The 72,089-nt window shown below is 45.0% G+C and overlaps 1 long non-coding RNA gene and 1 other non-coding gene across 3 annotated transcripts; one reads left to right on the plus strand and one right to left on the minus strand.

Moving 5' to 3' along the window:
• Positions 1 to 6,557: 6,557 nt before the first annotated feature.
• LOC136059344 (uncharacterized) lies at positions 6,558 to 47,485 on the minus strand. 2 transcript variants are annotated; one of them, XR_010623210.1, is made up of 4 exons: positions 46,843 to 47,485; positions 27,870 to 27,941; positions 23,293 to 23,372; positions 6,558 to 7,057 (listed from the first exon to the last, which is right to left on the minus strand). It is a non-coding gene; the product is annotated as an uncharacterized LOC136059344 (long non-coding RNA). The 2 variants fall into 2 exon arrangements; XR_010623211.1 differs by lacking the exon at positions 27,870 to 27,941.
• Positions 41,950 to 42,031, plus strand: TRNAS-GCU (transfer RNA serine (anticodon GCU)). The gene has a single exon. It is a non-coding gene; the product is annotated as a tRNA-Ser (tRNA).
• Positions 47,486 to 72,089: the final 24,604 nt, after the last annotated feature.

A 72,089-nucleotide genomic window follows, 5' to 3' on the forward strand; every position in this document is an offset into this window, starting at 1 on the left:
CCTGATGGACAAGCTGCAATGAGGAGAGGTGCCCGTTGTCCCTTATAAGGCTGAACTGTATGATTTGTTTCCTTTTTTTCCACCCCCTTCAGAACTCTTTTTAAAGCCTGAGGAATGCTGACTTCATGGAGGGAGCAAAAATTCCTATAGGAAGAGGCAGGGGTGCCTGTTTTCCCATCCATGAAATAAAATCAATGCCAGCAGGTGTCTGAAAGTACAAAACACCATTTGGGTCAATGAGGATTTGTTTTTGCTCCATTGTTCTGCTCCCACTGTCCAGTTTCAAACTCTCCGTGTCTAAAGGGACTGGATCACGGTTAAATCAGTAAGCATCAGGATAAGAAAAGACAACAAACACAGTATCATAACATGGAAAATACCTCCCCAGACAATCACTTTGGGACTGGGAGGGACCCAGCAATCCACTCCAGCTTTTCATCTTTCCTTAAATGAAGGGGCTGAAGGAGATCCAGCTGCTTCCCCTATAAAGAACAGGGTTGGGGCAGAAGCACTGGTAGGGGCTGGCTATGATTTCATGCTGTTATGATGAGAATTGTGAGGGCAAGGGAAAGAAGAGAAATGGAAGAGCTGCACTGACACAGAAGGTCTGGAAGCAGAAGGGGAAGATTTAGATTCAACAGCAAGTAACTCTCTGGGGTCCTGCTGAAGTCTTCACGGATGTAATTTTCGTTAATAACAAATAACACAGCCAGGCCAGAAGACCAACAGCGTCGACATGGCACCCACGTGCACCACATTAATCCTGCCTTCATGTGGCTTTAGTGCTCCCCAAAATCCCAAAGACTTCCCCGTCTCCATCCAACCCAAGGCAGCACATAGCTGGGGCACAGGAGACAGAAATGCCCATGGTGAGCAGGACCCCAGCTGGAGGACCACCAAGATCACAGAACCATAGAAAGATTTGGGTTGGAAAAGACCCCATAGCCCACCCAGTCCCAAACCCCTGCCATGGGCAGGGCCCCTTTCAAACTGGCAATGAACTCCTCCAGGGATGGGGCAACCACAGCTGCTCTGGGCAGCCTGTGCCAGCACCTCACTTCCCTCTCAGTGAAAAATTTCTTGCCCAAATATCCTTTATTTTAGTTTAAAGATGTAAGATAAAGCAATTTACTCCTATTCTCCTGAATGCTGTGAAGAACTGTTGCTCCTCAATCCAGGGCACTAATTGTGTCACGTGGAGATAACAGTGTTTCTCATTTTGCCACAGACACATGAGGTTCCAGTTTGTTCTTTAATTAATCCACTTGCCCTATTGACCCCATGGTGATCACTCCATCCCCTCATATTCCTCATATTAATTCACTTGGCCTTCTCTTAACCTCCTAAACTATCTTGCAAATGAACAACTAAAGGATCATCACTGTAACAACTAAGGCTAACATGTCCAAAGTTCACACCTCCTGAGAAGTTTGCCAACCTAACCACATAGCAATTGCACAGTAGCTATCCACCAGTGATGCCCATGACCAGAAATGAATGTGTCTGACATAGATGCAGCATGGAGGCTACTTCTGCCTCAGCTCTGTCTGTATGGAGCACAGGCACAAGGCAATAAAATCCAGGCACTGGGTCAGAAGCACTACACCTGAGCACCTCAATTCTATCCCAATGCAGGTACACAACCACCAGATCACCATCACGCAGTCCTGTTAGGAAAGAGGGTTTAACTAAGATTTCCTGGTATCGATAAATGCAATTGCTATACTCTGATGCATCCCAGCTTTGAAAGCACCACTAATTTAACCCTTGAGGCACAACAGTCTTCTGGCAGCACGCATCACTGGGAGCACTGGTGTTCCCAGCTAGAGGCAGGACAGACTGACTGGGTTAGGCTGCATCCATCCTCACTAAAGACTCTTTAAGGCAGCATCCTTTAAGGACAAACCTTAAATAAAAACCTCCACGTATCTCTGGGGCTCCGTGAGCAGCTCACTCCTGGAGGCAAAAGCTGGAGCCACTGCGTCTCTGCACACACACACACAGCCTGCATGCAGCATTCACCTTTGCAGTGCGGATCCGGTGTCACTGGTTTCCCTAACTTCCCAGGCCCTTTGGCTTCACATGAAACCTCAGCAGCAGCACTGGAAGTGGTGACGGTGGCAGATGGCTGTGCAGAGGACAGCATTCCTCCCCTGGGAACGGGCGGCACACATAAACCAGAAAGCCGATTTTACTGCATCTTTCACATTCTTAACAAGCCAACAACAAAAAAACCACTGCTTTTTGTTTTGTTTTGCTTTTCTTCCCTTCTTTTTTTAAAGAGGCAAGGTTATTAGGATCCACATTTGATTTTTAAATGCCAAGGTACTGCTAGATGTGGGGGCAATTATTTGGAAGCATGAAATATAGAAAAATGAAAGGAAAATACATCCCTCAGTCCAATGCATAGGAGCTAGGCAGCAACTGTCTTCTTCCTCCCTGCCTGAACTCCACAACTAAAAAGCATGCATCCTTCTCACCATCCAAGCGCTAGGTTAAAGCAGGGAGTCTGTGGGCTCACAGGACAATGGACAGCCCCACACTAACACAGCCACCCCACACTGACAGCTACTTTGCTCCTCCTGGCTCCAGCCCTTGTTCCCAGCTGCACCAGGAGGGCAGGCAGGCAGCCAGTTTAGCCAGCCAAGAGGTGCAATTACCATTAAAGTTAAGTAGGCTGGAGCAGGGGAGAGGGGAGGACTCCCCCTCCAAATGAATAGGTTTAACACGCATTCCTGCATTCCTCCAGTGCCATGTAGTGAATAAACCCTTACAACTGCTAAAAATGAGGCGGTTTTGGTTAAGCTGTGTGAGTGTGTGTGTGTGTTTTGTAACCTTACACCTCTGCAGACAGAGCCCTGCTATGTTTGTAATCTAGGAGCTGAGGTTTTCCAGAGCCAGCTCGTGTAACCAGGCGGAGACGTCAGCACATGACTATTTTATGGGAATAGGATCCCATCACAAGTGTGTAGCAATGGAATGGAAGTGTGCAGAGGCACCTCGCTGTGCAGCACAGGTCCCCCTCACACACACACACACACACACACACACACACACAGAAAGCCAATTCTGATCATGTTACAGTCAATCCTTTTCACTGTCTGTATAGGCTGAGCTACAGAGGATCCAGTCTAAGTCTGGATGCAATAATAGTACTTGTTTGTTCATGGTTTTGCTGAAAAAATGCAGTGGGTTTTTAACCAAAAGTCAGAATTCCCAAGAATCCTGCTCCTTTCCTCTCTCTTCCTAATTCCCCAGCCCAACTTCATGTCTCCCTTCTGTAGGTTTTGACCATGGTCCCATTCCTTCCTACCTTTCCTTCACCTCCATCAAAACACAAACCCAGCTCTTCTCTTCACACATGACCCACAATCATCCCACTCCAGTTCAAAATAAAGTGTTGGGACATATTTTGGATGTTCTTTTATCCAGGATCCAAATCCACCGCTGCCATCCAAGGTTTTATTTTTCCATATCTCAGCCAACCCAACGACCCTTCCTTCAGAAATATAACTTTTATTTTCTCTACTCCACCTTCTCAAAGCTCCCCTTTCCCTAACTTATCATGCAAGAGCTCCTAATTCTCAAGGCATAACTTAGGCCCTATACTAACTGCTACCTGCTGCTCACTCTTACAAAATCTACTTCTTTGCAAGGAGGTCTCCTGGGCCAATCAATATAAAATATATTTGATAGGAAATGGCACTTTCTCCTTTCTTGCCAGGTAGGAATTCCCCTGATATCTGCCAAACAATCTCACTGACTTCATCAAAACTCTCTTTTGCCTTGACATTTACAAGAAACCTCACAGTTAGAGTCCTGGTGTCCTGAGATGCATCTGACAAGATGATCAATAGCGCTCTGACATTTTCATTTTACTCCCCTATCTGCATGTATCAAACCACATCCTTCTGTCACTGTTCCAGACCATGACCTCCGTGGGGGATGGACAGTCTTTGGCTGACCATTTGTACAAGGTGCATCTTGGGGCACAGTCAGCACTCCTCTTGTCACAGTGGTGTGAATAGTATGTCTAACACCTATCAAGGTCTGATATCCCTTCGTATGTATGAATCCTACATTTAAAGCACAGAAAATGGCCCAAAAGTCTGCTCATAAAATGTTGCCAGGAGACCACAAGCTACCTGACAGCATTTCACAGAGCAGCAAGAGCCTGTCTATACTTCAGTCAGGTGTGCTGTTGTTGCATTTGGGTATAGAAAATGTCCTATTTGTTCTCAGTTAAATCACAGAACATTCTTACCTGTTACTACATGCATCTCTACATCACTCTTAGTAGCACAGAAGGCATCCTATGCCCAGGAACACACATAGGGCAGCTCTGACATTGGCAATTCAGTAAGCCGGCTTCACAAAGCTCTGTGGATGCTACTCAGCAGATGTATAGACATCTCTGCAAAAAAATTTTCCTAGTGGATATGACTTTTCCTTGTCTGTGTCTGTCCAGAAAGGGCTTACATGGCCAGTCCATCCACAGTGCTATAGGGGAAGATCCTGCCCCACACCACTGCCAGTGCCACCAGCTCACTGCCTAATGAAAATCCAACAGATGTGCACTGCATCACACAGCAGGGTGGGTTTTGGTATGTTTTCTTTTTGTTTTCATCCTTTATTTGAACTTGGTCTGAGCCTGCACAGAAACAAGAGAAGCCAGGCACAAGCCACAGACAAAACACTAGACCTTAAAGTGAGAGCTCTTTTACCACTTTCAGCGCTCCTTGCTGGGACTCAGTCCCATCTCTGCAGATCCACTCCCAACTTGCCCCATGCAGAGAGAGTTGCTCTGCTTTCACCCAGGCCCACACTAGAGCCTCAGAAGGAAGCATTTTTCATGTCTCAAAACAAACAAACAAAAAAATAGCAAACACACATTTTCTTGGGTTAGACTGTGTCCTTGTAATCACCTGGTCCACCAGCTACTAGAGCTTTTGGCCAGAGTTGCTCCAATGATGAAAATAGTTTTCTCTGAGAAACAACAAAATTCTGCTTAGTTGGACATAAACAACTCCCTCTGTTTTATTAACACAATGTTTTTAAATTGTAGGCATTTTCAGCAATCACTTTGATTATAGCCATGCATGTTCTGTATGTCCAGTGCTAGGTATAGCCAAAGGCAAGGTCCAGAACTCAGACGAGCAGATGAAACAGGAATTTCACAGGATCCTAGTGGGACATGTCTACCTAGACATGTTAAGGCAGACCTGGGCTTGCTCCACTTGTGCTAAGGTCAACTGGACTCAATTAAGCTTAAGACAAAAGTCATGGAGCCACATCAACACAATGCTCTGCCCAAGCTTGTATGTCTGAGGTGCATGCTCTGGGCAAATGCCAAGCAGACTTTGATTCTGTCTTCCACAACAGTTCCATGAGAATGGGAGGGTTACAAAACCACTATGGATTCACTAGGATCCAGAAATTTCCTAGCAGCCATAACCAATAACTACCACAAAACTATATACAAGTATTAGGAATCCACAAGGTGAGATTGGTGGAAAACCAGTTAAAAGGTGCATTTGGAAGATATATAATGAAGGGAAATCCACCGTTGGGTGGCAACAGCTGTATAAAACCCAACCCAACCCAAACAAACAAAACCTCCACAACAACGACTCCACCCCTATGGTTTGCAAGGAATAGTTTATTCAACAACAACAAAAAAAAGTACTGTTCACAGGGAAGTAAGTGAACTGAAATTTAGCCAACACAGAGGTAAACGTGAAAGCACAAAAGCTTTAAGATCCTAAGCGACCATCAAAAGATAACTCCAACATACATCTCTTAAAGAAAGGAAAACAGCTTTTAGCTGCATCGCTAACTTCCCTGTGTCCAGATGGATGACAACTGGACATGAACGACAAACCATCCCAGCAACCACCAGGCTCAATCACATTTATCTTGAGTGCCTCAGTAAATACATGTGAAGAAAGCAAATTTCTAGATGTACACTGATGACAAGACAACCACACACTGAAATAAAAAGAGATGATGTATTGGACTTTTCCCTTCTGTTGAAACAGAATTTTACCCTATGCTATGCTTATCTTTGGAGGGTTTGGATTAGTTTCAGTGCAGCCTGAAGGGCTGATCCAGTTTGACAGGATGCTTGCAAGCAGCTCATCCTAATGGAACAATTCTGATTTTCCTTAAGGATTTCAAGCTGCCTCAAGACAAACAGCAGAAACTATTCTCAGGTATCAAATACATTTATTTTACCTCTTTCCAGAAGGAAAAACATGTTTAGCCACTCCCCACCTCTGCGTGAACAAGCCAGCTAAGAAGGATAGACACGTTCTAGGATAAGAGGAATGGAAAACATTCAAGAAGTTTTTAAAATTGCAGAAAGTACACAAGTGGGAAAGAACAGTGAATGAAGAGACAAAACCAAAATGCCCTTTGAAGTGGTTTGCAGAATGGGCTCCAACATGGCCACTCATCAACCTGAATTAGGGATGCAGCTCTCCCAGCTCCATGCTCTACCAGCACCAGTGCTGAACTAAATTCCATGCAGTGTGCTGCACATCCCAGCCAAGGGACGCGTGCCCCATGAGATGGCTCAAAGGTACAGTCTGGTGGCTTGCAGCTTGCACAGTGTCAGTGTGGCGACACAAATCCAAGCCAAAGTGATGAGGTTTGATGGAAAGACTTCATGAGTGCTCGGAATGCACAGCCCTGGGGCAGGGTGTGGGGACATTGCAGTAGGGACAGGTCAGAGCATGCAGCTCCATAGGGTCAAGGTAGGTTTGGATGGCAGAACTTGCTGGGCGCTCATCCCACGGAGAAGCCAGCACCTGACCTGGAGCAAAGGCATGTTGTGGGGCTGTCCCATGGTTCCAGGAATAGGTTTTAATGGCCATGAAACCCCAGTCTGCGAAGGAGATGGAAGTGGGAAGTATTGTAGCTCCCTGGAAGCAGATTCACATGGAGGAGGAATGAGACAGCCAGTAGCTGCTGTGCTTGGTTTCCAATCCAAAACACTGGCGAATGGTGAGTGTAAAGAACTTACTGAGGCTCCAGTTTCATGGCTTTCTGCTGCCTTCTGTATAAAGCAAGTTTGAGTATTAAGACACAAAAAGAAACCGTAACGAAACAACAACAACAAAACCAAAGTGATAAATGCCTCATGTTTCAAAGGAACAGTGCTCCTAAAATAAACCATGTACAGTCTCGTTGCTAACTCAACATGGCAAAGAAATATATTCACCAGCCAGAAATGAAATAAATGCATTATTCCCCACACCTCTTTGGCTCTTTACTCCTCAATGAGATGCTGACTTCAAAGGCCAGCAGGAGCCATTTGGATGCTAATAGCATTAAGCATCTGCAATCTAAGAAATAAACCCTTTCCTGGAATCCACACCCCCACCTAACCCAACCCCCTCCTCACGCCCTTTCACCCCATGCTTGCAGATCCACCTTTCCCAGGGATGGTTCTTGTATTTCAGTATCCTTCTCAGGACTTTAGCCCACTTAACTCCTCTCCCCAGCTCCCTGCCCTGTAGGCAGTGAGACAGGCCTCCGCACACTTCAGTGTTTAATTTTTCTATTTTCCTTTAATACTATTGCCTTTGGAAATTGTTCTGGTGGGGTCACAGCTGGCTTACTCACTGCTTCATCAATCTGAAAAATTATACAAGTATATGGCAAGGCTTTGGAAGTGCATCATCCCAATCCAAAGTGCTCAGCACTTGATCTATAGGCCCCTTGCTTGAGTTTCAGCCTCTGCTTCACCACCGAAGCCCTCTGCCTCGCTGCAAGCAGCTCTCCTTTGCTCCCAGCCCTAATTTCCCAGCTATTAGATGGGAGCAGCCAGACTGGAGCCTGCTTGGTAGGGACAGGGCGAAGGCTGCACCCACAAGACTTGCAGGCGCTGATGCTTTAGGAAGTGCTTGTGATGCCCAGCAAAACCACGCAGCTCCTCTTCAGCTGGACAGTGTCAGCGACTTCAATTAATGTAATTATACAAGGAAAGCAAGTAAAGGGGGGAGTTTGTGGGCTGCCAGCTCCATCAGACTCAGGTCTGCTCCCATTTTCTGCTTCTGGATCAAACGCATCCACTGAGTCCTACCGTTTTTCACTCCCAGCAGCTCTGACAAAGCTCATGTTGCTCTCCTGCTACATGACAACATGGAAGAGCCTTGGATCCAACATCAACCAACTTCCCCTTGCAAATTCACATCCAAAAAAAGATGTCTGGAGATGTGCTGTGCAGCCTCAGCTGAAAAGCAGCTCCTAAAGGTGCAAGGAAGGAAGGAAGGTGGGGAAGTGCTGAGGACCATGAGGTGCCTGGGGACAAGGTGAGGTACCAAGCACCCCTCTCATTCCCACCACATCCCCAGGAGGACTGCATTGGATGAGCTTTGCCCCAGAGCAAAACCAACCGAAGGAAAAGGATGGATTTAAATAATCCCCCTTAACCAAAAGCTCTCAAAGAAGAAGCGAGGGGTAAATTTGGATCAGCTCTGAACTTACAAAAGAAGAGGCTCAGCCACATTAAGCACACATCTTCCCTGCAGAGCTCACCCAAAAGCAGTGCACACCCAAAGTCACATACATGCAGCAGAAATAAATGAAAAGAGGTTTCCTACTCCTTTAATCAGCCTCTAACTCCAGCTGCTCAGTAAAACGGGACAGCTGCTCAACAGGAGCCCTGTGTGAACAAGTCAGAGGTGCAATGGGCATTTTTGTGGAAATCTTTCTTTTTTCAACAAATGTACCTTTGAAATCAAAAGCAGCCCATAGGAAGACCGGGGGAAACCTGAGATAACAGCAATCATTCAACTGACGTGTGATTTTCAACAAAGCAAAGGCAAAGCATTTAAACTCAGTAAAAGCACACCTTGAAAGTCCTAAGTGAACAAAAAGTTAAAGAAGCGTGAAGCAGAAGAACTTAAAAGTTATTAATGGCAACACAAAAGGAAAAGGAAAGAGAAATGGAGAAGGAAATGGAAAAAAGGGGATGGCAGCTCTTCACCCAACACAACACTGTTTTTAACGGGCCACAGGAGCATTTCAACACCTTCCTTCAAAAGACAACATTTATTTAACTTAACACAAAACTGTGAGCTGGCACAGACTTGCTGTCCCCAAACCTCTTCACAACTCCTTGTTTTGCCACACTAAATTGCAGCTTTTTGTGTGCAGGCTCCTTGCAGGAGACTGTGGTGACCAGCAGGGCTGGAGCTTCACCCCAGAAATGGCACTGTGAGGAAGAAATTCTTTACATAGAGGGTGGTGAGGGACTGGAATGGTTGGCCTAGAGAAGCTGTGAATGTTCCATCCTTGGAGGTGCTCAAGGCCAAGATGGATGGGGCTCTGGTCAGCCTGATCTGGTGGGGGGCAGCCCTACCCATGGCAAGAACTCGATGATCTCAAGTGTCCCTTCCAACCTAAGCCATTTTATGATTCAACAGTTTTCTGTAGAATCCTTCCTCTTAAACCATCCTCTGTGCTTTAAGTACCACAGGGATGAGCATCAGCAGCCAGCTCTACATCACCAGGCTGTTTATGTTTTTTAGCGGTATGCTTAAAGCAGAGGGAGGGGAAAAACTTCAGTGAAAGACAGAAAAAATGGAGAATGAGCTGAGAACACATCACCAATTCCAAAAGTGTCAAAATACGAGGTCTGCAAGGCTGTGGGTGCTAAGATAAGGTGGAAACATGATGCTGCTCATATCACCCCTTCCTAGACACCTGACAGGATAAATTCAGTCTCCCTCATGGCAGGAACATAGCTTCACACCAGCTGTGTCATGAAAACAAGAGCAGAACAAGCCCTTCTCTGGGTCACCTGAAAGTGGAGAGCATTTCCTGCCCTGCTGGATGTGCCTTGCCCAGGGCTGCTGCAGTGATGATCTGCAGAAGTTCCAGAGCAGCCTGGAGAGTTTCAATAGTTACTTGAAAAGTAGCTCCCTTTGTGTGGCAGACAAACACAAAATCAACTTGTGAAGTACACTGAAATATCCTAAAACACAGGATATTGCAACACGGTATTTCAACATCAATGAAGGGGGGAAAAGATGCCCACTCCTCCCATTGTTTTCAAAACAGATCATCCACCTTATCACCTTATCAAATTAGAATAGCATGACTAGTACCATCCGCCAAGCATTGCCTTCAGTTCTGAAAACTGCTGAATCTCAGGATGAATGAACTGTGGATCTGCTACTCCCCAGCACGTACACGGCCATCCCATCCTAACCTGCCCCATCCAATGCCATCCCATCCCGTGCCATGCGATGCCATACCCTGCTACCCCATCCCATGCCATGCTGTCTCATCCCACCCAATTCCATTTCCCCTCACAGAACGCCTCCAGCCTTAGCACCTCACCCCAAAACTCACACTGCTCCTTCCAACCCCCTTACCCATTCACCTCAATAAAGCTCTGAGCCATTTCCAGCACATATTCAGTGTTCCATATTTCCTGAAGATTTTTGTGTTTTTTACTGGCTGTGTATTTCTGGCTAAGTCAACAGTTACAATCATCGCTATTACACATTGTCCTCAGTCTATGGGCTATTTTTTGCCCATGGTAAAAGAAACTGCATTTCTTTCTGAATAATTCCACAGAAATGTCCATTGCTCAGACAGGAGTCTGCAAAGCTGACGCGAACCAGTCACTGAATTACTTTAAAACAATTAAATTGCTGTGGATGAGGATCCTCTGGCAACCCAAAATATCCTTCCGGGGCTCTTATTCCCTTCTCATGATATTTTTTGTTCTGTTTTTATTGTCACCATTGGGTTTAATCACAAATAGACCAAAGACACCCAAACTGGTCAGCTCATCACGGTGTAACCCCAAATAACAGTTTGTTTCTGTAACCAGCTTCTCTGCAGAAGGACCTGCCCAATTCCAGAGTCAGTTCTGCACACACTTCAAGGTTCACTCTGAAGGAACAGATGTCCACCAAGCAGATGTAGGGCTTCAAGCAAACCCCAAAGGTGCCCCCATGCACAAGGTAGTGAACAAAAGCACAAGGCAATTTGGCAAGCAGGGTGCTTGGATGGCACATGCCACGCTGCAACCACTGGACAGCCATCCTCACCAGGAGATGGTTTCATTATGTCACTGCAAGCCACCAGGACCCAAAAGTCTCTGGATCGGACCTGGGGCACATAGAAAAAGCTAAGTTTGCAAAGCAGAGATGCACAATGCTTTCTCTCAAACTTCATGAAATAAGAAAATGAGGCTGCAGGTATTTCCACCATCAGCTGGTACTTTACAGGAACAAAATGCCTGTCTTGATGCTTAGAAGTATAAGCAGAGTTAGTGCAACCCCACAGAACTCCCCATGCAACACCAGAAATGCCTTTTCCTCTCCTTTCCCTTTTGTTGAAACATCATTTGAAGCAAAAGCCCTGAAATGCAGTAACCACAGAAAAGCAAGCAAGCAAATTACAAAGTGAGTGCACAAAGCACATGATGACATTTAAAAGTGAGGTTGTTCTTACTCATTTGTATTTCAAAGGCCAGGTTGACACAAGACATTTTTCCTGTTACAGCTTTGTCTATTAAGGGAACAATAGATATTTTTGACTGTGCAGTGTTACCCAAAGCCTTCCTGTAGATGCAGCTGCAGTGACACTCAGATCTCGAGTGGAGAGCTTCGGGTCTGACCTGGGAAACCCCTGCTTGGTCTGACGGAGCCCACGCTAGTCTCAGAAGGCTTACTCATGTCCATACCCTCATCGACCCTTCTGGAACTTGCTATGGCTTGAGTGACTATGAAGCTGAAAATGTTGAGTGTTTCCTTTCCTTCGGCAATTTCACACTGCTGAAACCTTTTCAGCTTCGGCGGAGCTCCCGCTGAAGAAGGTGACAATAAGTGAAAAACCTCAGGCTCAACGTTTTAACACCTCTGTGACATCCATCAAACTGTAAGGACTCCTTTCTTTGCAGAAAAGAACGTTCAGTACAGTAACAGTCCCCGTACTGAGGAAGAGGACCACGTGTGTTAATCTGATTAACTGGTGGCAAGCTGTGGTGCTCCCCAAAGCAAAGAGTCATGTCTTTCTGGAGTCCAGCATGTCCTGGTTTCAGCTGGGACATTTCTTCATAGTGTTTTAGTTGTTGCTGAGCCAAAGATGTTTCAGTTTTTCAGTTTGTTGTACTGTCCTGCCAGAGAGGGAAGCTGCAGGGGCACAGGGAGCTGGGCAGGGACAGAACCAGGACAGCTGAGCTAAACTGGCCAATGGGATACTCCATACCATATGGCATCATGCAAAAAAATATGAAGAACAGCAGGGAGCGGGCTGGAGGGGTAGCAGCTGTTCAGGGACTGGCTGAGCATCAGCCAGTGGGTGGAAAGCAATTAATTGTTGTGTATCACTTGTTTTGTGGTTATTACTATTATTTTTTCCTCTTCTGTCTTATTAAATAGCTCTATCTCGACTCACAAGCTCTACTTTGTGTTGTTTTTCCAATTCTCTCCCCCACTGCACTGGGAGGGAGAGGTGAGAAAATGGCTGTGTGGAACTTAGCTGCTTGCCAGGTTAAGCCACAACACAGTGATGTGATGTAAAATCAAGGTAAAACTGAACACACCAAGGCCCTTGTATGAGACTGATGCTCTGCTTAGGCATAACACCTCCCTCAGCTGACAACCTCAGAACTAGCTGTCGGGAGTATATGGCAAATTTGGCTGTAATAATTTCATCCTTTTATCTTCCTTCTGTCTCTAAGGAACTAACCCTCTCCGTCACCTCACAAAACATACCTTTTTAAGTGCTCCTTCTCAGGTTATCAAACTTGAAACTCCAGAGCTTCTTGTAAACCTTTATTTGCCTATAACAAATACACCTGTCACAATTCAGCTGGGCTGACATTTACATTATGCAAATACACTAAACTGACACGGTCATGGAAGACGAGGTCTCTATCTCCTCTGCAAACACCATATTGAGGCCTCAAAGATACGACACTGAAGCCGAGGTCATTTATGTTCATGCAATAGGAGCACCATCTTCTGAACAGGACTGAAAGATATGTCAATCAGATGGCCATCATGCTCCATGGGTTCCTTCAGGATGGAGCTGAGGGATTACTTTTCCACCATGACTTGACCTTAAGGTTAAATATGGCTCATTTTCTGTCCCAAGAGCATGTTGGTGTTGTTGGATTTCTCTTCCCCTGTTATTAAGTTGGAACACACGGCCCTAGCACCATTGAGATCCATCCCTACCCCGTTACCTCAGGAGGAAATTTTAGTTACTCAGTTGTATACTACCCAAAGCAAGGCAAAATTCCATCTTGATGCAGATCCATTCAAAATTACTCATTCAAAAAAGATGTGAGGATGAAGGATGAAAGGGAAGAGAAGTTGGCTGCACCCAATTTCATACTGTACAACTTCAGTCTTTTTTTTCTAGAAATAAGGACAGTGAGTGCAGTGACAAATAAAGACAGTGACAAATATTTTCTTCCATTCACTAGACTTAGTGTCTGTCTTGCAAACTTTCTGAAGCAGTCTCCAGTGTCACAGGCCATCATTCCAGAAACAGCTGACAGAGAAGCAGAAGTAGCAGGTCATAAAAGTACTCCTTGCATCCAGACAGCAAGAGTGGAGAATGGTTCACATCTTCTCTTGCCTGGGAGAAGCAATGGTATCATCTAGGGATGAAGGGAAGCAAACTGGGACAGGTCACAGAAAGGTCTGGCAATGGACTCGACACATCTGACCTGACACCCCCATCACAAAAGTGAGAATGATTTCCTTGTGACAGCACAGACAAGACAAGCTTGTATTAATCACATACATACAGTGATGCATGCATGCAAAGAGCTATAAATGATATATATAAAGTACACACCAAAATAACACCAAGGAGTACAGATGCCAAAGCAAGGATAAAATTAGCTTATTAGAGATGAAGCAAAATCTTATAAGATCATGGAAAAAAAAGCCTATTTTGAACAGCAATGATCATGTTTCAAAAATAGTGGATATTCTTGGCTTGGAGCCCCACATACCACAACAGACGATGATCACGTTGGATCTCACAAGAGAAAAATCAGCAGAAAGTCCATAGCAGATATCCCAGAAAACAAACAAACAAAAAAGAAAAAAAAAAGAAAAGAAAAAAACCCAAGGACTGCATGGATTAGAGTTCTGCAGCAAATTATTTCTTTGGCATCACATAGCATACAGTATGTTGTCAAAGCAGCCTTCTCCTGAAGTGCAATTTTCCTAAAATCATGCAGCCCAGACATGGCAAAAATAAGCACAAGATTGGAAAGAACTTTTCAAAGCCCATTCCTTTAAGGTTAATTCTATATTAACTAGACAGAAAGCAATGTTGGCAGAGAGCGCCAGGATGCCATCCTTGAGACTTAACCCAGATAAGCAACAAAGTCAAATACGTATAAATTAGACTAAAATAATACTGTACTTAGCTCAATTGCTTCATAAAAATCAAGTTAAGGTGGAAAATAAGGCTGGAGACAAAGGAAAATGGGTCAGACGCTTGTCAGCACCTGTAATCTGCACTTGGATAATGTGCCTAAGGATATCAAAGGAGGAACACATGCATCCCAGGTCTAGGAAGCATTTAGTAACACTACTATAAAGATGAAGCTAATAAATATAAGGTAGCAGTAAGCTGTAATAAAGGATACTATAATATTAAATGATAATTAATCGATTTCAAATAATGACATTAATTATATTGAGCAATAATAAATGTAAGCCATAATCACAATTGGCATGCCTGAAACTTGTTAAGAGCACCCAGACAGGGAACAACACGGCCCCTGTTTGAAAAGACATACTCTACCCCTTATGGGCAATGAGACTCTTATTGCAAAACTTTGAGTAAAATCTCTCTCTGGCACTTTCTAAAGACATTGGGACACTTGATAACCAAACACAGCTCTGAGTATAATTCTGCCAGTTCAGTTTACAGCACAAATTTTCATAACTTTCCTATCCTTTCTGCTTCCATTTTACTGGATTACTCGGTCACCAGCACAATGGATAAATTACACATACAAGGTAACTTAATATCTCTTCCCCGCAAGCAGTCTAACTGATAGCTTGAAGTGAGGTGCTGACCTTGGTTATCCTACCTTCTTTATTTCTCCTGCAAGAAACCACAACAAAAACCTCAAGTGAAATTGTCCTAATCTCTCCTGGATATATCGATTTCAGTCAGACGTGGGTACTATTTGAAGCTTCATGAAAGAAACATATAAAAAAAAGTTTGCGGTGATGTGTAACAGTAAAATTGCTTTCAAAACCCGAACTCATCAGTTCACCATGAGATACCCAAGCATATGCATTAACTCTTGGCACGCTGGCACTTTCTAAGATGTTGACCATGGCTAAGACGAGCACAGTCTGTGATCCCTAACACTGTCACCTAACCGCTGCTGTAACCACACACCAGCTCCAAATGTCCTATTTATACATTTCCAGAAAGCAAGGAGTTATTATTGAACTCATTTTATATACAAGTAACATTAAGGAAATAAGGGGAAAGATTGCTTTCTCCCTAATCTTAGTTGTCTAGTAGTAGGTAGGCATCTCATCCAGAGCCACGTAACCATTTAGACTAGAAGAGATCTTTGAGATCATTCAAGCTCAACCATCAACCTAACACTACCAAAAGTCCATCACTAAACCACATCCCTTCGTGCCACATCCATGCATCTCTTAAATATCTTCAGGCTTAGGGACTCCCACCACTTCTTTGGGCAGCCCATTTCAATGCTTGAGACCCTATTCATAAAGAAATTACTCCTTATATCCAATCCACATCTCCCCTGGTTCATCCTGAGGCCAACACTTGTCACCTAAGAAAAGACACCAACACTATCCTTGCTGCAACCTCCTCCCAGGCAGTTGTAGAGTGATGAGCTCTCTTCTTAGCCACCTCTTGTTCAGACTGACCAATCTCAATTCCCCCAGCCACTCCTCATCTAAGCCAGCTGTCTGGAAACTTGCCACAGTCCATGGAGAAACAAATCTACAAAGTAGTACTTGTTCTCTCCCTTACCAGTGAATCAGATTAGAAAACATTTGTTCTCAGATTCTCACTTAACCCCTGCCCACAGTCATTTATATTAATTAAGTCCACCAAACTGGTGCAGTAACAAAGGTCAAATATCTCAAGGTGGACCAAAATGCCAAACAGATATTTACGCTTTTGGGAGTAAAATAAATTAGCCAGAAGCATCGGCTTTATTCTCTTTGGGACTACATTTGGATAGGAAATCTTTCCAGGAAAAGATCATCTGTAAAGCATCATCTATATTGTGAAGCCTAAGGAATTAAGTTCCATCACAATGTATCTCTGATGTCTTCCCACAGAAGGACACAACCCATTAACTGACATTCTTGGTATGTCATAATAAAAAGCAATCTGCAGAAACATCAGCTCTCCCTGTTATGACTACAGGGAATGACAAGGTACAAAATCTCCACTCATTTCATCATGTCAGTCAGAGGAACAAAACCTCTTTCCCATGGGCAATACTCTCCTCTACAGCTGAGGTTCACCTGTTGCTGATGAAGGACTCTCAGGTCCTCCTGTTTAACGAATCCACTTGACAAATTCAGATAGGGAAATCCAAAACCCAAACTGACTTACACATCCACTTGGTTGCCCAGAGTTACAGTGGATGCCCTGTCCCCAGAGACATTAACTCAAATGATTCTATGCTCTGTCTGCAGCTTGCAATAAAGGTAGATATTTACCACAGTGATGGTTCAGAAACCCCAGAGCACTCAGATATTAGCTCATACACCTCAGATTAACAACAAATACTCCTTGACCTCCACACCCTTATTCTAGCTCCGTACTGTTTTCAGTACATAGCTTAATAATTTGGAAAATGGACATGGTCTTCTGGAAAAGGGTCAAATTTATAAGAGGATGTTATCCCTACAAGAAGTTGCTACCAGAGCTCCGTTCAGGATTGCCTGGCTTTCCTGAGACGTCTCTGCAGTACATGCCATGGATGCACTTGCTGTCCACTGGTGCCATCACATGATGCCCAAGAAGACCTCTCCCTGCTTCTTCCAAACTCACTGAGCATTCCAACTCAGCTGAAACAGTAAACAATAAAAGGAAGGGCAACATCCACAAACTGTGACCTGAGAAGACTGTGTAGGTCACTGGGCAAATCCTTCATGCAAGAACAGTGGTGAAGTGCTGAAAGGGGCCATCTGGAAAGGAGGTGATATCTCCATTCCTGAACGATCACAAGACTTGGCTCTGGCTGGCCTCCCCTGCTACAAGTAGAATGAGACCTCTCATGTTCCCTTCTGGCCAGCAGTGCAAGATCTCTGCCCAAGGTCCTGCTGTGCTTTGGAGACCTAATGGCTACTGGCCCCTCCTCCAGCTCTGTTGCCCTGAGCTCCTATCTGTGGACAAGGTCTGGATGACATCTCCCAACTCTTCAACAAGTCCTTCCTGGTCACATCATCAAGCTTTCCAGGAAAGGCAGTGCAGACCCTGGGGAGATGCAAAAGTCAGGGGCAGATCTGTGAATGGTGAGCAAGGCAAAGGCATGGAAGGATGAGAGTTCATGCAGAAAAGACACACAGGCTATAGTACAAACCACCTCTGAGAGCATCTGTTTGTACACATATGATTTAACCCGCTACAGACACTTAACTTTAATAGGAAGCAGCAAGACCAAACATACCACTGATGCAAAACCTAAATAAAAGACTGGAACACATCTGGTTCTTTCACATCCAGCATCTTGACACTTCCATAAAAAACTTCCACCGTACATTCAGCTGCCCACCCTGCACTAATCCTTTTGTGTATAGATGATCCACATATTAGCTTATGGTCATCAGATGGTTCAGGTTTATGACTGCTGTATTATAATGTTTAACTGCCATGTCCAACCAGAAGACATGGTTAGAAAGTCATAAAACACATAAACATGACATTGCTGTGATCCTACAAAAGCAATATACAGCTAGCTCTGAACATAAATGCAGACAACATATGCATACATTCCAGTACTTCATCTTGCATATTTGAAAAAAACCAAACATATATTTAGTGTTAACTAAGTATATGAATCACTCACTTCACCAGTCTGGAAAAAAATACCTATGTCAGTCATTCATGTAGACCTCCACCTCAGATGATGGTGGGAGCCACTGATGAAGAGCAGCTGAACATGGAGAGGAAAATGCAGTGAGCTGAAGGAAGACAAGATGGAACATCACTGTTTATTTTTTCCCAATTTATAGCAACTGCATTTTGAGAGGATGTAATGCCTCAAAACTTTTGATCCAACATTTTGGTGGTGCCCACATGTGCAAGGATGAAGCATTGTGTGGTTGTGGGGCCATGTAACCTGTTGCTCCCTTCTCAGGATCTGATCTGGGCATTCATGCAAACATCTGTAATCCCATGGGGTTACTTCAGAGAAGCAAAAATGCCTGAAACAGGAGAAAGCCCAAATGTTTATCATTACATCCTGCACGTATCAAATGAAATCAGAAAGGGGAAGGACCGACACATACAGCCAATAAACATTCAACCTTTGTGGCGATGAAGCAGCATCTTGGATTACAGGGATGCTGAGGAAATGCTTGTTAACAGCAGAAAAATTAGACTGCAGTGCAATAAAATCTTCACTGTACTAAGGTGGGACATGTTACTCTGCAGGACAGCACACACAACTGCTGACCCCTGTGCAATAAAAATACAGCAGGAAGAATGAGCAAGGAGGAAGAACTTCTATCTATGGGTGAGGGATTAGCTGAAAAGGGATTTGATTTAATAGTTGGGTAGGGATAGTGATAGGAGGATGGTTGGACTAGATGATCTTGTAGGTCCTTTCCAACCTTATGAACCTATGAACCTATGAAAATGCTTGCTAGAAGAGTCAGGTGCCAAAATCACAGGAGGTCCCTAGCTGTGCTGCTGTTCAGGCTGGGGACATCGGTGGGATGCCACTCCTTGATGGGTTACCACTTTGCTGGGCTGGAGTAACAGATAAGCTTTGTGTCCCATTGCACCATGAAACACAGAATCATAGATACATCCAGACTAGAAAAGACCTTCAGGATCACAAAGTTCAACCATCAGTGTAACCTACCAAGTCCCATCTCTAAATCACGTCCCTTAGTGCCACATTACATATGCCTCAAATACCTCCAGGGATGGGGACTCTACCACCTCTCTGGGCAGTCTGAGCTTCCCCTGGTGCAGCTTGAAGCTGGTGCCCCACACCTGAGAAAAGAGATCAACACTCTCCTCATTGCAACCTCCTTTCATCTAGTGATGAGCTCTCCTCTCCCCTCAGCTTCTTCTACTACAGACCAAACAGCCCCAGTTCCCTCAGGCATTAGGCAAAGTACACCCTAAAATCTCCTGCAGGTATGTTTAAACTAATTGCTACACTGTTTTTGCAACAGCAAACAGACAGTGAGCTTGGGTAGCTCTCCACTGGGCCCCAAGCTGTCAGACTGCATTGACATAAGAAGGTTTTAAGCTGCTCTGTCCACTAGGTTCAGCATTGACTTAACTATTGCAAAATCTGAAGGCAGATTCATCCAGAGCCCTGCCAAGGGCCTAAGAGTTATCGTTAGTGGTTACTCACTACTGCAAACGCCCAAGGTTGAGCACCCAGCCTCCTCAGGGACTCAGCTGCCAGCCAGGAAAGCAGATGCAGCCCACCCTGTTGAGCAAGACCCATCTCCTGACCTATCTGCAAACAACGAGGCCCCTGAGCTCAGTCTTCTTTTGCCTCTTCTTAAGATCTTTAGGTTTGAAAGGGTCTCCTGAGGCAGGACTTGCTCACTTTTCTCAAGACTGCCGACTTATCAGCTTACACCATGCAAATTGCTCAGGGTGGGGCAAACTTAGTGGCAGAACAGGGCATTCTAATGGCTCCTTTTATGTCCCACAGTTCATTTGCATCCTTCTTCTCTGCCTTCAAGGCAACTCCCAGTTGACTGAACACCTGTTTTTACCCCCCAGAAAACAGATAAAAAAATCTCCTCCACTCATTCCAATCCACAGTCGCAGAATCACAGAATTGCAGGAGTTGGAAGGGACCTCAAGAGATCACTGAATTCAACCCCCCTACTAAACCTATTGCTACGTACCACCAAGAGACTGGACACATCCATTTGCTTCCCACCACCCTTTAAATATTTATAAACATTAATCAGATTCCCCCTCAGTCTTCTGAACAGATGCAGGTTTCTTGGCCTTCCCTCATACAGGAGATGCTCCAGGCCCTTTGTTATCTTTGTGGCCCTCCTCTGGAACCCTTCTAGGACATCCCTGTCTTTTTTGAACTGGGGAGCCCAGAATTTGAGACAGTATTTTAAATGTGGTATTACCAGGGTAGAATAGAGGGGGAGTAGTGCCTTCCTCAACCTGCTGGCCATGCTCATAAATAGGACACCACTGGCCTTCTTGACTTCAAGGGCACACTGCTAGCTCATGACCAACCTGCTGATCATCAGAACACCCAGTCCTGTTGAAAAGCAGCACAGCCTTCCAGTATCAGCCACTCCTAGCAGCTTTGTATAACTTGCTGAGGGTGCACTCTATCCCTGCATCCAGGCCATTGATGAAGATACGGAACAAGACCAGACCCAGCACCAACCCCTGGGATACACTACTAGTTAGAGACCTTTAACCAGACTCTGCACTTCTGATAACAGTTGTCCTTCTTGATGTTTTTAGCCAGTGTTCCTGAGACCCATAAAATCCTCCCCACCCCACCACTTCAAGCAGGTCGATCATTTTATCAAGGAGTTGAACACATTTTCCTGTTTAAGTGCTTAAAGAATCCCACAGGCCCTCAAATCCCTGCATTCCACCAACCCCAGCAAATAAAATCCGAGAAGAAAAAGCCTTGCATAAGGAAATGGGCTTGGTGGCCTGGCACCTACTTAGGGGCTTGGGGACCCTACAGCAAGGAGAGAGCAAGAGTTCCAAGTATCTGAGCTCCAATCCCCAACACTGTGGATGATGGAGGTGTCAAGCTTCCAGAAATAGAGGGAAGGAGGAGGGAAGCCAGCTGTTGTGCTGAATGAACTTTATCTGAGAAAAGCCAGCCAGACTGAGAGCAGCCAAGTGAAAATGAGGCTTTTCCCTGGGAGTCCCTGATACTGCAGAATGCACCCAGCTCCAGTTAGACACACAACTAGAATCTGCTGCTGCTATTCCTTAAGGTAATTGTCACAACTCCAAAGAGTCAACGTATGCCTCTTTTCTGGATGGCTTGAGAGCAGTGAGATCAGCGGCAGAAGCTAACAACTGACCAAAGCCTCTGCAACACTTCCTGGTCCCAAGGTGGATGGATGTAAGTAGAAGATGTGCACAGCCCCCATTTGGACATGGACAGAGCTCAGCCAAGGGAGTGACCATACAATGGTAGTTTGACTCTTCTTCCCTCACTACACAGACCCTCCTGCATTCTCTCTAGTTGACCACTCACAACTGAACAACAGTTACATAATGCAGCAAATTACGTATTTTCCTTCATCTCAGGTGAGAATCTTGAAAACACATCATCAACATCAGTCCCTTTCTCAACACAAGACAATGGGTTGCACCTCTGAGAGCAGATCTAAGGCGTCAGGGAGGCAGAAGCATACAAAAGGCCCTCCAGAGTCAGCTGTTCAGATAAAAAAGCTTGTATATCTAGAGATTATCCTTGTTTATAACACATTCAGTCATACTGCGCATGCTGAGCCTTCTGCAAACACATGCAGAAAACAAAGTTCCTGTCCTGAAAAAGCTCACAGTGAGGAAATGCAGGGGAGGAGACAACTCAGCAAAGGCAGATGGATATCTAGAGGGAATTTCCAGTGCATGGGAGATGCAGTGTTGTGCACAAAAGCTCTCAAGGGAAATGCTAACCAAGAGAGCCCTGACAGATAGGGCTCATTTTTTTTACATTTTCACATCTGCAGATCACTGCTGAGTTAGTAGGACACAGCGTATTTCAGTACTAACATCCCACTACAGGTGCCAGCACTGGTGCTGTTTCACTGTGTCGTTCAGGGTGTCAGAATGTAAGAAGGATACAAAACTATTACAGAGCATCCAAAGGAGGTCTACAGAGATGGGGAAGGAGCTGGAGAGCAAGATGTATGAGGGGCAGTTGAGCTCCCTTGGTGTGCTAAGTGCAGAGCAGAGGAGCTGAGGGGAGGTCTGATGGCATCTGCAGCTCCTCACAGGGAGCGAAAGGGCAGCACTGAGCTCTGCACTCCGTAACAGCAACAAGGCCCAAGGGAACAGCATGGAGCTGTGTCAGGAGAAGGACAGCTGGGGGTTAGGGACAGGGTTTGCACCAGAGGGCAGTAGGCATGGAACGGGATGCCCAGGGCAGTGGGTGCAGCCCCAAGCTGCCAGAGCTCATAGACAATTCTCTCAGACATAGGGTTTGAATTTTGGGTGGTCCTGTGTGGTTCCAGGAGCTGGATTCGATGATTCTCTTGGGGCCTTTCCAGCTCTGGATATTCAACGATTCTATGAATCCAGGACATTGGTACAACAGATGTCTTACTGGTCCCTACTGGGACCGCCACAGCTAGCGTGAGATGACCCAGTTGGACTGCACTGTGTCAGTGATGATACCTATCCTTCAGGAACGTGCTTATGCTGCCAGTCAGGGTGTATGAGCACAGAGGGCAGGCTCCGACAAGCTCACAGATGTGGGCTGTGTTCAAACTACTCTTGTAAGAGAAAAACATTCAAGGACACTTGGTAGGCTAGCAGAGGCTCAAGTTCTCAATATCTTTTGGATATCCAAAACCACAAGAAACATGCTGGACTCAAGTCCTCCTGCACATGGTGCAGGGACTGCACATACAATCCACCCAGATAAATGCAGACCATACTCTCTTAACAAGCTGCCCATGCTGTGCCTGCAGTACTGAGAAATGGGTACTGTAGGGAATCCTAAAAATGGATAATCCTAAAAATATCCATTTCCCTCTTCTGTCTGTAAAAGAAGGATGGAGGAGACTCATTCTGCTGCATGTAATTGCAGCATAGGTCCCTCAATGTACAGGAATGCAGTCCCATGCTGTGAATCCCAAACACAGCCATGCCACAGTCAGAAATAAGGTCTGTGTGATCCTACAGCCTTCTGCAACCCTGATCACATCAGCAGTCTAAAATCCCACTATCAGCCTGGAAAAATGAAAACACAAAGAAACCCATAACAAAAAAATCTAGAGGCTCAGAAGAAGAGGCCTCACTCAGAGGTTGCAGGGAAGCCCAGGTGGGTTTGTATCTCTGAGCTCAGCAGCACTGAAAGCTGTCACGACTCACCTCACTTCCCAAGAAGCCACGGCAGGACCTGAATTCCCTGCACACACTCCTCCTTTCTCCTTTTTGCAGTCAAGCGAGACCTATACAACATCGTAACAAAAGAAATGTCAGCAAGCCAAACCCCGTCCCTTCCCTCCAACCAAAAAGCTTCATTTTCCTCTCTTCCTCAGAATAATGCTGCAAAGTAAACCAATTATATATAAACATGATCGCTCCAGCCCCCAAGGTTGCAATCAAAGAGGAAGGGAGTGAAAATCCCCCAGAGATGTGAATGTAATTGCACGCAGGGTGTGACGTGCCCCTGGGGCCGGGACGGTGCTCTGCAGTGCTGTGCCCATCTCACGGTGAACACCTGCAGTGAATCAGCACAGGGGCACCAAAATGAGCCCGTTGGCTCTTCCAACTGATATTGTGCTCCTGGGACGTTCACCAAGAGAGCACGAGCATCACCATGATGGCACAGGCATTTCCTAGCGGCCATCTCCAGGCCTTATAGACGTCCCACACTATGCTCTGGTCATCCAAGGGTGACAAGGGACACCCAGAGGGCACCAGGTGCTGCTCTGCTTTCTCTCTACACCAGGGCTCTCTCTTCTTCCTCCTCCCAGGCCACAGGACCACTTGTATGGGTGGCCATATATAACACAGCCCCTTTAGTAGACTGAGTTTGAGCCACAGCAGGGAATGAGACTTTTATTAACATCAGAATAGCAGCGTCAGGCAGTGTACTTAACCGAGTGACATTTGCACTAAGTTTGGGAAGTATGAGAAGCATTCTTGCAGAATGGGATGAGGGGGAGGGACAGGCAGTCTCTGGCCTTCTTTAATTTGCTGCTAAGCATTCTGTGATTCAAAGTCCATGCTCCTCCTTCACTCCGAGGTGCCACCCCCAGTTGCAGATGCCAACAAACCCGGAGATGAGTTGCATTAACCGATGTGAATCGGCAATGGGCTTGGATCAGGCCAGAGAAACACCTACAGCTCCCACTGAAAAAAGACATTTCCAGGAGGTACATGGGTGTGTGTGGGGGGGGGCGGGGAGTTGTGGACTACTATCTCAAAGAAGGAAAACAGATGCTTATCTCCAGAAAGCCAAGTCTGACACTGTGCTGAGGTGACACTTCATACACCTCGGTAACGCACAGCAACAATCCCTGCATTCACAGTGACTGAAGAATTTGTAAATGATTATTTTCAGGGACAAGTACAGGAACTAATCTGGAAAATCAACAATAATACCTGCAGTTAGGCTAGCTGCACTAACAGCACGTAGCAAAATCACTGCTCCTGAAAAAATAACCCATCCCTCAGCTTCACTTTGGATTTCATAGAAGAAAATTAAACCTCTGTCTTGCTCTTGTTGCTGATGGGTAAGAGAAGGAAATGCAGGTTTCAGTAACCTTTCTGGGCCTGTTTTCTGCAAACATAATCAACACCTGCATCTTCAATTAGCTCCATGGAAGTCCAGAGAAATGTGCCTCTGGAAAGCCAAGCTATGAGACGTCTTCAGGGGAGCTGCTGCCCACATCCAACAAAAACGTTAATTAATCCCCAAGCATGCCAAGTCTGCTGGCATACAAGGTGAGCCAAGAATCTTCCCCAGCACCCACACTGGGATATTTGAGGGAGCTTTTGAGGAATCCAGGAGTGAGCCTGTGCAACCAGCTGCAGCTGCTCAGCTACTCTTGCTCTCTTGGATCACTTCCCAAGAGATTTGCACACACACAAAATCCAGGCTTACTTTCAGTAAAAGTGGGCATCAAACACTCTGACATCAAGCACAATGATTAAAGACACTCAGTTACGAGGAAAGATTAAAAGAACTAAGTATGTCTAACTTGGCTAAGCAATGAGTAAGAGGAGACATGATAAAAGACTCCAGGCATCCGAATGAAGGGAGTGGCACTGAATTAAAGAACTGAATAGTTTGAATGAATAAAATATCTTTTTGAGAAATGGATCCATCAACGATCTCCCAAGAGATAAGATACAGCTCTCATTTTTTAGGCGTTTAAAACCAGAACCTGCGTTTTTGAGGAGAAATCCACATTGCCCTGAAGGCAGTATGCACTAAACCCTTTCATCTCCCATGCGGGATGCTACAAACAAAGTGTGCGGTACCACAGGGAAGCATGATAAACTTGGGAAGAAAGTTTACCTCACCCAAGAAACAGATATGCTTTTTCACTGCATGATACAACAACACTGAAAAAATAAAAGAACAGGTCTGTAACCGAGATCTTCAGTACTCTCTGCAGCGGATTCAGGCTCTTGGCTGGGCAATTACAATTTACAGTGGTTTTCACCCCTCCTTCTTCCTTCAGCACACCTTCACCAAAAAAATGCCCCATGATATGGCAAGGCAGCATAATCCTGGAAAGCAATCCAAAACCCAGCTCTGCTGATACAGTACCTCTCAAAGAAAAGCACTCTCTGGCACCAGCAATCTGATAAGCTTTGTAAAGATTAGACGTGAGTCCTGAGCCCTGAGAAAACTGCCTGGGATGAGAGCTAAGCCTGTTGCACTGAGTTTGTCCTCAAAGCCATGTGTAATGCATGCAGTGTACATATGTATCTTAATACCAACTCCATGAAGCCAAAGACTGTGGATACTTTCACACAACCTCTGACCTCCAGCCTTAGGAAGGTCTCCTGACCACGTCCAAAGGCACAGACGGAGGATGTGCTCAGGGGAAGGAGCCCTGATCTTTATTTATTGAACATACACACACAGAGCATTAGGTCAGGCCAGGAGGGCTGCCAGCTTCCAGCAACACTAGCTTATCAGTGCCTTAATATACCCAGGGGTTGCAATTCACTCCCAGAACATCTCACAGGTGTTCCTCCTCCAAATATCCTTGAAGCAACTTGGCCACCAAGAATTGCTGGGTATAACTTACAAAGCTCAGATTTGGGTACTTGGCAGGCTCCTTCCTCATCAGGGCGAAGCCAAAGCCCCTTTGCTGAGGGTTTAATTTAAATCAGTCAGGTTCACTCGGTGGCCACAAGTCATGGAAGGGGTGGCTGTGCTGCTGAGTTCATGCAGGGCCATCAGGTCTAGGAGAAAACCAGCGAGGGAAAAAACAAAGGTGAAGAGAGTTTTCCTCTAATTAATTCCCTAAACCAGTTCAGTGGGGTTCAAGCAAGTACTAGAAATCTTTCCCCTTTTGGCATGAACTCGATCAGCTGAACAGCAACATGTGACCACAATCCAAGGCAACCTTTGTTTGCAAGACCAAGAGTGGATCTTTTTGATTTATATTTTTTTCTTTCCCACAGCAAGCTCTTAGGTCTGCAGCAGCCATTCTCCATGGGAACAGGAGATCCACCATTTACTGGCTGGTGAGTTTTATTGCAAAGCTGAAACAGATTTTTTTTTTCTATTTATTTATTATTATTTAACACGTAGAGCATTTTAGTGTGCAATGAATCATCTTACTTTGTTCTTGCATGTCTCTTTGGAAGGCTGAAATATACCACCAAGGCATCGAGATTCATTCCTAATGCTGAAGAAACATGACTACTTAATTTCAGAGGTAGGGCCATGTAAAATACCCATTCAAAGTGCAGCAACCTCTGCACTGACATCATGGGAAGGAAAAAAAAACAAGAAAAAATGTGAAGCATCTAAAAGATATCATGATGACTTCTACCAAGTCTTCCTCTTTTTATCTAGAATCAGCTGTTTCCGTCACTGCAGCAGCACTGATGCTCAAGATAACCGTGCTCGGGCTGTCACTGTCATATAGAAGTACAGGCTTGCAGGTTGTAGTCAGATACTTCCTGCCCTTTTGAAGTTAATTTTGGGTACTCCTGCTCAGGCCATTCCTGCAGTTTTACACCACTCTCACCAGGGATTCAGAGCTCCTGCAACTCACCCCACATCAACAGCTTTGGGAAGCTGAAAAATGAAATAGGCCATTTTGACACTGTAGGGAGGTAAGGGTTATTTTTTTCTTTTTGCCATGCCACTAATTAGCAAAAAACAATTGCCTCCCATGTAGCCAACACACTGACAAGTTTCTACTGTTCAAAACACTGGGTTGGTTGGGGTAATTCATGTGAAAACAAACAAACAAAAAAACCACAAAGGAGAGAAGCTTGAGATAGAAGGAGCAGGTCGGAATGTGGCGAGTGCAGGTATATCCCCTGCACTCATCCAGAATCACACTGCAACCCTGGGACCTGAACCCGAGCCCCAGGGGGACATGCTCGCTAGGAAAGCCCCACGAAGGATGAGACGTGCAGTTTCTCACACTGATGCACAGATTTGAGTATCTAAGTCAATCCCCGCTCCTGCTCAATCTTTGCTGGCAGCCATTTGCTACAGACATTTTCCAAATGCTTCCTACAGCTCTCCCACACTACAATAATCGCTACACTATTTTTACTTGAGATCTGAGAACGTGTCAGGGAGAGACAAGAGCTTTTTGGGAGGCAGTCTGGCAGAGGGAAGACCAACGCTGCTACAGAGCAAGCCCTCAGTGGTGACCCTGTGGGACCAAAATGGTTTGGGATGGAGCAAAGCAGCCCAGAAGGGCCCCGAGCACTGTTGCAAGAAGCTTGGAAAGAGTTACCACTGGCTTCAGAGGGTTGCTCCTTCCCAACAAGGCAGGAGGGGTGAAGAATGTGAGTGACGCAGCAGCATCCTGGCAGAAGAGAGGAAAAAAAAAAGTAAAAAAAAAAAAAAAAAAGCCAACAAAAAACCTACGGCTCTTTGGATGAGGTTCAGGATGACTACACTTTTACTGTAAGTGTTTGGTAACTCGGAGTCGCATAACCCTTCTCTGCCCACTTGGGGCTACAGCAGATGGATTACGACAAGAACCACTCTACACACATGCACACACGCCCCAATTCCCTGTCCAAGGGAGGACAAAAAAATATAACAAATTAAGCTGTGTTTCCCATTTAACAGAGACCGATTGCTATTTATTTAACAATTTTAAAGTGTTATTTTAGCCTTCCCGGTCTGTGTGTGTTCAGAGGCTGTTTCTGGGACATGAGCCAAAGTCTATCAAAGCAACTTGGCACCAAGAGACGGAGGAAAAAATGAACGGAGGTGATGGGCAATGCTTCTTGCACTGACAGTCCCTGAACCTGGACAGGATGAAGAGGAAAAATGGGGACAGCCATAGAAAAGCCAGGTGCTGGCAAAGGCTACCCACTTCCCAGCGTGAGCACGCTGCAGCACCAAGAGCTCCAGGACAAGTGCACTGAGGGAAGAATCAAGACACCAAATACCCTGTGGGTAACCTCAAGGTCCTATCTTGGGGTCTTGTACCCAACTTCCCTCCTCCCCTCCCTTCTCCTTTTACCATCACCCCTCAAGAGGTAGTATGAAAACCACTGTCCATCCCTAAGGATGGGGTCTGGGACTCACTTTCACTCCTGATACCTTTGTTGTGCCTCTGGATCTTGATGTTGAACAGACAGGTAGAGGCAAGATGCAGCATGGCAAAGGGGGAAGGCTAACGTCTCACATGAGTTCTCCTCCCCTTTGAGCTCTTATTGTTTCTCCAAGGTTCAGAGCCAATAAGACAGCTTTCAAACATCAGGATGCCATGAAATCAAGTGCCAAGCAAACATGGTAAGTCATCCTCCACATTGCTACGGCAATGAACAACGTAATGGAAACCAACCTGGCACCCAGCAACCGAGGCTGCAAAACACGCAGCTCACACAACAGCCAATCCATTTCACACTCACAAAATATGTTTTATCAGTTAAAAAACTTCCCATCTTTTCCCACACTGAAGTGTCAAACACTGGCCTCACCTCCCACTTTCTCTAATGCTCACTCTTCTAGCACACAGCTGCTGCACAACAGCTGGCTTGTGGGGTTGAGAAGCACATACATGCAAGTACACAGACAGCTCTCACCAGTTGCTTCATGAAGGTCTGATTCAGAGACTGCTGAAGCGGATGGGAGACCACAGTTTTCCCCACGTATGGGCCAGTGGGACTGCAGCTGAGCAAAAGCTATCAAGTCTTGCCTCTGAGGATGCTCCAGGGGCTCCCTGCTGCTGGAGTTCCTTGTATGCATGTTTCCCCAGTGCTCAAATGATGAATTAACCATGTTTGCTGTCAGTCTGGGGCTTGCAGGCAGAACATTCTTAGAAGCTTTACTAGTCCTTCAGCAGATGTGGAAGGCAAAGACCTGCTGTGCTGACCCAACTCCAGACACACAGCGTCTGAGATAGGCAGTGCTAACCCAAACACTTGCAAGAGCCTGGCAAAAGGGCTGCCCTTGGGCAGAAGGTTGAACAGCTAGAGCCACTCTGACTACCTCAATAAAGACATTAAAACAAGCACAGATGTGCACTGAAGGGTATAAGGAACCCATTTCCAGAGATGTGTCCAAATGAGGTCCCTATATGAGTTATCTCCAGTGATGCAAAACACTGGGTTGGATGGGGAACTGGGCAACCTAATCTAGTGGCTTGCACCTCTACCTATGGGAGGGGGTTGGAACTGAGTGGTCTTTAAGGTCCCTTTCAACCCAAACCATTCTATGATGAGGTGCTATGAAAGCAAGGAAGTGAATATGTGGAGCAGCCTTCCTCCACACCACCTTGCAACAGCACAGTGATCCTGGACTTATTGAGAAGGAGCAGCATGCAGCAAGCTGACTCTCAGAGCTGCAGTTTCTCCCTTGGGATGAGAAGTTCGCTGCTACCAAACTGAGACTGCAACTTCACAGCTCTGCTCTCAACAGCCCTTGGCATAAGCTCAGCTCTCAGCAGATTCAATTGGAGAACACTTGCACTGATACAACACGCTGTAGAGGAACTGCCTGGAAGCCTTCAGGCTTTCTGCTGAAAGCAAAACAAAACAAAACAAGTCTTTCCTCCTTAGATCACGTCCACAACCAACAAAACTTGCACATGCTGCAACATGGACTGCTGGCCCATGGGAGCTCTTTGCTCCACACCTTGTGCTAGAACCCCTCTTGGTTTTATTTACACCATCAGAGCTCCTTTCAGCAGGTCCAGCACGGCTGCCAACTGCTTGCCTCCCTGCACCATGGGTTTACAGTTGCATTTGACTTCTTTCCAGCATGAGACCCATCCTGTTAGGTGTGAAGAGGCAACACACGTCAAATCACTTATTTACTTCTTCACCTTCTCTGTAATCTTTATACAACAAATTGAAACTGTTTTATTTTTTAACTACTTAGATCAACACAAGTCAGATTCAGTGCGACACGTCACAATCAAGCTGGCTTGTTTTTGTTTTTGTTTTTCCCAAGGGAAATTTTAGCCCCGACTAAGAACTGAGATCCAGATCTTGGTAGCAAGGCTCACATCTTCCTCTGAGACAATGTGTCCAGAGGCCATGCTCAGTGCGGGATCACAGCATGGCAATGGAGCCCTGCACAACACAGGGGAAGGTTTTGCAGCCTACAAAAAGAGCAGGCATACCCAGTAGCTACGCCTATCTGTGATCTTCCTCTCAAGGCACTTTTATATCCTCCTGTTATTTTAAAAGCTAGCACACACCAGTTTAGCTTTGATGCTATGCAATCTTAATATCAACCAGAAAACCCTTTCTTCTTGCAGTAAAACCCCTTTTTTTCCCTCGAGGGTACAGCTGGTAGGGCAGAATAGACTCAGCATTTAGCATTTAATTGTAAGCATGAGCATCAGCTTGAATCATCCCGGCTCACGGGGCTCAAGAGCATTCCCAGCGGCTGCAAACACCGTCAGACGGCTGCTGCAGGGGTATTTGGTTCAGCACTCATCGAGGAGGAAATCAGCAGCTTGCATCACAGCACAGGGTGACTGGTTTGTGGTCAACTGAACCAAGAGCCAAACGCCCAGTGCAATATAGTCATGTCAGAAACGCGGTCTGGATGCTGGGATGCTCAGGCTCAGCAGAGCCAAAGGGGCAGCAGTCAGAAGCAAGCCAAAACCCGGATGCAAGGGCTGCAGAAAGGTCCAGCAGCCATCCAGCCCAATCAATCCACATCCATCCACTCAGCTTGTTTGTCTCTGCGCCATTCTCCAAGGCAATAGCAGCTCTGCTTCTGCCAAGAAGGAAGCCGGACTCGGCCACAGTTCCCAGCCACCAGCAGCCTTCTCCCTGCCATCCGGGGAGGGCTACTGTGCTGCTAACAAAGCATTTTCTAACACTTATTGGGCCAGCTCCAGAAGCATTCATTTTCCCTCACCGCCACCACGGTGAACTGAAACCTACACTTTGAGAAATAGCAGCCTGCCCCACTGCCACTGGGCACAACTGCAAGGCAGCAGCCAGAAACCACGTCCTCCTGGGCAGCTTTGTGCTGGCCCTGTGCTCAGACAAGGGGAGAAACTGACTGCTACCTTCCTGGGTGCTTCAAATCCACCATTCCCTTCAAAGCTCTATCTAAAGCAGATGTTCAGCTGTCTCTCCTCTCCCTGCCCTTCCTCCTGCATCTCATCCATTGCTCTGGCCAAAACGTGTCGCCACGTTGTGAAATAACTGCTGAAAATAGCACCCCATCAAATCATACCCAGCACCTAAGGTGGTGGTTGTATTTTTTCCCCTAAGTTTAGCATATGCAAATCTTCCAGCTATTCCTTGTAAGTGAAGCTTCCCAAACAGAAGCTTCATCTTCCCAAGCTGCCAGCTTTCATATTAAAAACAGAAAGGATAGATGCTCTATTTCAAGCAAGGTTTCATGAGACAACAGATACTGAATTGCTACCTTTGTCATTTTTCTGTAGGCTATTCGCGGTCTGCCTTTCTTGTAACAGCATCTAATTCTTAACATACAATCACTTTATGATTCACTGCATCTCCCAGGTCCTTTCTGCAGTTAGTGTGTTATTGTACATTCTGAGTACACGCATTCAATTGCCAACTGCACTAATTTGCACTTGCCTTTACTGAATTTATTTTTCTCTTCTTCAAACTACCTCTAGCTCATTAAGACAACTGTAAGAGAGAAGACTATTGCATGAAGTATCAGCAACACCTCCAGCTGCACTCGTGTCCTCTGCAATCCACCACTCAATTCACTACAGAAAGTAGACCCTAAGCAGACCACTCAAAACACCCTTTTGATCCTACAGAAAACTGGTTTTGAAATATTGCTTCTTAAATACTTAATTATGACTATTTATTCCCCATCATATTTCCCAAGTTCAGTTGTCAAACTGGCAGGATTTCCTCAGGAACTGCCCAACATCTTCCAGCACTTTCATTTGGTACAGTCACTAAAATCCCAGGACAGGTACAAGTTTTCCTCCTAGTTCTGCAACCTCTCCATCCCCCAGGACAAACCAGTGCACCAGCAGGTAGCACAGCTCAGAGCTGGTGACTCATACAGCACGAGTAAAGATGGATGAGTTTTGCAGGTATTCTGAGTTTTCTTAAAACTTATTATCCACTCTACACCAAGGATCACAACCACCTTCCAACTTTTTTTCAAGTCTTATTTATCAAGGTAGGTCTCACTGATCTCTCCGCTCATGTCTGAGATTCATAGATTCATAGATACATTAGGTTGGAAAGGACCTACAAGATCATCTAGTCCAACCATCCTCCTATCACCATCCCTACCCACTAAACTACTAAATCAAATCCCTTAGCAATAACAGAAAGCTTATATCCAAAGGGTTAACAACTTTTTTTTTCCCCATGATCCTTAACTCATAAACATTAATTCCACTGGAAAAAGGAACATTTCATTTAAAACGAACAGCTGATGGGAAGAATAATGCAGGGCTTTGAAAGAAATTTAAGAAAACAAAATAAAATAAAAAATGGGAAGCAAGGGGAGAAAGCAAAATAACACTTCCAGAAAGTTTTCCAAAGGAAATGAGTAACCACTTGTTGTTAAATGATAAATCACAGTCCTCGGGAAGTGGCATTGTCTGTGGTCTATTTTTAATGAGAAAACACCCATGTCACTGGCATGAGGGCTGCACATGCTGATGAGATGAGTCTGCGGGCAGCGGGAGTGGAGCACTCATGGGTAACCATCACCTCATTCCTGTCATTCCCACTGCTTATCAGAACCAAAACAGCGTGAAAAGCAAGAGGCTTGGAGGAAGAAAAAGGCACCTGGGACAACAAACAAGGCTGCTGCTTTCCAGGGAAGGAGAATGCAAGGAAAAGCTACAGACCAAGAGAAGGAACAAGGCCACATGCGCTGTCTCAGAGCTGTTTGCTCATCTTTTCTGCAAGGATATGCACAGAGCCACAGGTGAGCTCTGTCCTACCAGGAAACAAATCCATGAGCATCCTGTGAGACCTCAGGTTGCAGAATTTGGGAATGCAACAACCCTTCAGCCTCTTTTCCCTAGGGTCTGCTACTGAGACCTAGAGCTTCCCTGGGAAGCTGAGGGCTGCTGCAGTAGGACCAGCACCTCATGCTGAAGCTCCGTTTGTCACTGAGCACTTCGGAGGTATAATGAGCCTCATTTGAGGTTGATAATGAGTCTCAGATTCTTGTGGCAAAATGACTCAGGTCCTCAGACTGACAGGAAAGGAGCATGTGGTGCCGAGAGGCCATGCCAGGGAAGGAAAACAAAAGTCAGTGAAGCACAACCAGGAGCATATCCCTTCCCATTCAATAAGAAAGAGGATGCTCCTCCACAGAAAGTGATGGAGAGCACACAGACAGATCCAACAGTGCTTAATGAGGGAGACAGACCAGCATTCCTGGGACAGGGAAGGGCTGAATGCTGTCCATCAGCTCTGCACCACATTGCACAGGGTGCCCCAAGGACTTTCAGATCCAGAGGAAGATGCTGGGGAGCAATGAGAGAGTGAGAATCAACCTCCACTCATGACTCAGATGCCATCTGACTCCCAGGAACACAGACCACAGATGAAAGGCAGTGCCTGTTTTCAGTGACGTATTACTTTGCAACTCTGCACCTCAACTTAGCTTTCACTGACCCAGTGCAAAAAGACTGTAATTATTCAATTTCTCAACTATTTCTAACATTCTTTCCATATATGAGATTTAAGCCTTTTTTTTTTTCCCTTAATAGGAACAAAACCCCACAGTTTGCTAGAGATTATACAACACACACACACCACTGCTCCAAAACAGCATCTGAAAGCATTTGTTTGATGTTTTCCACTCCCCCACTATAAAACACCACCCTGCTGGTCTCATTTATTGTGTGGCATTTTGCAACGAAGCGTAAAAACGGAATTAATCATAGCCCTGAAAAACACAAACTTCTTCTCTGAGGTTAGAAGTAACCATTTGGAAAGAAAACTTCCAGGAGCCAGAGGGACTGACAGGAGTGGAGACTGAAGTCCCTCTTTTCAAAGGCCAAGTGTGTCCCAATATATCCCTTGGACAGTTGCCCTGAGCCAAAGTTATAATAATTTATTCTTTCTGCTTGCCGACAGATCAGTTCAAGTTGCAAGGAGATTTGGTACAGAATCAGGACAAATGCCCAAAGTGGACAGGGAGGTTCAACAGGCAAACGTGTCATAAATCCAACAGGAGGCTCTACTCTCACTGCAGCTTTTGCACAGGCTGATGTTCAGAGCCTTGGCTCTGGTCCCTGACTCCTGTGTTGGGATGCTGCGGAATTTGGGCACCTTCCCCTCTTGGGCAGCACTCAGCATCCCAGTGTGAGCACTGACAATCACCCCTGGCAGGAGGCATTGCTTCTGCAGGTCAGAAACACGGAAATCTGGAAAGCTTATGCCAAAAAAAAAAAAATCATTATCATCTTTATGTTTTCTGGCTCAACACTATTTAAGAAAATTACCTTCTATATAAATCAACCTCCCCTTTCTCCACTTCTGTAGATTTAGTGCTTTGCGTGAATTCAAGGAGTGGGTTCTGTCAAGGATGAAGTTGGGAAAAACCATGAGGCTATTTTTTACATTAGATGTTTTAGCAGAGATTTGCAGAGGGCTTTGGAATCCCTCTGCATAGGAGGTAAAACATTAATAATTTTAAACTCTCCTTTTAAATTAGGAAGAGCATTCAAAGAAACTATTGAAAGAGAAAAACCATCAAGCCCGCCGTCACATCCAACTTAAACACTGATGTTTTCTCTCAAGCCCCAAAAGTGGTTTTAGTGAGCTGGCAACCAAAGAATTTACCTTTTCCTTACTTGTCCTTGCCCCACAACAGCTCTGTGGTCCCTCTCTGCTCACCCGGAATCATATTATCATTAAGGCTGGAAAAGATCATCTAGTCATCATGTCCAACCATCAACCAGTCCCCACCGTGCCCACTAACCCATGTCCCTCAATGCCACATCTCTACGTTTCTTGAACACCTCCAGGGCTAATGATTCCACCACCTCCCTGGGCAGCCTGATTCAATACCTCACCACTCTTACTGATAAGAAATTTTTCCTAATATCCAAAGTAAACCTCCCAGGCTCAATTTAAAGCCATTACCTCTTGTCCCTGCATACAAAGCACCTGGGCACTGCTTGTACTTCACCTGAGCTCTCCTCACAGCTTCAGAAGGAGAAGCACATCTAGGGGCAGAGGCTGTTCAAGCAAGTACTAAACATCTTGCAAGGGATGCAAAATATTTCGCTACACTTGCTCTCCTCCTCTGACAAGTTATCAGAGGTTTTTTGGTGGTTTTTTTTTTTCCTTTTTAACTTCGTAAATTAATATAAAGTCAATCACATGCTTCAGGCTGAAGGCTGATGGGAAAGAGGTTCAGTTAAGGAACTGGGTCACTGGTTTTCCACTACATTGCTCAACTGCCTGAATGTACCTACGAATCCCACACAGCCTCTGAGCAACTCAGTCCAGGACTGTATCCAGGTGGCTTTGGAGATCTCCAAGGAAAAGACCTCGCAGTCTCTCTGGGCAACCTGTGCCAGTGTTGCTTTCCTCCAAAGGACCAAGCAGCAGCTGGTGGAGCTGCTCCACAAGTCAACTCCTATCATCACAGAATCACCAAGGTTGGAAAACACCTAAAACACTCATCCATTCTAACCATCCACCTAGCACCAATAGTTCTCACTAAGCCATGTCCCTCAGCACAAGGTCTAAATGCTCCTTGAACATCTCCAGGGTCAGTGACTCCACCACCTCCCTGGGTAGCCCAGACCACTCTTTCAGAAAAGCAGTATTTCCTAACATCCAATCTGTGTCCCTCTGCACTCTGAATTTCTTTTTTCCCAGTGATATTTGGGAATTTTCATCACTGTATAGCAGGTAGGAGCAGTGTGGCAAGAGCGATTGGTGGGGCAGCATGCTGGGAAAGAAAACTCTGGTACAAAGCAGCACGGCAGACACTGGGAAAGAAGATAATAAAAAAAGGTTGTGGGGTTTTTTTTTGGTTTTTTTTTTAAGAAACAAGTTGGTTTGTATTAGGATAGCAAGGGAAGAAATAAAACAATCAATTATTGATCTTCTTTTCTTTTTAAGCAACAGTTTAAGACTTTTGTCTGCGCTGGTGAAGAGTTCCTTATTCCAAGCACATGTGCATCTGCCTGTCTCAGCTACTAGTACAGTTTCTTAACAGCACATTCTTTCCCATTCTTGCAAGAGTTCTGCAAGGTAAACAAAGGCTATTATCTTCATACTTAAGAGGTAAAGAAAGGCTGACAGGGACAGGCCCACCTCGCTATCGAGACTTTTGCAAAAGCAGGAACAATGTGGCAGCCCAAGATTTAGGGCTGCCCACACAGCCTGGCCACACAGCCAGCAGCCATCCTGGTATCAGGGCAGCCAGCCAAAGCACGTGCTCAGAGAGGTCTTCATGCCACACAGCTGCATCCTCATCTTCCATATGTTTGCAAAGAAAGCTGCATAGAGTCATTATCCTTTTCCTCTATCTCTCAGACTGCCAGCAAGGAGCCCCAGCTCCTCTTGGACACCAAGCTGCAGAAGCACTCATTTGAAACTCCAACGCATCACTGTCATGTTCTGAAACCTATTAACCTCAGTGATGCTTTAGCCTTGACCATTGTGCTGCAACACCCCTGAGATCCTCTGGATCAGTACCCAAACCCAAGCAGCACAGAGCAACCCAACCTCTGCAACTCGCCTGGCAGCTGCTAAAACTACAGTGGCTCTGATCTCAAAAGGAGAGGATGCAGTCCCTGACGTTGCTTCTGTCTGCTGCAGTGAAAACAATAACAAAATTAGTTCTCCACTAGAGAAGTGGCAACTGCCCTGAGGCAAGCCCTGCTCTCAGGGACTTGCAGGGCAAGCTTAATTGCAGCAGGGATCATGGAACTCAGCCTTACCCTTGCTGGTGTATTTTTGGAGAAACAATACATGCAAACACTGGTAGAGCACAATCTCACTTCTCTGCAAGAGATGCTTAAATATGATGTCCTTTACTTCTGGAAAAACAGGGGAAAACCTACATGTCAACAGATCCACTGATCAAGCCCCATCCTCCAGTAGTTTTTTCAGACAGTTGAAATGTATTTTGTCTCCTGCTCCAGCAGTTCCTAAACAGTGCGAGCTAAATATTTATAGAAGAGACACTGTTTGTTTAAGTTTCAACCCCTACTTGCTGAGCTCCACGATGCCCAGACCCCAATATGACAGCTGATTACAGAAGAGCTTGAAAACAAGGCAGAGGAGACACTGAGCCTTACCAGACCTTTCATCTGGACACTTTCTCTTGTTGTTGTTTTGGGTTGCCTCCCACAGCTGGCAGCTCTCCTGCTGGGACCCCGCTTCAGCACAGCTACACACAAGTGCTTGTTGAATGAGAAAGCCCATAAAATTTCTGGAAGGAAGTGACAGGCACATGCAGAATGAGGATGCTTCCCTCTAGCACCAGGCCTGCTTTTAGGGTTCTCCTGCTGGAAGGCAGCACCCCGTGAGCTCATTCCCCCAGCAGCTCCACACGTTGTCACTGCTTCACTTTGGTTTTCCCCTTACCACCAGTCCTGTGAAGCACAGCAATGCACTTGCTCTGTTTCAAAGGAAACGCAGCTCCTGCAAGCCAAGGGCCATTTTTCATCCAACACTTTGGCAGAGCTCTGCTGGATGCTAAAGCCCATTTGGGAAAGCTCCTGGTGCACTTAAGAGCCTGGTTCTCTGTGACTTGCAGTGATACAGTTCAATTGCTCCTGAAAATTCAATGTAAGCACTTGAACTGCTTTGCAGCATGCATGCAGCAAGGCAAGGTGCAGGCATCTCAGAATGTCTGAGCTGGCGCAACCTGGACACTCTGGATTTAAGTCCATGCCAACAAGTACTATTCTGAACTGTCCCTTCTCTTTTCTGTATTAAGGTCCAGATTTTCTGATTTACCACAGTCTCCACTGCAGTGGTATTAAGTCACAGAATCATTAAGTCATTAAGGTTGGCAAAGACCACTAAGACCATCCAGTCCAACCATCAACCCATCTCTACCATGCCCATTAATCCTTGGTGCCACATCCCCACATTTCTTAAACACCTCCAGGGATGGTGACTCCATCACCTCCCTGGGCAGCCTGCTCCAATCATTCTTTCTAAGAAGTCATTTTTCCTAATATCCAAACTGAACATCCCCTAATGCAACCTGAGGCCACTCCCTCTAGTCCTGTCACTGTTACCTGGGAAAAGAAGCTGACCCCCACCTCACCACAACCTCCTTTCAGGGAGCTGTAGACACTCTGAACCTCCTCTTCTTCACACTAAACAATCCCTCAGCCACTCCCCATAAGACTTGTGCTCCAGACCCTTCTCAGCTACGCTGCCCTTCTCTGGACACACTCTAGAGCCTCAATGTCTTTCTTGTAGTGAGGGGCCTAAAACTGAGGTGTGGCCGCACCAGAGCTGGGTGCCACAGTCCTATAGTACCCTACAGAATAACGAGGGATACTCAAACTTTTGATCTGAGAATCTGCCAGAAGCTGAAAAGACACTTGCATTTGCAGACACGCTTCTGGTAAAAGCTCTCTGTGTGCATTACAGCCCCTTCCTACACATGGTGCTGCACAGCACTGCAGGTGAGCAACCAAAAACTTAAGACTGCTTTTTTGATATGGTGATTACGACTTATTAATCCCATACAAAATATCTGGGAGTACAAGTGAACACTTGGGATATAAATGGACTTATATACTTAGACCTGAGTAGAAAGTGGCTTATGCATCTCAGATAGGTGAGAGATTGTGACAACTTTGCCCAAATCCAATTACTTCCAACGCAGCTCCAACTTTGAGCGGACCGTTGGATGAGCATGGACTGCTGAAGGACTCAAAACCACCACCAACAGCAGTTTGGTTGCACTCATCTGATCAATATCAGATGTTTCTCAGAGCTGCAGCAAGGTTGGACTCTGTTCTGGGCTTCTCCAGGGAATAACAGGTCTTGTTCTCCACTGCACAGGACGTTACACAACACTTCTCCGTAACAGAATAAAAGATGTGGCATCAAGCAGGACAAGAACCAAAGTACTATCAAAATCAGGTTTGCATGCTGAGACCATTGGGACCTTTGATACACAGAGGAAAGGCCTGTGCATCAACCAACAAACAGCCACACCATTGTGGCATGTGCACACACTGCATGCTCTTCTTCTTGCACAGTTTCCATCCCTGCGTGCATAGGCACACGCAGACAGGAAAGCACCTTTATTAAGCTTTAGGCATGTGCCTATATGTGCATTCCTGAATCACAGCCCTGCACATGAATATGCATGAGTACACAGGCACACCGCAAGCAAGAAGGCTGATAAAAGAGATTAAAGAGAACACCGAAACATGTAGGAGGCTGGAAATAATGACAAGTGCTTTCATCAGTAAAACCCAAATTACCCTGTCTGCACACAGCCTCTCATCTCCTACCGAGCAAGCAAAGCTGCTTATTATAGAGATGCCTTTACCGTAATCTGACTTGTACAGAAATGAGAGGAGCTGCCCTTGCTTTCAAATGGTTTATTTTTCTGCTTTTTGAGGGACCGATTAATGGTGGGAAACATGGTTGGGCTCATAAGAAAGTTGCACATCCCTGCACTCAGAGGCTAGGCTCTGCCCTGTGGTGCTGTGCTGGCTTTGGGCACTGGCAGCAGTCCCCATGTGCCAGCCACTGTCCTAGGTGCCAGCCTGCAGGCAGCGAGCATCGACCTGCAGCCAGGCTCCTCCAGCTCCATGGAGGACTCAAAGTTTTACTGAGATGCAGAAGGGAGACGTTTTGTTTTGTTTCACCTGCTCCTAAAAAGAAAAAAAAAAAAAAAGAAGAAGAAGAAAACAAAAAGAAAAAACACATCTTTCCATCTTACATAAATATTGGATCTGAGTACTTTGTGCTCAAGAAGTTAAAAATAGGATATAATATCAGGTCTATGTGCTGCATCTTTTATCAAAGCCTTTCATGAACATCAAACCGGCTCCACTGCTCCCTTTTATATTTTCCTGCCGTCACTCACAATTCATAAAAGGGGACTACAGAGATACAAAGGGTACGGCACTTCCCAGCACTGTCATAGGCATCCAGGGACAAAAACAGCTTTTGCTCAAAGCTTTGAAATCTAAGAGCAATTTTATGATGTAGTGTCAGTTTTAGCACAAGAGATGAATAATAGATACGCAAAACATAATAATACTTTCCCAAGTAAACAATGCTTTGCAGTGTCAAACCTCTTCAGAAGCCCTGTCGGGCCGTTCAGAGGGATTGGTGCTGAAATCACAGTAACACGGCAGCAAAGTGAATGCTGTTAGAATAAACACGTTTAGCCAACAGGCACGGCTTCTGAATGGTATGGCCTGCCCAAATCCCAGCTGTGTCCTCCAGATATACACATCCAGATCCCCCCTATAAAAAGGGGAGGTAATGGAGATTAACTAGATGAACCAGAAACTCTTCAGACATAAACTTGACGTTGACCCTGCCATCCTTTGGTTGAGCTGCCATAAATCAGAACCTCCTCCCTATCTGTACAATGAACAGAGCTGCACTCACCTACACTCAAGATATGAGCATTAATTAACTTAAACACAAGGAAAAAAAAAAAAAACAACAACCACACACTTCAAAGATGGCAGCTGCTAGAATATTCAAGACTCATTCCCAGTTAATTTGTTACAAAGATACCCGGATATGGAGCAAAATCCCTATGCAAAACAGAAAACCTGAGAAAGCCTTTCAGCTATTCAGCATCCTTTCCACAGAAGGCAAGCAGTGTAACTTGCAGCCACCATTATTTTTAATTCCCCGCACTGTAACGGTTATGAATTCCAAGGGTGGAAGTGATAAACCTGTGATAAAACAAATTCCAGTGAACTCGGAGCATTGCCCTAACCAAAAAAGAATTTCCTCCTTAGTCATCCGGCAGCAGAGTAAGCCAGCTCCCACACGAATTACAGAAGAGTAGGAAAAAAATGCTTATCTGCGAGATTACTTTTTTTTCCCCAGTACCTCGTTATTTCATTTTTAAACAGGGCACAGGTCAAACAAAAACCACCTGACGCTGATGTGAACCGCTCAGCACGAGATAAAACTGTGCAGGGATCAGAGCAAGAGGAGTTTCTCCCTGCAAGGAGCTGCACAGCGAACAAGCGATGGTGCCAGCAGGACGGGTGGTGGCACATCCCCAACTCCAAGCAGTCAGCTTCTCCTGACCTCCAGGGATCCTCACCTCACATCCTCCTCGATATTCACATGCAGTGGCAGAGCTGGGCACGGCCTGAAAGCAACAGAGCTGTGACTCTTACCCAGCACACGGTGCCAAAGCGTTTACATTTTCACAATAAACCCAGGGAGACAGACAAGGCGGACGAGGTGGCCGAGTGGTTAAGGCGATGGACTGCTAATCCATTGTGCTCTGCACGCGTGGGTTCGAATCCCATCCTCGTCGGCAGGTGAAAATTTTCTCCCCTGTAGACTCTGTCCTCGCGAGGTCCCGTCAGGAGCAATGCGGCCACACCATGTCTGGGGACCCCAGAGCAAGAAAGACATATGGAGCCTGTTGGAGCGCATCAATGGAAGGGCACAGAGTGGTGATGAGAGGGCTGGGAATGCGTCTCCTACTAAATGAAGGAAGGCTGAGGGATCTGGGCTTGTTCAGTCTGGAGAAGGCTCCTGGGAGATCTCGCTGCAGCCTTCCAGTGTCTTAAAGGAAAGCTTTGCAAGTAGGAGACTAGGAGGGGATGACTTGGATGGTCAGGTAGTGAGAGGACAAGGGGAAATGGCTTTAAACTAAGAGAAGAGGTTTAGATTAGATGTTATGAGGAAATCCTTTACTCAGAGGGTGTTGAACACTGGCACAGGCTGCCCAGAGCAACTCTGCATGGTCCCGCATCTCTGGGTGATTTCAAGGCAAGGTTGCATGGTGTCTTGGGGAGCGTGAGTTGGTGGGGGCAACCAGCCCTTGACAGAAGGAGCTGGAACTAATTGAACTTTCCTTGAACTTCCTAATTGAACTTGGAAGTTCCTTCCAACCCAAACCTTTCTATGACTCTTGACTACAAGACACCTCTATTGAAAAGCCCTTTAAGGGCCCCTCAGCGCCTCAGGATGCCAGGCAGTTGTGAAGGTTTTACATTTTAGTGACATGAGGCAGATTTCAAAACAAGCTCCTAAATATTAATTCCCATCAACTGCTCAGCAGATGGGAGCCCAAGAAAACCACCTGTCAGCACCTACGGCTCTGCAAAACCCAGCAATGCAGTACAAGGGATTCAGTAACCAAGATGTCATCCTTGCTTTGCTGGTTCTAGCCATCTGCTGGTATTTCACTGAGGACACTCTGAAGTGAAATACTGAGTCTGCAAGCAGGCAGCCAGCACTTACAGGCATGGTAAGTCAGGAACTGCAAGCAGTTACTCACAGCAAAAGCAAAGATCGCTTTTAAGGAAGAACTATATCCTGAAAGTAACTACTGTGATGGTTTAGTCAATGGAAAGCACTGAGCAACATCTTGAAACAATAAACAAAGGACCATTCATCACATACTAGTAAGATCATTCCAGACATTTGAAGAAAAAAAAAAAGAGGGTAAAGACCACCAAAACGACAACTTTGCATAATCTAATGATTGAGGTCTGCAATTCATCAGCTTTGCTCGGCTGGCTCCAACTGCTGCCCTTCAAGCCCATGCCCTCCAAACTGCAGCACAAGAGTCTGCACAGGATCTGCAAGCAGCACTCACCCCTGATATATCTCCCTTTGAGGTCTCTTCCAACCCAAACCATTCTCTGTGATCCTATGAAACCCCCCCAAAAGGACAAGGAAGGTTAAGATCAAAGTAAAATTTCAGCAGCAGTATCACCAAGACATTTCCAAGCAGCATCCTAGAGGAAGAAGTGAATTCAAATATTAAGTTCTACATATTTTTAAAGTGACAAATAAGCTTTTGTTACCCAAGACAAGAAATTTCTAAAAGCATTTGCATTTACTACAGTAACCCTCAAAAATCCAGTTTGGTGAACTGGTAAGGTAGGTGCCCACAGACTGAAAACTGAAGTAGTTTCAGCCCCAGTTTCAGAGACCTGGGAGCAATTTTTAGGAGAGCAACAAGCGAGAGACAATATCTGTATATTAAATCCTCTTCCTTTGCCAGGCTTCAACATATTCAACTCAGAGAACCATAAAAAAAAGTTGAGAATTAAAGAAAAAAAATAACTACACTGTCAAACTTATTTTATAGCTCTGACTTTTTTTTCCCTTTAACTAATAAATACTTGCAATTCCTTTATTTTCTGCTAGCTGGAGATAGTCTTGAAAACTGCTGCAAACCTGCAGCTTCAGTGTTTGTCCGTGCCGGGCACCAAAAAATTCCTCTCCAGTGAGTGTGAGGGGTTTAGTCATGGCTGGAGCATCCCTGCAATGTGCCAAGGGCTGCTTTTTCACTCTCACGTAACCACCAGTAATACCGACATAGCACTGCTGTGACTTTTACAATGCTGTTACAATCTCCAAATCAGCTATGTGCTTTTGAATCATACAAACGCTTGTACACCCAAATACACCACTTTCACAATCAGCTGAAGCCTTTTTTTATGAGCACAGATTTAGAAAGGTTGGAAAAGACCTTGAAGATCTTCATGTCCAAGCATACACCCTTCCCCACCATCCCAATAAACCATGTCCCTACATACCACACCTCCATGTTTCCCAAAAACCTCCAGGGACAGTGATTGCACCACCTCTCTTGGCAGCCTGTTCCAATGCCTCATCACTGTTTCTGAAAAGAAATTTTTCCTAATATCCAACTGAAATAACATGTATTTTCCTAATACCGTGCATCTGTCCACAGACCTACAGGTAGCATGGATCCAGAGCAATGCAACACAGTGTAAGCAGCAAGGCCAAGTGAAATGCATTGAGCTGCAGTTGAATCCCAGGTTTGTGGTCCATGTCACCTGCATGGTGCCAGGCTCCCAGGTGTGAACAGTCTCCATAGTTCAGACAGGATGGGCAGGACTGAGTTTGCAATGGGCAAAGCAGTGCAGAAAGGTTTGGTACATCTACCACAGCTTGTCTCCAGTCCTGGTGGCAATGAAGAACAATGCAATGCAGAGCACGGGCACTGCTCTAAATTACCCAGTGATGGACAGGTTTTGTTCCATCTTCAGACAAACATTTCCAGAAGCAACAAAGCAACTGCATCACAGAAGCAGAGCAACCGGACAGCCTGTTTTATGGGGTAGGCCTGAGCACCACGCGTACTCCAGAATTGAAGCCTACACCCTATCTTATACTAAGGATACACAAAGGAACCAGTAGACAAGCAGCGATCACGCTTACTTTGCTCTTTAAACAAAGAGGAATCCCAGGGAACTCCCTCATGTCAAATTACAGAGATGCTGTTCCTGAAAGGCTGAGCAATAAGGCTGGGAGGAGACCAATAAATACATCTTGCACATGCACTCTAGGTCTTTTGCAGGTGTTCATGGCTCTAATTAGGACTCTTTTTGGCTCCAAGCTCCTGCTTATGTACAAAAGATAAAGCTCAAGCTGTCGTAGCATACTGCTGACAAAGGAGCTTTTTAGATATCGACCATATTTGCTTAAGTTATAGTTAGAAAGCTTGTACTTCCAGTGATCTTTCTTCCGTGCCTTAGAAGTTGTTAGAAGGCAGTTAATAAAACATCAGGAATTTCCACGCTTGGAAAATTACACTCTGTATTCAAAAGGGATAGAAATGGTCTAAACCACTTCTCTGATCAACCCATACAGGCTCTTGCCTTGGAAGATACCCACCTACTGCTATACACAATGTTATCACCCTACAAGGGCAGAATGAAACGAACAAAAAAAATTATTAAGTGACTTGACCAGAGGCACAGTTGAGGTTACTGGAGAAGCCATCTAGAGGAAATCAGTTTCCTAATTCCCCATTTTCTCTGTCTCAGCCACCAGAGAAAGCAGCCTTCGTAAGTTCAGAAGATGTACTTCACCACACAAACAAAATACAACTATTTTCCAGCATATTTTCTATGCTGTTTGAGCTTGATTGCAACACGCCAAGCAAGCAGGTCAAGTTAAACACTGAATATCACAGCCCATGGGGATGTCCGCCCCAAACCCCACAGGCTGCTGGCTCTATGCAGAGCCCCCCATTGACCACCAAGCCTAAGCAATACACATGACCCACCGCAGAGATGCTTTCACTCCAAGCAGATCAACTCCAGTCTGTTAGAAGCACAATAGGCACCCAACTTTCCTGATAGTTAAAGCAAAGAACCTTCTAAATCTCAGTGTCTGCCTGTCTTCTCAATCTGGCTTAAGTATCACATCAAATTCAAGAGATGGTCAACCGATTTTGTTCCACTGGCTCCATTTCCTTCCTTTAATCTGATGTTAAACTGCTTATGAAGCAATAAGATGAAACATTTAATGCCTCACACATGCTGATGGGAGTGTAGAATAGCATTTTCAGCAATTTCCCTTTAGCAGTTCTTTTTTTGTAGAGTCAAAACAAATAAATCTGGAATCTAGATTCAGAGAGCAAAGTTTTTTCTCTATTCCCTGTTCTTGAAAAAACAACAAACAAAAAAACCATCCTGTTTATCAGCACACACCACCAGATTCATCCCCCCACACTTCCAAAGCAATTGTCAAGGCTGGGATTTTCACAGCAAACTGACAAACCCAGAAACCAACAGAACAATCTTGTTCTGGTGTTAGAAAAATGCTCAGTCACCTTTACAAAAAAAAATCTTAAGTCATTGTAAATCTCTATAAAAATGCAAATTTAGTAATTGTCACTGCAATTACTGAGTTATCTATGTCTACATTGAATACGAATCATTTTCAAGTTAAAATTTAAAGCCATCTCCTTTTTTGTAAGTCCTCTTCTAAATGATGCCGTTCTTCAATAGAAGCACTGTTAAATTAAGATGAGAAAAAATGGATTGAACACTCATCTCCTCTGACATTACATGGTGAAGCCTGATAAGCAGGTTCATACACAGCCAGCGTCTGCTTCAAGCTCTAAGTACACCAGTAATTGCTGAGCTGGGTTGGTGCAGGAGGAGGAATTACGAGGCATGGATGTGAGCATCCCAACCCCTCTGCTCATGAGGAAAAGCCATCTTCAGAGTACGATGCCAAAGAGATGGAAAGGTCTTACCTTTAGCAGAAGCTAGTAAGGAACCAAAATGATTCAATTCCTAAACATCAGGAAAACAAATTGGTTTTCTCATTCGCCACCCATCTACATACCCGGACATGGCCACTGCTGCACCGGAAAAGCTCAGTGAAAGGGAAAAAATAATCCTTCTGCCTTCTGCAATAATTGCTCTGCTTTGAGCAACTGAAAGAGAAGATATTCCAGTATGGATGGTAAGCGACTGATTTGCTGTAATCCTCAGAGCAGAGATGCTTCTCTCTCAACACTCTGTGACCCAGGAAAGGCAGGGCAAAAAGATGGCAGGAATTTCCAGATGGTTTTGTCAGCAGCTGATGTTCTCCAGAGGGTTTTGCAGGTCCATAAATCCCATGATCCTAAAAATCCTTGGAAGCTACGGAAAGGATTTCCAGATTGGTGGAAGGCATGGGGCTGGGACCTTTGGAGAGAGGAAAGAGACAGCCATTATTTGAGAGCAACCACAGGGAAGTAGAAACCACAAGCTCTTCCCATGCATCTTATTCCCATGCAAACTCCTACCTTTCAATTCACTTTTTCTCAAGGTGAAGTTTTTAGGGTTTTGTGGGTTTTTTCACTTTTTCTTTTTTTCTACTTTTTAATTTTCATTTGTTTCCCTATTAGCCTGGTTTATTTAAACACACCGAGCATCAGCTCCACAGGACCACCACATCCAGAGGCTCACAGGTCCCAGGCAACGTGAGAAGAGGAGGACTATAAACCAACAGCTGGAAAGAAGTTATCACCTACCCAACACATCCTTCCAAAACTCTTTTATTTCACTGGGGAAATGAGAAGGTTGTCCTTCTCTATCTCTTTTTTTTTTTTTTTTTTTTCCAAAGAAGCAGCTCAGCAGGACTTTCTGCTTTCCTAATTTCAGAGAGAAATGCCCATCCGAAGCATCTCTGGAGTCTAGAGAGGAAACTGCCCCATGTATCAGCTGGATACCAACCTTGACACCTTGGAAGCACTCAGCTCTCCAGTAAAACAATTGTGTCTGCACTTTCTACCAACTCAAGTACACTGCTTACCTCCACATTCAAATGAAATAAAAACTTCTCAGCAAAGTGGATTTGAGTGCCCAAGGAATTAGTCATAAAGATTCGAGTTATTTGATGTGTGGCCATCAAAATATGCTTTGCTTTGTTTTTTCCTTTTAAACCCTGATATTATTAATTGTGCTGGGAATCAAGTTGCGGGGATTATTGTTTGTTATTTTAAGATAGGAAAACTGTCACACAAACCCAATTGCCAGGCCCGGAAATAACGCTTTGCAAGCAGTGAAAGGAAACTCAAATAACTCCCTGCCCAACATTGCTTTCTAGTTCATCTGTAATAAAAACAGCAGTGAGCAGCTCAGAGCCAAAAGATTTTTTTTTTTGCTTTGTTTTAGTTCTAGCAGCACAGCAAGGTGATATCATTGTGTAATGTAACCAAGTAAGTGAGTAATGAATGTGCAAGCAAATACATTAAGTAGCACAGGCTTCAATAAAAGGTGTGATAATCATTTGTTTTGTTTTGCTAATTGTGACAATTAAGTCCTCAAACAGGTGAAACGTCATCAAAAATAAAAAATATAAGAAGTAACCGTATGAATCATTAAATATTCAAAATACATCTTTTTTTTTTTCCTCTTTAAGACCTTGGAGAAAACCGTGCTTATTATAAACAGAATTCCACTCACTTCTGTTTACATCACATTCAGAATGCAACCTGCCTTTAATCAAAACTTCTTCCTCACAATGAAAGACAGCAGAATTGCCTTCACTGCTTTGTAAAGATGCAGGCTTAACATCCAAGCTAACCTGAGTCCCAATTACCACCAGTAGGACTGATGACACTGACTCGCTGAAATCTGGTGCCTTCATGATATATTTAGGTTGCAGACTACAAAGTATAACACCCGAATCAGTGCAAAGCAATTTGAAGTCTTCACTCAAGTCTGTTAGTTCTTGAAACTAGAAACCTGCATGGTCTCCTAGTTTCTTTGGTTTTCTAGTGATGGATAGGGCTAACAAACAAAATACCCCCATGTCACATCACACAGTCACAAAATTACAGGGCTTGGAAGGAACCTCAAGAAATGAACCAGTCCAACTCCCCTGCTGAAGCAGGTACCTACAATAGGTCAAACAGGTAGGGGTCCAGATAGGTCCCAACTAAATGACACAAACCTTCAGAGGTTACCAAAATCCTGAGCTAATAAAAAAAATCTTAGAAAAGGAGGAGACTGCCCCAAAATAACTCCCATCCCACTCATCATGTAGCAAATCTGAGCCACTCTGATGATTGTACAACACTTAAAATGTCTGTAAAAGGCATTTCTCCCTTAAAAGAACACTTTCCTGAAATCCTTGAGCTGTTTTTTAATTTAAACTAATTGTCTACAAAATGTCTGCATGCAGACTGATGAAAATCCATCATCAGTCACATCTGTGCCAGGAGGAGCAAGGCTTCACTGTGCACACTTTCACTAGGAGATGAATAAAAGGAACAAAAGGAGGAAAATAAAAAAAATGATGCTTTTCCTTCTCTTCCTCTTGCCATTATTCACCTGCAAAGCCAGCTGGGACTCTGCTTGAAGCAGGAGTAGGACTAGATGGTCCCAAGTAGTCCCTTTCAACCTCAGCCTACATGGAGGGGTTGTCAATCAGTTATGTGATTCTGGGTGGCAGCAGGAGCTGAGGCTATGGAGCAGCTATGGACAGGCACATCACTGGCTCCGTTATGCCCACACATCCACCTCTTTCCAGTCAGGCTATAAGGGTTGGAACAACTGATAAACCAATGATATATGTTCATTTTCAGCATATTCCTTCGTGGTGTGGCAGATACAGCACCGCTATGCTCAACACCTTCCCTTCCAGGCTGCGAAGACAGAATACAGGATGTCCCAGTGTGGGATACAGATGACTTTCCAACTCTTGTGCTTGGGAAAAAAGCCTGGAAAGTCAACTTTTCACTTAATTTCATTTTGCCCTTAAATCCTGCATGCATCTGCTTTGCAGACCTCACCTCCAGCTCCAGCACTCTGCACTCCAGGCTTACAGCAGCCTTCAGCTTCCCTCACAAATTAGGGGTCTACCTGCAGGTCTTGCCCAAAATAACACAGAGAAAGTCATGCAGCTATACATCTACACACTGCAAGTGACAGTCCAGCACCTGAGAAACCCATTCCTTTTTCTCATCCCTCAATGAATAACAACTCCAGCACTTGATCAGCAGGGCACAGTTCAGCCACCCACACTGAGCAAAATACTGAGCACAGGTCTGGCTCCAAATAAACACGGCACAGGCTGCAAAATACAGCAGCACTTAGAGCCCTCAGCTCCTTCCCAAGGGCAGCAAGACCAAGTCACGTAAGCTGAAGGAAAACAGCAGCAGGCAGAGCACTGCAGAGAGTGCCCAGGAGAGCCTCAGAAGATTAATAGCCAAATGAAGGAAAAAAAAAAATAAGAAAGACTCGCTGCTAATTAAGAAATACAGGGGAAAAGAGAAACGAATAAGGACTTCCACCTGTTAAATATTTACCTTTAAAGGGTCCCAAGTGCAATGTCTGTTTTAAAAAAACAAGGGGTGTTTTTTGTGCCTGTGTTTTTGGTTTAAGGCAAAGGCTGTTTTTCCACTTCAGCTTGCTCATTACAACCCAACCATGTGAGCTAAGTGCAGTGAGGGACCTGTAAAACCTCACTATCTGCAGTAGATTACTACAGCAGGAACTTCATTATGGGTGCAAGTGCAAGCAGGGCTGTTTGTCTCTGCTGTTCCCGTCCCACATCCAATGTGCTCCAAACTCACCCCTCCAAAACACAGCAAACATCCCAGAATGGCCCTTCTCTACGTTCTTATGGAGAAACACATTTTTTGACACCCAGTTAAAGAAAGGAAAACAAAAAGGAAAAAAAAAATTGTACATGTTCCTGTGAATTCTCCATCTCTTTACCTGCATCTGGCTGAAGGTATATTTACTGGAAGGCAGCAATGCTATGGCAGAGCTTGTGAGCCACCACAGGACACAGTCTGCCCTCGCTCTTAGGGCCACTACAGGGTCAGCTCATGTGATGGCCAAACCCTTCAAGCAACAGATCCAATTTGGCACAGTGTGTAACCTAGCCACCATGGGGGAATAGATTTTTCCAGGTCTGGAGAGCTCAGCATCAGCACTGGTAGAAGGAGAAGGGAAGGAGCAAGCTGCACTGTCCCTTGCATCACCATCCAGCTGGTAAACTGGTTCAGTCCATCTCTGAAATCTCTCCTCAGCTGTTACCACCCTGCTCTCAAGCACAGAATTTTAGAAGAGGTATAGACTAAACCTGTCAAATCGAGAGATTCCAGGTCAGCAGGGCTTATGGTTTTCATCAGTGAGGCATTGTAAGGTCTGAACTCATTTACTTCAAGGAGTCATGGAAGGACACCAGTGTTTGTCTGAATGTCATATTTATGTCCTCATAAAAAAGCAATCGAGAAAATCTCAAAAACAAAATATTTCAAATATTCTGTTGTTTGTTTGCTTAAAAATAAAGGCTGCTGCTCCTTTTCACTCTCTCTCAGAAGCACCAGTTTCTTTGAGTAAGCTTTTGGAGGGTACACAAGTTTGACCAAATGCCACATCCAGGCAGCCACTGGAGAGAGGGCTCTGGCTCCTCCATCAGAAAATGCAGCTATAGTTAGGATGTGATTAATGTGGGAAGTGCATCTTGCAGAGGCTCCACCAGAACACCCAGCTAGCAATGCAAACAAGGAGATGATTTCACTGTGCTCATTAAACCCCAAGAGTCAGTCAACTTGCCTTCTGCATCAGTCTGAGACATCCTTGTATGGACTGCTAAAGACACTGTTTGCATTATGCAGTATTGTAGGATAATGAGGTGAAGACCACAATCATTTACCACATCCCATTCTACCACTTTTCCTTCTAAAAAGTTAATTCCATAGACTCCAACCAAAACAGGTTCAAAGGAGAATGACAAAACAGGAGGATCCTCCAGTGAGAGTGGGAACAGCCACCTATGCTTTGTTCAATGTCAGGGCACTGGATAGAACAAAAAATAGTGCTTCTAAGGACCACTGATTCCTGTGAGACTTCTCAAGGAAGTGCACTTTTTACAGCATACACCTAGATGGTCCATTTTAAGTAGTATTACACAAACTCTTCCCTATAGCCATTCAGGACTCTTCATACACGATCTAGGATATCCATACCTGATGGTTGGGTCTATATCTCGACCCAGCACTGAAAGATATATCTACCTTCACATCTGCAGCAACAGCCCTGTCGGGGCGGAGGCTGCCTGGGTCAATACCCTGAGCAAAGCATCACATCACCCCTGACAAACAGAGAAGAAAGGAGATGGGAATTCATTATCTCCGAAAGGCCTCGGTGACTGAGCTCTGTGCGTTACAAGCGAGCAGGAGGTGGTAGCCAGCTGTGACAAAGATCCAAATCACAGATCAGGCACGAAAAAGAGCTCAGCCACACAGAAAAGCCCTTTGAGGCAAACACTGCTAGCGGATGGCCCTCCTGAGCAGCTGACTTCTCCGCTTGCAAAAGAAACAAAAGGCACTTTTTATATCTTGCACGGATGCAATAACTTTGGTGTTTCTCTTATGCCCAGCGGAGTGTGCAGCAGTTATAATGGGACAAGAACTGTGAGGTGACCACAGTCCCATTCACTAGAGAAGATAAGCTATAGATAAGCCTGAGTGGGAGCCTAATTAGCACACAGGCTGAGCCTTTTTGGCTTTTTAATTCTGTAATTCTTTTAATTCCTTACAACAGAATAGACATTAAGTATTTACCCTGGCACTTGCCCAGGTTTCCATCCCTGCCCCTCTGTTGACACCCAAGTGGGCACTGCTTCACTTCCCACCCACCGCCGGCGGGCTCGAACAAGAGCTCCTTTCTTCCCTCAGGTTCCTTACACAGGCACGTGGCAACAAGGAAACCATCAGGTCTCCCGCCAGCCCATGTCTAGACCAAAAGGGCTGAAAGAGGTCTCACAGGTACGGGATGGAGCTGCTGCTCCACCTCCAGGGCCACAGAGCTGCATCCTGCGCTGCTTCCTGTGGGGCTCCCTCATTTTGTACAGCTGAGGGACCCCAAGAAATTGGGAACAGCTTCGCTTCTTGCTTTGCCCATAGTCAACTGAGCCTGACTCGATCCCTGAGAGCCATCCTGGCTTCCCGGAGCTATCTGAAGCTTGCCACCGCTTTTTGCTATGGTTAATTTATGACTTGTAGTGTACAACCAGGTTAACTGGATTACCAAAAAAATTCATTAAGCCAGCTACAAAAATTATCCTTCTAATCAGTGTCTTTTAGTTCTTCATGTTAGTAAAGTTACTATTTGAGTTTTCAAGATTTGCTTTGTCACTGTAGAGGCTAAAAACATGCTTTACATTTAATGAAATACTGACATTCTCACAAATACATCATTCTAGGAGCAAAGGCGTTGTACTAAAGTTATAAAAGTGGCTAACTGTGAGATTAGCTAGATCTCATTTAAAAAAAAAGGAAGAAAAAAACAACAGAAGGTACCAACTACTTACTTTTCCAAAGTAAAGCCAACTAACGTGGGGCAGTTCAGACACAGTTAAAACTTGGCTTTCATCAGCTCATCACTACTACAGCCTCCTCTATTTTTATATTTCTCTTAGCTGGGTTTGCAGTTCACACCGTTACACCCTCCATGCTGCCACTGCTTCAACTCCCAGGAGTTAGCTGCTCTGGCTGGTCCTGCTAAGAGTACTGCTGGGGCAAAGACTCACCCAGAAACCCCAGTGCTGGCCAAGTTTGATTGCTGCTACGGCCACACTACACTGATGCAGCTCCAAGACCACTAGCAGCAAATTGGTTTGTTGGTTCCAGGAGGCTTGAGTGACATATTTCTGATTGTGCTGCACTTCTTCAGCACCCTCCAAGCACTACGTTCTCCCTCTGGTGCTTTGTGGGCTCTTCTCTGCCTGGGTTCATCTCACCAGCCCACAGAGAAACCAAACACTGCTCTTTGCTGTGAGTGTTTGAAAACAACTTGGGTGTGCAAGTAAAGAAAATCAGTTCAAAGCAAAAGAATGTGGGCCAAGGAGGAAAAAGTCACTTTTTGAATTGCTGTAAATCACTCCTTCCATGGCTTACAAATTTCATGTGTACTGTTTGGCTTCTATCAAAGCTTAATACTGCCTCCTCCTCCAAAACCTGGATGTGAGAGATATAACTGCTTTCCTTGAGCCCCGTCAAGACGTGGCTCAAAGTTCCCTCTCCAGCCTGGGTGCACACCCACACCCCACAGTGCTCGGGAGAAGACCCCCATGCTGGGGATGGGCACACAGTCCCATAGAGGCAACCAAGGTGAAGGTTTCAAAACATCTCAGGGAACAGCAGTCCAGTGATGTTTTGGCAGATTAGGCTTCCTGATACTTTTTTTTAACCTTCTATTTACTAAGGGCACATGTTCAATATTCTGTAAATAATAACATAAAGTGTTTTCAGTCAAACCAAAGCCCACGGAGTACTTTGACTCATTCCAGCAACTGCTGGCAAATCCAAATAAATGCCCACCTGCTGATACAGGCAGCATTAATGTGTAGCACAGTTAAGTCAATGAGCGCTAGCTCAGGACCCTCTCGTAACGAATGTAAATATTATTTTTATTAGAAACAATTTCATCACAGTGTAGCATTAAGCTTCATCCAAACATTAACTAAATCCAGCATGGAAATGTTTTATTTATTGCACCAGTGCAGCTCCATTACAAAGTTAAAGCCCAGTTCTCATTCTTCTGACAATATCCAAAAGAGAGTCTCTCTTCTGCTTGGAGGAAGAGATGCAAAGATTCCTATTAAGTGCTAATCTCCATGTTCTATTTGCTGGCAGGGCAGCGGTAAGGCTCTGCCTCAGCTGGAGGGATGGACACCTTGATGTATATGTAAAACCAACTATGTTTCCTGCAACTCAAAGAGGAGATTCATTTTAATGTTTTATTTTAAGACTGGTGATGCACTGCACCTCTTATCTGCTGCTAGTAAGTTAAATTGTCATGTCAAGTAGTCCACGCTCTTCAATGCCTAACGCCCCAGTTTTCAGAAGCACTTGCATGCTACTTTTGAGAGGAATTCCACCTCTTGCTGTTCAAGCTAGAATTATGAGAAAACTAAATAAAAACCAGCAGGATTACTTTACATTAGCATCGGAGGAATTCCACGCCACATGCCATTATGCTCCATGTGAATGCAGCTAACTACTTCATTCGCCTATAAGGCACGCTCCATGAATCTCAGCAGAACAGAGTCCAAAAGGTCTCTTTCTTTTACCCAGATGACAATGCCCTGCCAGGCACAGGGTTCTGAAGAATACATTTCTCTCATCGCTGCCTGTCTGCTCTTTGCCCTGTTACAATGGAGAAAGGCACTGTCTACAACACCTGTGTGTAAAGTCATGGTTCAGCCGTCCCTACGTATCTGCTAAGTAAATCTGCCTTCCTTAAGCATGGGGTTTAATTCTTGTCACACATCCTTGCCAGGGTGAGTCCCATTGGGGTTTCTCCACTAAATCCAGCTGAGTGAGGACTTCTCTTTCACAGGCATAATCAGCTCTATGGACCTGACAGGAGATCTCTTTTCATGAAGCTCATCATCCTTCGTCCAAGAATCCTCTTCCAAGAATGGAGAGACTTTACTGCAAGATAATGTGATCTTAAGTGAAGCAATTCACAGGTCTCTGATACCACCCCCCCCCCCCCCCCCCAGAATACTTGGAAATATCCTCTTCCAAAAGTCCCTCATTCAAGAAACACGTTTTGCCAATCCCCTTTCCCATTTGCACACCCTCCTATCAGGGACTATGCAGGAGCAAACGTTAGTGGCCTTTCCAGACAGCTTTCTCTGTTTACATAAGATAGCAAATGTATAACTGATAAAGGGAGATATTTTTCCACATGGTACATAATCAGCCTATGGGATATATTTGGTGAGAGAAGGTCCCAAGGTTAAAGAAATGAAGGAACAAGCAGGCATTTCATCAAGAGAATCATAATTAAGTGGCTTTCTAACAACTGAACTTCATTATTTGGGGCTTACAGGCAGTGAAGCATGAGAATAACACAATACAGAATATTCAACTTATTCAGATACTTCTTAAGAAGATGACACACCTCTTGCCCTCTTCTGACCCAGCCATGCTGCCCATCTGGGGGTCAGGACATCAGATCAGAGTTTCTACAGCACAACAAATGTAAACTTTCACACACTCAGTCACCAGCTCACACTTCTCCAGTCCCAAACACCATTCCCGTGATCCTGGAGCAGCCCAAGTTGATGGGGAGCAGCCCAGCAGCTGTGACATGATGCAGTGAGGCTAAGAAAAGCCTGAAAAGCTTTTCGCAGCCAGGAAAGTGGCAGTACTGGGTCAGCATCACCTTTCACCTACATCTTCCAAGCTGCTTTCCTGATAAAAGATTATCTTGGAAAAACAAGGCTGTCACGGCTGCTCATTCCAGCAGGTCCCGAGACCTGCCACACCATGTCCTCATAGGACCCGTTCACGCACTGTCACTATGTACACATCACTATACCAAAAAAGTTCATAGAATCACAGAATGGCTTGGATTGAAAGGGACCTTAAATCTTATCCAATCCCAACCCACTGTTGTGGGCAGGGCTGGCTGCCCAGGACCCCATTCAACCTGGCCTCGAACACCTCCAGGGATGGGACATCCACAGATTCTTCAGGCAACCTGTTTCAAGCTACAACTTTGATATACAAAAAGCACCATAACTACTTTATAATTTTTTCTTTTCATAATGGATAAATTGAGATACCGAAGGAAGAGGGTACCACACAACAGAAAACAGGCCTGCAACCATAAGACCACCAGAAGAGTCAGGGCTCCTCAGAGACATGCTTTCAAGAAGAGAGTGTAAAGATCCTGGTAGATATTTGCATTTCTTTCCTACCTCAAAAGCAGCACAGATGAACAAAGTCAATGAAAATGACCTGGAAACCTACACTGAGTTAAGAGTGCTGTGGCCTTGATTTTGATCTTGAAATAACCTGGCCCAAGCTCATGAATCATATTTAATGTTTATTTTTAGGATGATTACCTTCAAACCTTCAGACTTGTCCTTTAAATAGTTTGACACATTTGATACCTTTTCCATTTTTTTCCATGAGGCTGAAAATACGATCTGTGAAGTCACATTTATCAAGAGAGATTTGTCCATCATCCATATCTCAGCAAGTACACTTCCAAGGAAAGAGCTGTTTGTTTTACAGCAGATGCAGGCTTTCCCAACACCCACCACTAGGAAACAGCATCATGCCGATATCCAGAAATGCCAAAGCCAGCCTGCTCTTTCCACAGCTTCGCTAAAGTTTTGGCCTTGAGTTGACAAAGCCTAATTTAGCTGGTAACTTATTCTCACCACCATGGACAGGAGTCAAATCTGGGGAAGAATTAATTCCCTCAGAGCTACTTTTTCTCAGAGCCTGCAACCAGAGTCCTTTTGGCTACTCAAGATGGACTCGGATATAGGCAAGAAATAAGAGTTTGTAGCAATTCTGAACACAGTTTTAGTGTATTTATAGAGGTCTCCACCAGGTTTGGGAACACGTACAGCATGTGATTCCCCTATCAGCACTATCATCAGTCAGCATCACACAAAACAGGGAACCAGTCACACTGGTAGAGATCTCCACGAATGCAGACAAGCTGATATGAGAGTATCCTATCTTCCTTTCTTTTCATTTGTGTTCACAGTGGCGTAAAGCACATGGGACCAGGACAGCAGGAGCCTGTTCTCTTCTAACCCTAATGCAGCGGAACAGGGAGGCATAAAGAGCCCCACTCGTGGGGCACTGAGGGATTAGAGATCTTGTGATCCTCAACTGCCTTAGCATCATCACTTCCTGCCACTCTCCTTTGCTCCCCACAAAAACAGACCTCTGGAAAACCGTGAAATTGACTTCTAAATCCAAATCCTCAAGCATCCCCATGGACATGGGCAACCTTGAGGAGTTTACTGTACGTCACTATAAATGGTTCAGTTCCACCAGTGAAGTCCTATTCATTAGGATGCCCTGAGGCATGCTAGGCATTAATACATCCGCATCACAGCTCTGTATATCTAAGGAGAACCAGGAATAACTCTGAAGAATTTGAACCCTGTGGAGACCATGTGATGAGCCTTCCAGTGAAATGGATGGGTTTTAAACATAGTAACACAGCAATCGCCAGAGGAGATCAAACCCAAAGGAGATCTGGTCTCCAGCCTCAGATATATGGAGGAAAGACCTGCACACCTAGCAGGAGGAAGGACAGTCCTGTTATTGCCCACCATTGGGCATCAGCATTCACAAATGACCTGCTGCCATATCCAGCTTAAATTAACAGTTTAAATTAATTCACCAGCTGCAACTTGTAGCTGACACAGTTCCCCTTCTGCCACTGATAGGGACCACTTCAGCCTACAGGAAGCAGAGCAGACACAGCAATGACAACATCTACCACAGCAGTTGCATCGCCATGAGACCACCTGCCGCAGCCCTTACAGGTCCATGTAACCACAGGGTCACTGATTAAACCAACTATGTGTTTTTATGAAGATACATTCAGGTATTATCTCACAGACAGCTTTCCCACTGTGGGTTTGCCCCATCAGACCTATTGTGTCTCGCACATCTGGGTGTAATTTCATGTCTGGCAGTAAAAGAGGCAGCATGGCGGCTGTGCCTACAAGTGCTTCACCCACCCTGACTGAACCTCCTGCAGGTCAAAACCTTGCACATTATGTCAGTGGGGTTACATATCACACTGACCTCAACTGCACTGCAGACTCCCTTAGTCAGTAGGCCCAGGTGTTGGCACTACAGAGACGAGTTCCCACAATCGTATCGTATAAATAGAGCTTCATAAAGGCAGAGTCACTCCGCATGTCGGGAAGTAGCAAGGCACGAGCATGTTCTGCACTCTAGTAAACAAGAGTGCATGTGGCCCCAGTGACTCACCAAAGCAGAGCACCAGCCCTTGAGAATGGTCATTCCCACTGCCAAGACTGAGAAATAAAAAAAAAAGCTGGATGAGGAAACGGGGGAGGGGGGGGAGGGAAAGAAAATAAAACTCACATCACATCGTGGCTCATTTATTGTTTCAAACAGCTGCAGCAGAAATTCTGCTTTTGTTTTTGCTGGCTTTTCTCTTATTTATTTGTTTGTTTATTTGTTTATTTATTTATTTCCTTCCCTTCCACAACAATGAAACAGAGCATGGAAAGCAAAGGCTCTGCCAGCATCAGTTCTGCACTGGTGGTTCATTCCTAATAGCCAGCTTCCCTGCTCATTGCTGGGGAGTTGGACTACGTGACATTTAAGGGTCTCTTCTAACTCAAACTATTCTACGATTCTATGAGACGGTACAAATGGGTAGGTACATTTCTCACAGAGATAAATTACTTACAGCAGAGTGCGCCCCTATTTCAAGCTGCACTGCTACAAAAAGCAACTTCAACTATCTACAGCATGGAGTTGTTACTGATTTCTTCACCTCAGCAGTTGAAGCTGCAATCAGTGCCAAGGGGACCCTTGGAAATCAGGTGAACCATGGCACTGCCTAAAACCTTCGGAGTTTCACTTCAGCTCCTGAGATCCCCGTTAAAAAGATGCAAATTCTTTAAACAAATAACTGAAGCACCTGCCAGTTTGAACAAAACTGTAAGTAGAAATTTCATCTTAGTAGCAGAAAGTCTACTATGATCACAAGCATCACGATTTAGAAGAGCTGTATCTTCTTAGTTATCAATATAAAAATGAAAACCAAAAATAGATATACCATCATATTAAATGTACTTTTTATACCCTATATTACCAAACAATCCTGGTAAAAAAATATACTCAAATACAAAAAAGAAGCATTTTCAATTGTTGTTTCTTCTAAGAACTCTATACTCCTTCATAAAGACACCAAGGTTGGGGTTTGGTTCCAGCATTGGAGGAAGATCAGTTTGAGCTATGGCCTTAACTAAATACTAGAAATGTTGTCAATCTCTGCAGGTAGACTGGGGCCAACCCCCTCATTTCTCCAAACATAAGACTTTAGCAAGAAGACGACTTAATACTACATTTCTATGACTCAGACGTTGCCAAAGGCTGGGAAGAGACAACCAGAGACATCAGCACAGTAGGTCTTCAAGGTCTACATGATACTGACAACTGTCAGAGAACAAAGAATTTCTGGTAGATATAGAGAAGATGTAAAGTTACACCAGTAACAGCAGAACACCTAAGGTATTATGCCCCATCTGGGAGCCTATGTTCAAGAAGGATGAATGTGAACAGAACTCACCAGAGCTGCCAGAAAGGAGTGACGAGTCCCTCTTAAGAAATGAGAGCTGCCAGTGTATAACCTGCATGACTCCAAGGGGACAAAACTGCTTTTTTTATCACTGAAAGAGCGATTAAAGATGATACTTGCACAAGGCCAAATGAGAATAAGCTGGCTATGAACAACTTCAGGCTGGAATAAAAAGCTTCCCAGCTTTTTCTGGATGTTTTTCAGCAGTAGTGGAGTAGGTGGTCTGACCAGCCTTAAGATATTAATTGGTGAGATTGTACTCCTTGGCTACTTGGAAAGGTAAGGAAGGAGTCTTCATGACCCCAGCAGCATTCTGCACTCATGTTCCTCTGCTCATTGATAACACCTCTTAGTTGTCTTTTTCTTATTCTCTCTCATCTACATGCCTCTTAGAACCATCCATTGTGATGAGAACTCATTCTGGACATCTAATGGGAAATTCCAGAAACCCAGAGGTTTCAAGGACTACTATAGAGAAAAGAAGTATAATATGGCTGATTTTACAGGTGTGGCAATGAAGACAGGAGGAATCTGTCTCTGCAGCAAAGGAAATCTGTGCATAGTGCTGTTCATGAAGAATTAACAAGAATTACGCATCAAACTCAAACTACCAGCAAGGACAAAACCACACAGCGACAAACACAGTCCCCAAAAGAACAAAGCTTTTAAGAGAGCCTGACCAAGCAGGGTTCCACCACTCCCATCTATCACTGTTCCACCTGTGCAGGCTACAATAAATCCAGTATAATTTCCTCCCAGTTAATGCATGTAAGAGTAGGATTGTTCCCACCACTGCCAGTGTCTCCATTCCACTAGCCAGCAGTGCCCCTGATACAGCAGACAGACCTCTTTCTTATCCCCCGAACACTTCCATCTCTTTTTTATAGCGCTCATTTAAGCCATTTATTTTCAAAGGCGCTCAGATTATTTGCCTGTACCTCTGATACATTTCCAGCTTTCAGATCTGTATGTTTAGATAAAAAATAACTTCTCAAGTCCAACATTCAGAGTTCAGCCTTTCAGCTGCAGATTTTCAATGAGTAAATCTCAATTAAGCCAGTAAATGCTGCTGCTGCCTTGCCAATGGGTGACACCATTTCCTTCTGGACATCCCCTGTGGCTTAGATACAACTAGCAGGATCTGTGAATTGATTCATCTCTAGTATTCCATTGCCTTCTAGCACAATGCCTGATTTGGGAGCTGTGAGGGTTTTCATGAGATCAGTGAGTTTGGACCAGACAGGATACCCCCAGCTCTCTGTGGGGCTGGGAAATTTGTCCTGGCATTTTTGCTGAGTGGTCCCACAGTGCTCAGTGATGCTGGGGCCCTTTTTGCCCTTGGGCTGGCCGCCAAGCAAACAGGAAAGCCTGGCTGTACATAGAGAAGGCTACAGCATGGCTGAAATAGATCCCATTGGCACTGAGGATACAGAGAAATGACTGAGCACAGGCAATATTCCTTGCAGACCACAGGGGCAACTGAATGATGACAAATAGTGAGCCATCCCCAAATAAACAAAGAAGTACACAAACAAACGAAAAAGGTAACATCCCTTAAAATGTTCCAGCCATAGAACCAGGATTTATCTTCTGATCTTTTAACTCAGACTGAGGCAGCAGCTGAGTTTACTCCCATATAACAAGTCCGAGCTAGGGCATATCTTGCTGAGCATCGTCAGGATGTCCTGAGCACTGACAGCTGGGTGCCATTTTCCTGGAAGAGTTCCACCTTCAGCAGAACCTCAACTTGTCCTCCCCGAACAAAGCCTCCCCACCCCCCTAGGCAGAAACTATGGCTGCTGATAGCCCCGGGCTGCTGCAGATTACTTAACGTTTGGACAAACATTTGAAAGCGAGGAGCCCTGTGAAAGCATTGAGAATTATGCAAATACAAAGCCAACAGGAAGCACTGGCATTTTATACAAGTTTGCCCTCATTCTATCAAAGCCTCGCAGTGATAATATATTTTCCCCCAAGAAAAGCTGCTGGAATCATTTCACCTGCTTTAATGCACTCGTATTTAGACATTTCTACATACCAAGAGTGCGTGAATTAAATCAGTATCTCCATTTCATTTCCACTTAATGTAGCATGGGGGGGAGTTTTTGCAAGGGGAATCCACGTCTCATTTCAGAACTTTGGCCAGATTCATCTGGATGGATATTTATTTCTTTACTGTCCCTGCCTGCTCCCATTGCTATCACCCTATCATCACAGATGGGACCAGCTTCAGAAGCATAGTTGGCCTACACAAACTGAGATAAGAGATTGAAGGCAGAAAATCAAGCACTTTCCTATTCCAAGACTTTATTTCCTCCTTCTGAGTCCAACACAGAGGGGAAAAAAATCCATATCCAGGACTTGCAAATTCCCCATCCTCATACCCAAAGGCCCATTAGCTCCTTTCCACAAACAAGAAACCATAACATCTCACATTTTCTTTGGCTTGATTTATACTTAATGTTTATTAGCAGCCTGTAAAATTATGAACAGAAAATTAAAATAAATGTAGAGATGCATCTCCAAAATACAGTCACAGCCCTAATCATACTGGCAAGATGTGATTGATTCAGAACAGGCTAATAGACAGAGGCTGGGGAGGGAGAGAGAAAGGAAACATAAGATTCTTCTTGCTGCAGGAGATTATTGCTTTCTGGGAATGAGATTGAGCTGCCCCAGCACAAGAGCTGTGTGCAGCACAGAATAGACTGCAGACCCCATAGGTATCACCCACAGCAGCAGCAGACCAAGCCCACCAGCCTGCATTCACACTTCTCAGCTCTCCACATAATTCAACAAGGTAGTGCCCCCCAAAATGCTGCTTCTTCCTTTCCTACAGTCAGGCAGCAAATGTAGTCAGGGAACTGATTTGGCTTGAAAATAACCTGGCACAAGACAGAAAAAATCCTAAAACATCTGTAAACTTCATAGCATGTGTTATCGCTCCATCAGAGCAGCTTTATGCGTATAAGAGACAGTGAAACTTGGAGCTCGCACCAGGAACACCTGGCTGCCACTGCTGATCCCAGATGCTGCCAGCTTTTCTCTGTGGATAACATTTATCCTACTGCCATTATCTTTAACAGTGAAAAATTAAGAACACCAAGGCAAAAATAACAGTCCCAGTTTTGGACCTCGCTACAAGAAAGAAATTGAGGCCCTGGAGCTTGTCCAGAGAAGGGCAGTGAAGCTGTGAAGGGTCTGGAGCACCAATCTTAAGGGGAGCAGCAAAGGGAACTGGGATTGTTCAGTATAGAGAAGAGGAGGATCAGGGAGATCTTATCACTTCCTACAACTCCCTGAAAGGCGGTTGTGGTGAGGTGGGGGGTCGCCATTTTTTCCCAGGTTACAGTGATAGGATGAGAGGGAATGGCCCAAAGTTGCACCACGGGAGGTTCAGGTTAGATAATAGGAAAATTTCTCCTCAGAAACAGTGGTGAGGCATTGGAACGGGCTGCCCAGGGGTGTGCTTGAGTCACCGTCCCTGGAGGTGTTCAAGAATCATGTAGATGGGGCACTGCACAACATGGGTTAGTTGGCATGGTGCAGATGGGTCGATGGTTGGACATGATGATCTTAGTGGTCTTTTCCACCCTTCATGACTCTATGATATCACAGCAGAACACTCTGCTTACCAAAATTCAAACCCCTGCACCTCTTTTCTCTGTCTCTATATGTACATGTGTATACAAGCATGCACAACTGCGCACAGGTTCTCAATTCTGTGCACAGACTTACAAGCAATGCAATTATAATTTTTTTTAAGCGCATACAAGACCTAAAGCAGCAGCACATACTGGTAATATAATATAATTTATGTCACTTACTTACTTCATCCAGGAAATTAATCTAATCAGCTAAAATAACATGACAGCCAGAACTTGGCACCAAAGGCAGAAGCTGCCATGAGGGGCAGACCAGCTCTGCCACCCACCACGGAACCGTTTAACCCCAAAATAACCTCCTGGGGGATGTCTGCTACATCTCACACTGTGAGCAGCCCTGATCCCAGGGATTGGTTCAGTGCTGAATTTCTGACCTCGTTCAATGAAAGAAGAGGTTAGGTGTTGGCTTTTTCTTTAAAATTTGATGTGCATCTTTTGGGGAAGGAAGTAAAAATGAGTTTAATAGAGTAGGACTCACAGTCCAGTCTGAATTTAAAAGCACAATGACAGTTGGTTTCCAGGACAAAATGCCAAAAATAAGCTACTTTATAAAAATACCAATCTTTGAATTTCTTTAGGGTTTTAGACTTGAGCAGCTGTAGGAGCATCTCTGGGAAATTGACAGCTAGCTTAAATCAGTGCTTTTACATTGCCGAGCTGGTTGGTCACAACTATACCAAACCCTTCTTAAATCAATAAATCATGGTGAGGAGCTCTAGGAACAGGTGCTGGTTACCGAAACAGGGTATTTTAAGTTGCCCCTCTCACTGCCCAGCAGTGACAGAGGTACAGGGCTGCTGCCCTAGCCTTTGAGGCTGCGGACAGACGACTAGGGTCACCCAACTGGGACACACCGCAGAGCTGAATCCTGCTGTGGGGAGACAGGGCTGCATTCCTCCCTGATGAAACAGCAGTGAAAGGGCTCTAGTTGCTTCTCCTCACATTAGTCAGCACGCAGGAACAAAAAAACAAAGCAAATCCGCTCTGTAGTATTAGTGATTATGACTCAGACTTTTATTCCCCCCAAGCCGTGATTCATTTGCTTCAGCCACACAGCTCAGAGGCACACACTCAGAGCAGCCTCATGATTTCAGGCTCCCCCGCAAACGGAGGGGAGGGGGGTGGCTTTCTGCTATCTTGCTAATTAATTCTCCTTTGCAGTCAGTGGATAAGAATTCTCATTTTTCTCTCCCCTCCGCTCAGCTCCTGGGCACTGGGCCGGACGAGCCAAGTGCTGCACGTCGGGGCCACGTGTCTGCAGATGCTCTGTGCCCAGGAACTCGTCACAGCCCCGTGCGAGCCGCATGACCACCATAAACACGCACAGCCCTGCAGCTCACCCTCCGGTTAGGGGGGGCAGGTTCAAAGAGAGACAAACAGGAGGTTACTCGAGGCCAAAGGGATGGCTGGCAGCAAAGCGATTCATGGGAGGAATGGGGAAAATCTTGGGTCGGGGATGCAGCTTCAGAGAGGTGGCAGTAAATGACAAGCAGGATCCTATAGAGCAGGTGGGAGACATGGGGCTGGGGACAGCCCTGCTGTGTCTTTAGCCTTGCCTGTTGTCCCATGCCTATGGGCTGAACTGTGCAGGGACAGGTGTCCCCGCACTCACCCATCATGTACTCCATCACTCCATCTCTTCCTGCAGCATGTTTGTGAGGCAGAAATTGTGGGTTGCTTTTATGTTGTTTTAATTTCCATACCCTGTGGTACACCAAGTGATTCTACTCTCCTCTGCCCCAGTGAGGCCGCATCTACAGTACTGTGTCCAGTTCTGGACTCCTCAGTTCAAGAAAAACAGGGAACCACTGGAGACAGTCCAGAGGAGGGCTACAAAGATGATGAGGGGCCTGCAGCATCTCCATTATGAGGAAAGGCTGACAGACTTGGGGCTGTTCAGCCTGGAGAAGAGAAGACTGAGGCTGGACCTTTAATGCTGATAAATATCTAATGGGTGGGAGACAAGTTGATGGTGCCAGGCTCCTTCCAGTGATGCTCAGACAGAACAGGGGGCAATAAGCACCAACTGGAACATATTAGTTCCAAACAAACATGAGGCCTCTTGTGGCCTCTCTGCTTTTGAATACTAATAGTGGCAGACAAATTCCACATTTCACACAAGGATAAGACATTAAACAGAGCCCTTGTAGAGATTAGATACAATTTAAATAAATAAATAAATAACAGTAAATCCCTATGTTCTTGGCAATGAGCTGACTGGCAGCAAAAGCCAGGAAGCACAGCCTCCTTTCCCCTGACACCATGGTGCCCTGCAAAACTATGTGCATTAGAGTTCAACAGCTTGCCCTAACAGTAAGGCTGCAAAACATGGAGCAGAGAACCATCTGTGATACAGAAATTCACTGTGTTCCCAGGTTCATACACATCTATGAGCTCTTGCTACTCCGTTCTTCCCAGAAAGACTGTGTAAGGGCACTTCAGAAAACTTGAGATGCCAGACAAAGAGCACCTCACCTTCTCCAGTACAAGAGGCTGGACAAGCAGCGCACGAATAAAACAGAGTGGCATAACATCAGCCTGTCTTCCCTGACACAGGGAGAAACTGCAAAAAAATTAATTCTTCATAGGGGTCCTAAAGGGATATTGAGGCTGAAAGTTGAAAATAAACTTTAGCAAGGGCAGGCAGAGAAAGAACAATAGAGAAAAGCCTCTTACATCATCTCATTTTTTTGACTTCATAGTTCATAGTTTTTTTGACTTCATACTGCATGTAGCCCAGGATATGGTTGGCTTTCTGGGCTGCAAGAGCACATTGCTGGCTCATGCCCAACTTCCCATCTACAAGTACCCCCAAGTCTTTTTTTGACAGGGCTGCTCTCTACTCAGCTTGCATTGGTAATGGGGGTTCCCTCAACCCAGGTGCAAGACCTTGCACTTGGATTTGTTGAACCTCATGAGGTTCACCTGGGCCAACCCCTCAAGCCTGTCTAGATCCCTCTGGATGGCATCCAGTTCCTCTGGTATGTCTACTGCACCCCACAGCTTGGTGTTATCAGCAAATTTGTTGAAGGTGCACTCAATCTCACCGTCAATATCATTAATGAAGATATTAGAGTATCAGCCCCAGCACTGATTCCTGGGGAACACCACTCATCATCAATTTCTAACCAGATGTGAAGCCATTGACCACCACTCCCTGGACTTGATCCTGTACCCAATTCTTTGCCCATTGCACAGTCCACCCATCAAATCCATATCTTTCCAATTTGAAGAGAAGGATGTTGTGGGGTAACATGTCAAAGGCCTTACTGAAGTAGATAGATGACATCGGTGGCTTTTCCCTTGTCCATTGATGCAGTGACACCATCATAAAAGGCCACAAGGTTGTTCAAACAGTATTTGACCTTGATGAAGCCATGGTGACTCTCCTGTATCACCTCCCTGCCTTCCATGTGTCTTAGCATAGCTTCCACGAGGATCTGTTCCATGATCTTCCCCAGCACAGAGGTGAGACTGACAGGTTGGTAGTTCTCAGGGTCATCCTTTTTAAAAATGGATGTGATGTTACCTTTTTTCCAGCCACCAGGGACTTCATCAGATTGCCACAACTTTTCAAATATCATTGAGAGTGGCTTGGTGACTATATCAACTAACTCCCTCAGGACTCTGGGAGGCGTCTCACTGGGACCCATAGACTTGTGGATGTTCAGGTTCCTCAGGTGGTCACAAATCTGATCTTTGCTTACAGTGGGAGGGATGTTGCTTCCCCAGTCTCTTCCTACCAAATCAAATATTTGAGGGCTGTGTGGCATGAAGCTAGCACAGAAGTCCAAGGCAAAAATTTGTAGTAGAGAAGTACTTCAGCCTTCTCCTCATCTGTTGTTACCAGCCTGCCTGTGTCACTCACTAGGGACACTGTCCTGGACTTTCATTTTCTGGTTGAGGTACCACTAAAAGCCTTTGTGGTTCTTTTTGGCATCCCTTGCCAAGTTCATTTCAAGCTCAGTCTTGGTTTTCCTTGTTCCTGGTTCTGAAACACTACAAATGTCAGTGAAGGAAATCTGAATCTTAGTGGGAAACCTTGATCCTCTGCTCCTGTTATTCAACTCTGGGAAGAAAAAAAATCCTGTCCATTATAGAGTATCAACCAAAATTATAGATTTAATTTAAATACCCTTTTCTTCCTTAAGAAATAGCTCTTTGATTAATGATTTAAGAAAACTAACATTAAAGTCTTAATTTAGTAAAATGTGATTGCATCTACTTAAAGTCATAAAAAGCGTGAAGTTTCAATGAGCTGTTAAGTTTCCTGATGATACTAAATTAAGAGGAGCTGCTGACTCCCTCGAGGGCAAAGAGATCCTAACAGACTGGAGGGCTGGCAATCATCAATCATACAGAGTTCATCAATAGCAAGTGCTGGATTCTGCAACAGGAATAGGGCAACTTGGGCTATGTGTACAGTCTCAGGGATGATAGGCTGTAGAGCAGCCCATTAGAAAAGCATCTGAGGACTGTGGATGACAGCAAGTTGAATATGAGTCAGTAGTGTGTTCTGTCAGCCTAAAGGGTCAACTGTGCCCTGGGGTGCATCAGGGCCAGCACTGCCACTGGGTTAGGGGAGGGACTGTCCCTTCTGGTTTGGGCTGGGTGCAGTTTGGGTGCCAGAATGTAAGTAGGAAATGAAACTATTAGGGAGTGTCTGCAGGAGGGCTGCAGAGATGGAGAAGGGTCTGGAAGCAGGGGGGCAGCTGAAGTCTCAGCACAGAGCTGAGAAGAGGCCTCATGGCAGCTGCAGTTCCTCACAAGGAGTAGAGGAGCAGCACTGAGCTCTGCTCTGTGTGACAGCGAGAGGGCCGAGGGAACGGCATGGAGCTGTGTCAGGGGAAGGGCAGCTGGGGGTTAGGGACAGGGTCTGCACCAGAGGGCAGTGGGCATGGATTAGGCTGCCCAGGGTACCAGTCAAAGGCTCAAACTGCTGGAGTTCAAGGAGAGTTTCAACAGCACTTGCAGACATAGGGTTTGAATTTTGAGTGGTCCTTTGTGAAGCCAAAAGTCAGACTCAGTGATCCTTGTAGGTCCCTTTCAATTCAGGGGGCTCCGGTGGTAAGTCCAAGTTCCATCAATATGTTCTGATGCCCTGTATTGCAGGCAAGCTTTACAGACAGATTTCATCTTTAAAACACACCCTGTTTCTGCTTTGTGGGGGGCAAAAAGTGTTCATGAATCCAGTGCGGGGGGACTCTCATCTTCACCTCCACAAATAAAAGCCAAAAAAAATGCAAAAGCAAGGCTGTTAATTCTTCTGTTCTCACAGATGACCAACAGATACCTGGGTGAGGACAAGAACAAGAACTGCTTGCTCTGAAGAATCAAGAGAAATGAGGTGCAGGTTTTCAGAGATGTTAAGAAGCTGAGGATCACATTATCAAGATTTTCACATCATACCAGAATACCCAAGACCTAAGTAACATCAGGCCACTGACAGAATCACTACAAAGTACTGAACATGACCCATGTCTTCATGCACTTGGAGAAGCCTACTCTATCAAACTATCAGTTAATATTCTATTTTTAATAAAACCCTGCTGCAATAATGCACCATACCATGGGGAGACCATCAAACGTAATGGCAGGAATGTTCATGCTTTCAGCATCTTTGACAGTAAAATAAAAAACATTAATCTGATTAATATTAGCGAGCAAGAATTCTCAAGTGTGATGAGCTCCTCTAAGCATTACTTCCTTACTTGAATTACCATGTCCCTTATTTAAGTGCTATCTTAGTTACCTGGCTAGAAAACACCTCAGCATTTGGCAGAGGGTATTTTCAGAATGATAAACACTTACTCCAAAAGGAAAAGGGAGAAGACAAAAGGAAGGAAATAATTAGAGGAAAGAAGGTATTTATGATTATGCATCATACATCTCCCTAGACAGACATCTTTCCATTAATGATGAATATCATAATTCCCCTAAATAATGCAAGGAAAAAATGTTTAATCATTCAAAAGTATCATCAATAATTAATATGTCAGTTCCATATGCTAACATCACCATTCTTCTCTGCTTAGGGACTGTTCTACAGTAGAGACTAAAATCACCATCACCTTCAGTTTTGGAAAAATACTTCAGTATCACAGCCACAAGCACTAAGAAGGTATGTGGAACAAATAAATGGAAGGCAGGGCATGCTCACAACCTGTGCAGTGTAAAGCCTCTTTATACCCTGACCGCTGCTCCCATGTGATAAAGAAGTATGGAAAGTGTAGTTCTTATTTGCTCAGAGTAAGAGTGCACCAGGTGTGCACCGAGATAGCCCCAGCCAGAGTCCTTTCCCCAGCTCAGAGAATTACTTACCCCTGCAGCCTTAAGGCAGACCACACTGAGAGCAAAGTGAGCAGATGCTCAGTTCTCTGGCCGCTCTGCCATCAGCAAGCAGAAGAATGCTGGAGGACCAAGGGCAGGACCAAAATACAAGGGAACAAGACTCAGCTCAAGGACAGGGTGTGGAAAACTGCACAATGAGATACTGCACTGAACAGTGGGCAGCTGCACTGCAAGTTTCCAAAGTCAGCACATCAAAGAGCTGCTACATGCCAGCTGCACCAGCAAAGGACACAGCAGGAGAGTGAGTACTCAGCTGAAAGCAAGCTAGGATATCACCACAAAAGGACAAGGTCATGTGTGAGGCAGCTCACCTGCTACCTGCAGCACTACAGGCACAAGAATGACTGCACAGGGATCAAATCCGGGCTCCAGAGGCAAATCCAAATAAGGGGTACAGAGATGCACACATGAGCACTAAGATCCACACCTGGATGGAGAAGTAGGAAATGATGCTTGCAACATTTCAACAGTGGATTGCTCAGGAAGAGCAGAATGTGCTTTAGGAGACCTAAGCCACATTGCTATAATGCTGCCAGCAAAACTCAGTGCACTCAGAGCACGGGCACCTCAACATCTCCATAAAATCATGTGAGTTTCCCAGCTCATCTTGGCACTCACTCCTCTCGGCCCAGTGTCATCTCACCACCACTCCAGCTGCACCCTCCCCACAATGTAGGCTGTCTTGACTTATTGCTCTGTTGTGCCAAAATCATAATTGCAAGGGCTACTGCTGCCATGGCTATTCCAGTGACTGAAAATAAATGTGGTAGATAAGCTGTGCAGAACCGGTGTGAAGAGCTATGGGTCCACTTTGGGCAGCTCTACTTGTCTAAACAGTAAGAGAGAAGGGCGAGGAAATGCAAGTTCAAAACCCCCAAAAGACACCATGTTTCCAAACCATGGGCACATTTTCCAGAGAAAATTTTCCCTCCAATTACAGAAGGGATGTAGAAAGCAAGAGAATCAGGCTGCACAGAAGAAAACCAGTGGAAACTACACCATAGTGATTTACTGGAACCCCTAAAATAAAGGGGAACAACCACCCACAGGGAAGATCTAAATCCAGTTCCATATAGACATCTAAAACATGCAGCATTTCACAGTAAGGAAATCCAGCCTGATGTCTCCGCCAAATTTCTATCAGGGTTTGGGGTGGGACAGAAGGTTTGTGCCACCAAACCATGATTTGCATTGTTTCAACTTTTTCTCTTTTCCCTAGAGTCACTCTTCCTATTTAGAATCTGTACTATTTTAGGTAACTCTGCTAAAAAACAGGATTTAATGCTTGTTCGGGCTGACCATAAAAATATTTTCCACTGGAACAAAGACTTAAAACTGTGACTCAAAATGACTTTACAATGGGGGGTTGATTATCAAGAGGACCAGAATATCCTCTTATTAGAAAAGCATTCGCTGGTCTTTCCTGAACTTCACGCAGTAGTACTAACTCAATGGCTCATTCAGTCGCACTCAGGCAATAAAAGCTGTCTTCGAATCTGGGAAAAATATATGTTGTAATAAAGGAAATGAGCACATGTGTGTGCACGTGTATCCATACGTGTACATACATGATTGGTAGGACAAGAAGGAACAGTTACAAACTAAAAGAGGGGAGATTTAGATAAGATGTCGAGGAAATTTTTCACTCTGAAGGAAGTGAGGCTCTGGCAAAGGCTGCCCAGAGAAGCTGTGAATGCCCCATCCCCAAAGGCATTCAAGGCCAGGACGGATGGCACCCTGGGCAGCCTGAGCTGGTGGAGGGCAACCAGTCCACGGCATATTGGAGGGGCTTTGAGTTCCTTTCCAACTCAAACCTTTCTGTGATTCTATGGTTATTGTCATCAAGAGATATAGGAAAGAAAAACATGAAATCTCAGGAAACAAGGCTGCATGGGATCAAAGAACATCCTCCACCTGCTTGCCTGAAATAAAACAAGCCTAATAAAGTCTTTTTTTTTTAATTATT

Source organism: Cyrtonyx montezumae, unplaced genomic scaffold, assembly GCF_038088225.1.
Source record: "Cyrtonyx montezumae isolate F1298 unplaced genomic scaffold, pur_monq_1.0 scaffold_8, whole genome shotgun sequence".
In the NCBI taxonomy this organism is placed as follows: domain Eukaryota; kingdom Metazoa; phylum Chordata; class Aves; order Galliformes; family Odontophoridae; genus Cyrtonyx; species Cyrtonyx montezumae.